A 72,089-nucleotide genomic window follows, 5' to 3' on the forward strand; every position below is an offset into this window, starting at 1 on the left:
TTTGCTGCTTCTGGCACAGGACTGCTTGACCGTGTGCATGGCTTATGAAGTCTGAAGACTACCAACAAATTTTGCAGCATAATGTAGGGCCCAGTGTGAGATAGCTGGGTCTCCCTCAGAGGTCATGGGTCTTCCAGCAGAACAATGACACAAAACACTTCAAAAAGCACTAGAAAATGGTTTGAGAGAAAGCACTGGAGACTTCTAAGGTGGCCAGCAATGAGTCCAGACCTGAATCCCATAGAACACCTGTGGAGAGATCTAAAAATGGCAGTTTGGAGAAGGCACCCTTCAAATATCAGGGACCTGGAGCAATTTGCCAAAGAAGAATGGTCTAAAATTCCAGTAGAGCATTGTAAGAAACTCATTGATGGTTACCGGAAGCGGTTGGTCGCAGTTATTTTGGCTAAAGGTTGAGCAACCAAGTATTAGGCTGAGAGTGCCAATACTTTTGTCTGGCCCATTTTTGGAGTTTTGTGTGAAATGATCAATGTTTTGCTTTTTGCTTCATTCTCTTTTGTGTTTTTTCATTTAAGACAAATTAAATGAAGATAATAATACCAAAGAATTTGTGTTTGCAATCATTTTCAGGAAGAAACTGAGTATTATCTGACAGAATTGCAGGGGTGTCAATACTTTTGGCCACAACTGTATCTGGTGGTATTTTGGGTCAATTTTCCAAAACATGAGGAAGTATGGTGGAAGAGGCCACGGGCATGGGGGGCCACCTGGTACTGATGGTGGTGCATCTGCTGGTAGTGTCAAAAGCACAATAGCAGGTAAGGCAGGAAGTGCTGAGCCTGTGTCATCGTCTAGCTCCGGAAGGCCTGGAAGATTCCCTTTTCTGGGAGTAGGTAGACTGCTTTTAAAGCCGGAGCATTGGGAACTTTTTTTGGCTTACATTCTGAAACAGCCTCCTGCTCTATCGCCTACTCTTCTGAAGTTTAAAAAATTCCAAGCACTGAGTCGTCAGTTCAAGCTTCTGGTCAGGAACAACCCCTTTCCTTATGTCCTTCACACACATCAAAAGTGAAGGATGCGGCAGCACACACTTCAGATAACTCCATGGAGCTCTTTTCACATACCATGCCTCGGTTCATTAAAAATGGGGCCCATCATATACTGGAGCAGCATTTATCGGGCCCATTATACACTGGAGCATTAGAAATGGTGTACATTATATATGGAGCATTATTTGGGCCCATAAGACACTGGAGCATCATCTATGAGGCTTCCTCCTATACTGGAGCATTCCAAATGGGGGACATCTGACACTGGAGCATCATCCATGAGGCCCATCACATACTGGAGCATTCCAAATGGGGCAGATCAGACACTGGAGCAGCATCTATGGGGCACATGATACACTGGAGCATTAGTAATGGGGTCCATTATATATGGAGCATTATAAGGGCCCATAAGACACTGGAGCATCATCCATGAGGCCCATCATATACTGGAGCATTCCAAATGGGGGACATCAGACTCTGGAGCAGCATTTACGGGGCCCATTATACACTGGAGCATTAGAAATGGTGCACATTATATAGGGAGCATTATTAGGGCCCATAAGACACTGGAGCATCATCCATGAGGCCCATCATATACTGGAGCATTCCAAATGGGGGACATCTGACACTGGAGCATCATCCATGAGGCCCATCATATACTGGAGCGTTCCAAATGGGGCAGATCAGACACTGGACCAGCATCTATGGGGCACATGATACACTGGAGCATTAGAAATGGGGCCCATTATATATGGAGCATTATTAGGGCCCATAAGACACTGGAGCATCATCCATGAGGCCCATCAAAAACTGGAGCATTCCAAATGGGGGACATCAGACACTGGAGCAGCATTTACGGGTCGGATTATTCAATGGAGCATTAGAAATGGTGCACAATATGCATGTATATGGAGCAATGGAGCATTATTTGGGCCCATAAGACTCTGGAACATCATCCATGATGCCCATCATATACTGGAGAATTCCAGATTAGGGACATCAGACACTGGAGCAGCATTTACAGGGCACAATATACACTGGAGCATTAGAAATGGAGCCCATTATATGTGGAGCATTATTTGGGCCCATAACACACTGGAGCATAGTCCATGGGGACCATCATATACTGTAGCATTATGTGGAGCTCATCATATACATTATATGTGGCCAATTGTTCTGTATGGAGAAATATATGGGGCTCATTATTCTGTATGGCGCACAATGTGGTGCCCATAATACTGTATGGAGTAATATACTGTCCTTTTTTTGAGCTATTGTAGAATTTAAAATAGATATCAGTCATGTCATGTAAGCAGTGAAGTATTTGTCATTGTACTGTACATATATTTCTGTGCCGTATCGGAGCATCATGGGTTGTGGTATGTGTTAAAGGGGCGCTCTTTGGCCCAGGGCACATGAAAACCTGGAGCCAGCCTTACCCCCCCACAACTTTAGCCAAATAACCCCCAGTTTTTAGTGCTTAACTATTATTATGAAGTAAATTAAGGTTGACAAGCTTCGGTAATAAGAATTGATGCTTTTAGCATTGAAATTGGCACTGTAGGTGTGTTTCCTGTCCTCCTCTCCCTGCAGACTTTGCTTCCCCATTGACTTGCATTGGGTTTCGTGTTTCAGTCGGCCTCCGACTTTTCCCTATAGTCAGCCAATTTCGTTCGACCCGACTTTTGTGAAAGTCGGGTTTCAAGAAACCCGACTCGACCCTAAAAAAGGAAAAGTCACTCATCTCTAGCTGCCAGCTTTGTACTTTCTGACAAGAGGATGCTTATCCAGGGGATGCATATAACTATAATAACATTACATAACATTACAGGAGCTGAACATGCATTGCAATCATCATGGGGGGCTGCATTATGGCTGCTAACACAGATGCATAGCACGTAATTGCATTAACCTTACCGGAATCCGCTTGTTATAAGCAGTGGTTTTGCAGGGAGCTGAGCAGATGTGAGCTACTCAGGAGTTCGACAGGAATGGTTACATGCTGCAAAACTCAGGCAGGAAGAAGGGGCGGTTTTGAACAGTTAACCATTTAAGGGGACAGTAGATTTCAAACACATGAATTTGAAAGAGAAAGGCAACTATGACACCTAATGGCCATAGCTGGAACAGCGCTTAAAAATATATTGCGGCACAGAATGGGCAGAACAGTTCCCATCACCAGATCACACATATAGCCAGCAGCTTTTGATTTGGCCAAAATATTTTTTAAGCCACCACCATAACACGGTAGATTCTTTTGGCAGGGCCCTACTCTACTCTATCCTATTAAACATTTGTTAAAATATGCAATACAATTTTGGTATATTTTTATTTATTTTTCAATTTTTAAAATGATCAATAATATCACGTACGAGGGACAAATACCACCACACCATGTCCAGACACCATATTACCACCACATAGTGACCTATAATACCACATACAAGAAACAAATACCACCACACCATGTCCAGACAACATATTACCACCACAGTGACCGAATAATACCACATACAAGGAACACATACCACCACACTATGACCAGACTACATATTACCACCACATGGTGACCAAAAAATAGCACATACAAGGAAAAATATCACCACACCATGTCCAGACAACATATTATCACCACATAGTGACTGAATACTACAATACTGATCATTAACAAAAAAAATACAATACTAATATCACCATAAGTGCCATTATACAAAGGAGATCTGTACTTAGTATGCAGTGTCTGTGTACAGGTAATATAGTGATCCCTGGTGACATTATACACAGGAGCTCTGTATATAGTGTATAGGTAATACAGTGATCACCAGTGACATACACAGGAGCTCCGTATATAGTGTCAGTGTACAGGTAATACAGTGATCACCGGTGACATTATTCAGAGGAGCTCTGTATACAATGTCAGTGTACAGGTAATACAGTGATCACCGGTGACATTATACACCGGACCGCTGTATATAGTATGCAGTATATAGTGTCAGTGTACAGGTAACACACTGACTCACCAGTGACATCGCTAGGTGAAGTCCTTCATCTTTTCTTTTCATCATTCTATCAGGATCCTGTCAGCGCCGGTGAACTGCCACAGCTGAGCAGGGTGACTCACCCACACTTCGGGAGGGCTCGGGGTCAGATGCTGCAGGGAAAGATCAGGCAGATGGGACCTGGGATGCTGAAGGTAGCAAGAAGCAACAGGACCTACGATCATGTGACCACATGGGGCGGGGCTTAGCATCCTGCTGCTGGAGATGAATGCAGGATGCTACAAGGACCCTGGAGTAGAGGAGAGGGGAATTCAGGTCGGACAAACAGGGGTCATACACGGAGAGGGCGGTGCGGTACAGGAGGGGCGAGCAGAGAATAGTTAGAACATAGGTAAGGAGTCATGTATGGAGATAGCAGCGTAGTACAGGAGGGACAGGCAGAACTTGTAACGGGAACAGAACCAGGTCAAAACCAATCAAGCATAAAGTAGTGCAGGCACAAAGCACAGGCACACCAGGGTCACACACACTCAGCCAAGGGTCAAAGTATAAGCAATGAGGAATGACCCCACAATGAGGCTATAAGAAGTCTCCCAGAATGCCAGAGTAAGGCCATCCAGATTAACCTCTGAACTACCTAATCCCAAAAACTAAGTAGATCATGACACTTTCATCCAGCACAGACCGCCATCACTTCTTCCAGCCAGGGCTCATGTCTGCAGGAAATAACACAGTTATCTAGAGCACCGCTCTCAGAACACATTACTTAATTTTATCCCAAATTCTAAACTACACCAGATGAAGAAAAAAGCGACAGTGTCGCTCTGCACAGTAACTGGACCGCCCCCCATTTAAAACAGTATTCTCAAAAAATAAAATAAATACATGACCGCAGTAATAATATCCCTTAATTAGCATATAAACCAGGAATAGAACAATCCACAAAATAGATTATCTGTGTAGCAAGGTGGATTTTAAAAGTTAACCTTTATTAGGTAAAATTGTAAAAAGCCAAATTAGTCAAGCAGCAATTAAACAAAGGGATACCACAGTGAAGGAAGTGCCCTATAACCAACAAACAGAAAAGGGGAGGTTGTTAAAAAGGTACTACTGGCCTCTCAGATCCTCAATATTAATCTGACCTGATAGCAAAATGACTATAGTTGCCCATAGGATATGTCATCCACATGCCCAAGTAAGTCACAGTAACATGTATTGGTATAACATCCTTTTCTTATAAGCACCACTTATTTGTACCATATAAATGAGATTATGTATATTATTCATCCTATGGGCAATTATAGTCATTTTGCCATCAGGCCAGATTAATATTGAGGATCTGAAAGTCCAGTAGTACCTTTTTAACAACCCCACCTTTTCTGTTCGTCAGTTATAGGGCACTTCCTTCACTGTGGTACCCCTTTGTTTTTGTTGTTTGACTCATTTGGCTTTTCTCAATTTTACCTAATAAAGTTTAAGTTTTAATATCCACCTTGCTACACAGATAATCCCTTAATTAGCCCTTATGGGAATAATATCCCCATCCTGACCCTGTGTGTCAAATTCCTGGCTCCAGCCATTTGTTCTCCCATTATCCATCATGAGTATTCATTCTGCCCCCATGTGATGTCCCATCCTGCCCCATCTGTTCCATGATCCTGCCCCATCTGTCCAATGATCGTACCCCATCTGCCTCCATCATATCCATCCTGTCCAATGATCCTGCCCCTTCTGTCTCCATCGTATCCATCCTGCCCCATGATCCTGCCCCATCTGTGTCCATCCTGCCCCATCTGTCTCCATCCTGCCCCATTATCCTGCCCCATCTGTCTCCATCCTGGACCATGATCCTTGCCCCATCTGTCCCCATCCTGCCCCCTGCATCTCCAATCCTGCCCCGTGCATCTCCAATCCTGGCCCCTACATCTCCAATCATGCCCCTTGTGTCTCCAAACATGCCCCCTGCATCTCCAATCATGCCCCATCTGTTTCCAATCATGCCCCATCTGTCTCCAATCCTGCTCTATGCGTCGCCAATCCTGCCCTCATGTCTCCATTCGGCCCCCAAGCTCCATTCTGCACTGGCAGGATGGAGACACATGGTTCGTGTCTCCATCCTGCCGGTGAAACACATTGCAGTTTGTCGCTTTCAATTTAAAAAAAAGCTTTCTCCTTACGAGGCTGCGCTCCTGTGGCGATGCTCCCGGCCTCCAGGCTTTTCAAGTGCACACTCACCGACAAATGACAATGACATCATCCGCCGGTGACTTGCGCGCTGACGTCAGCTGCTAGCTTCCGATTGGCTGGCGGTTTTAACCATACCTCTCAACTTTTGCAGAAGGTAAAGAGGGACAAAGGGTGGGCACACGCAATGTGCCGTGGCAAATGTTAGGCCACCTATTTCACAACTAGTCACACCCCTATCCATGCCCCAACTGCACCCATTTAACACTGCTGATCACACTGACTGGCACTGAAGGCACAGTGGCTGGCATTATGGGCACAGTGACTGGTACTATGGGCACACTGACTGGTACTGAGGAAAAGAAAGAACAGAGAGAGAAAAAAAAGAAGGAACAGAGAGATACAAAAAAGGAGAGAGAGAAAGAAAGAATAGAGAAAGAAAAAGAAAGAAAGAAAGAAAGAACAGAGAGAGAAATAAAGGAGAGAGAGAAAGAAAGAGTGGAAAGAAAGAACAAAGAGAGAAAAAAGAAAGAACAGAGAGAGAGAAAGGAGAGGGGGAGAAAGAAAGGAGAGAAAGATACAAAGAACAGAGAGAAAGAAAGAACAGAGAGGAAGAAAGAACAGAGAGAAAGAAAGAACAGAGATAGAGAAAGAAAGGAGAGAAAGAAAGAAAGAAAGAAAGAGGGAAAGAAAGAACAGAGAGAGAGAAAGGAAGAACAGAGAGAAAGAGGGGAAAGAAAGAAAGAAAGAAAGAACAGAGAGAGAAAGGAAGAACAGGGAGAGAAAGTAAGAACAGAGAGAGAAAAAAGATGGGAAAGAGAGAAAGAACAGAGAGAGAAAGAAAGAAAGAAAGAAGAGAGAGAAGGAAAGAAAGATTAGAGAGTGAAATAAAGAACAGAGAGATAAAGAGGGGAAAGGAAGAAAGAAAGAGCATAGAGCAAAAGAAAGAAAGAGGGGAAAGAAAGAAAGAACAGAGAGAGAGAAAGAACAGAGAGAAAAAAACAGAGAGAGAAAGAAAGGGGGAAAGAAAGAACAGAGAGAGAAAGAAGGAAAGAGAAAGAAAGAGCAGAGAGAGAAAGAAAAAACAGAGAGAGAAAAAAGAGGGGAAAGAATTAAAGAACAGAGAGAGCGAACTAGAAAGGGGAAAGAAAGAACAGAGAGAGAAAGAAGGAAAGAAAGAAAGAGAAAGAAAGAACAGAGAGAGAGAAAAAACAGAGAGAGAAAGAAAGAACAGAGAGAGAAAAAAAGAAAGAGAACAGAGAGAAAGAAAGGAAGAACAGTGAGAGAGAAAGAGGGGAATGAAAGAAAGAAGGGAAAGAAGGAACAGAGAGAGAGAAAGAACAGAGAGAGCGTAAGAAAGAACATAGAGAGAAAGAAAGAAAGAAGAGAGAGAGAAAGAAAGATTAGAGCGAGAAAGAAAGAACAGAGCGAGGGAAAGAAACAGAGAGAAAGAAAGAACAGAGAAGAGAAAGAAAGAAACAGAGAGTGAAAGAAATAAAGAACAGAGAAAGAAAGAACAGAGAGAGAAAGAAAGAAACCGAAAGAGAAAGAAATAAGGAACAGAGAAAGAAAGAAAGATTAGCGAGGGAAAGAAAGAAAAGTGAGAGAGAGAAAGAAACAGAGCGAAAGAAAGATTCTGCGAAGATACTATAGCAGCCTGGCTCCCATTGTAGTGCCCACCTGAGGCTCCCGGTGCAGGACATATCTTGATCCGCTCACATGGCTGGTATCCCCGATTCCAAGGCGATCCCACTGTCAGCGCTGTCGGAGGATAGTGTGATGGATCTGAAGAATTCCCTGAATTGCCTCTATGGTTCTGTCACAATCTTCTCCCAAAATCACCTAATTTCCAGTCAGCTTCCAGCACATCACTTCCGGTGGAACGTCACGTGCGAGTTTTAAAGTGCTCCTCAGGGCTCCGCCGTGTACTCCTGTGTCCGTGGGAAAAGTAAGCTCCCTGCCGGGACAGTGGGGCAGCCTCTCAAAATCGGAACTGTCCCATTGGATCCGGGATGGTTGGGAGGTGTGAATGCTCCCTACCATAGACCTCGTGCACGCACGGTTTGGCACACCTCATACACACATGGTTCTGCGGTTCTGCTTTGTATGCATCGTACACACATGGCTCTGCTCCGTACACCTCTAACACACACACTGCTCTACTCAGTACACATGGCTCCACCCCGTAAACCTTGTACACATGCGTCTCTGCTCCGTACACCTTGTACACATGTGGCCATGCTCCATACACCTCGTACACACATGGCTTCACTCCATAAACCTTGTACACATTTGGCTCTGCTCCATACACCTCGTTCACACGCTGCTTTGCTCCGTAACCTCGTACACCCGTGGCTCCGCTCCGAACACCTCGTACTCATGTGGTTCCACTCAGTATACCTCTTACACATGCAGCTCTGCTCCATACACCTCTTACACACACGCCTCCGCTTTGTACACTTCTTACACTAACGACTCAGCTTTGTATGCTTCTTAAAGACATGGCTCCGCTCTGTACACCTCGTACACACGTGGCTCTGCTCCATACACCCCATACACACACGGCTCTGCTCCGCTCCGTACACACTTGGCTCAGCTCTGTACACTTCGTACACAAAGGGCTCCATTTTGTACACCCCGTACACACACACGGCTCCGTACACTTTGTACCACAGGGCTCTGTTCTGTACACCAAATACACACATGGCTCCGCTCTGTACACCTTGTACACACGCAGCTCTGCTCCGCACACCCCATACGCACGCAGCTCCACTCCATACACATCGTACACACACGGCTCCGCTCCGTACACCTTGTACAGACACGGTTCTGCTCCGTACACCTCGTACACACACGACTCCACTCCACTCCGTATACCTTGTACACACATGGCTCTGCAACATCCACCCTGTAAAACCCTCCTGACCCCACACATAAACTTTCCCTCATCCAGCACCATGACAACCAGCACAGCAGAGTCCCGCATACACTGAGGCCCCTGATCATGTGACCCCTGACTCCTCCCCTCCTGTGACCTCATCACAGGTCCTGTGCGCATAGAACAGCCATATATGAGCAACCCGAGCAGACGCAGGAGAGGAGAATCTGCCGCCTTCTCAAGTGCTCAACTTGCCTCATGGTAGGTGCGCCCCTGTGTGTACAGTTCTGGTTTTCGGTGTATAAGAATGACATAGCTGAACTAGGACGGGTGCAGACTGCAGAGAAGAGCGACCAAGGTTATTAGAGCACTAGGGGGTCTGTCATACCAAGACAAGTTATTACACTTGGGGTTATTTAGTTTAGAAAAATGAAGGCTTAGGGGTGATCTTATTACAATGTATAAATATATGCGGGGACAGTGCAAAGACCTTTCTAATGATCTTTTTACTCTTAGACCTGAGACGGGGACAAGGGGGCATCCTCTACGTCTGGAGGAAAGAAGGTTTAAGCATACTCACAGATGCGGATTCTTTACTGTAAGAGCAGTGAGACTATGGAACTCTCTGCCATATGATGTTGTAATGAGTGATTCCCTACTAAAATTTAAGAAGGGACTGGATGTCTTTCATGAAAAGTGTAATGTTACAGGGTGGGCCATGTATATGGATACACCTAAATAAAATGGGAATGGTTGGTGATATCAACTTCCTGTTTGTGGCACATTAGTATATGGGAGGGGAAAAACTTTTCAAGATTGGTGGTGACCATGATGGCTATTTTGAAGTCAGCCATTTTGAATCCAACTTTATTTTTTCCAATGGAAAGAGGGCCATGTGACACATCAACCATGTTGAGAATTTCACAAGAAAAACAATGGTGTGCTTGGTTTTAACGTAACTTTATTCTTTCATGATTTACTTACAAGTTTATGACCACTTATAAAATGTGTTCAAAGTGCTGCCCATTGTGTTGGATTGTCAATGCAACCCTCTTCTCCCACTCTTGACACACTGATAGCAGCACCGCAGAAGAACTGCTAGCACAGGCTTCTAGTATATCCATTGTTTCAGATGCTGCACATCTTATATCTTCACAGCATAGACAATTGCCTTCAGATGACCCCAAAGATAAAAGTCTGAGGGGGTCAGAATGGGAGACCTTGGTGGCCATTCAATTGGCCCACAATGACCAATCCACTATATCACCAACCATTCCCATTTTATTTAGGTGTATCCATATAGGTGTATCCATATAGATGGCCCACCCTGTATACTAGATTCCATGGTAGGGCTTTGATCCATGGAACTAGTCTGATTGCCGTATGTGGAGTCCAGAAGGAATTTTTTTCCCCAATGTGAAGCTCAGTGTTTTTCCGCATGTTTTTTTGTGCCTTCCTCTGGATCAACATGTTAGGCAATGGGTTGAACTATATGAACTTAAAGTCTCCCTTCAACCTTAAATACTATGTTACTATGTATATAGGCAGTCTCCCCAGGGAATACCACAGTCCCATCAGCCTGCTCGGCTAAGGGTACTACCTCCCCATCCTCCCTCAGGAGCAGTGCTATATACGGGGCAGTTACCATCGGTCAGGTCACCTTCCTTTGTGGCACTGGTCAGTTGCATGGCATCACCTTCTTCATGGTCTCTGTGCCTCTCTCCATTTCCCTTAGCCCTGACGCTTGTTCCTGCTAGGGAATCCTCCGCCATAACACCCTGCAGCGTGATGTGGCTGAGTACTCCTGTACCTCCAGATACATCATCAGGTAAAGCATGCACATTCACATCATTAGCAGTAACCTTATGTGGCGCCCCTGAGGCTCAGTCGCCACAGAGGTACTGCACCTTCTCCTCAGGTGTGGTGCCCCACCATCCAGGTAAGGTGGGAGCTCCTGACCACGCTCCAACACTCGCACCCCACACAACAGGGTAGTACAGCAAAGCCACATTGCGGCTCCTTGCTTAGAGTGTAGCAGAGCACCTTTGGTGGCTCCCTGCTTGGAACACGAAACGTGCTGGGAGGTGGGTGGAGTTGAGAATACATAAAAGAGTGGGAGGGGTTAGCATTCAGGTCAGTCAGTCAGTCGGTCACTCAGAGAGGAGTGAGGAAAGACGATCCCTGAGAGAGGGATGGAGGAAGGAGTGCTGCAGCAGACCTGAGTGACCCGGGTCTGCTGGCACGGGAAAGGAGAGAAGGAGAAAGACATTGAAATGAAGCCCGAGCTTCCATAGGAAAGAAAGACAAGTACGGAACATAGGAGAATAAGAGAACACAGAGGACGTGGGTTAGAGGAAGAACCCTGCCTAGAAGTTCTAAGCGCAAGGCCGGGGCCCGGCCCCCGAGGTTGTATGGACACTAATGGTTCTGCAGCAGACACCGGTGGAGTAGTGGGCTGTAAATGCACTACTCCCATCTAAGACTTGGGGGCACAACAGCAACACGGATAGAGAGCCGGGACTCAGGAGTAAGGAGTCCCCGAAGCAGGCTACAGCTGTCTGCCGTACATGTAGAGTTCTTGGGAACATCTGTTAGGAGGAACTCCAGTGTAACTCAGTACTCGGAGATCTTCACACTAAAAGGCGCTATAAGAGGAGACGTTCAGAAAGGCACATGTTGGTGGAGCGTTGGAAGGGAGCATTCCATCTTGCCTGGAGGTTGGCTGAGTCCCTGACCCGGAGGACATGGCACAGAGGCCGGCACCTGTGTGTACTACAGACTGTGAGTAAGGCTTTGGAACTACAAGCCCTGGTGTCCTCCATTGATTCTTGCGCCAACACTCCCAGCACTGCTACATCTGGGTACCAGCTTCTACACTGCCTGCGCCTTTCCTCTTCCCCTACATCTACACTGCCCTGGGGCTACAGCTCCACCTGTGGGGAGCTTCACCATCTTGGCTGCAACCCATCACCAGCCCCAGAGGATCTGCAAGCAGCGTCGGCCTAACATCTCACTTGCCGAATACCACAGGTGACGTCACGAACTATTCCATCTAACTACATTCCACCATTCACAATTTCCAATTACTTGGGCGCCCAGGGACACGGTCCGGGTCACTGCTGCTGTGACACATCCCACTGATACCGGCCCTGTACCGAGTACCCCACGGCCCTGGGAGGGCGACCCACTTACCTTCAGCATCAGACTGGGGAGAGGGGTCAGGGACTTAATAAGCTAACATCCTCCCCAAATCAGTTTCCAACAAAACGTGTGTGGCTAAATTTTCAGATCCCCCCACTTTCTTCACCCTGCTCCTGGCACCCCAATCTATAAAAACCCAGGCCAACAGCAAGGGACAGTGGATGCCCCCAATCCTGGAGACAGTCAGGGTTTTCCCTGGGATAATCTCTTCAGGGGACACCAATTCAGGGTGGATGGCGGCTCGGCTCGTTCAGCTCCAGTGTCCTTGACACCTATAGTGACAGTGTCCCCTATGGTGACTCTGCAAATTTTCACAGGCCCTCCCAACCGCCCCACCCACCAATAGAACTGCTGCATTGGGCCCTGAGGCCTTGGTGGGGGGCTCTTCTTCTGCTTCTCTGGACAAGTGGCGCTGAGATGTCCAGTCCGACTACAGAAATAACACTTGCAGGGATCAGGTGTAGGCCTAGCGTTGGCAAAGAGGCCAGGGCATCCAGTGGGTCGGCTGGCAAGGGCTCTGAGGTTGTTTGATGGCTTACCCCGTTTCCAGCTGGCGGTGACCGGCTTCTGCTCCTCCGGTTTACGATTGGCCTCATGGATGTTGGCGATCTGCGCTACTTTGTCCTTGTGTTTGGGCTCCCGGTCAATGACGAACTGTAGCACTACAGCCGGACAAAGATGTAGGAACTGGTCTTTTACCATCAGGTCCTTCAGCTGCTCAAAGGTTATCACTGACAGTCCTTGGACCCACTGCTCAAAGTGGGTTTTGAGTACATGCACCACATCACTGTAGTTGTCGTGTGGGCCACATTGGAGGTTCCAGAACTTAATATGGTAAACCTCAGGAGTCAGTTGGTACCTTTTAATCAGGGCCTGTTTGATGGCCTCAGAGTCTCCACTTTGGTCTCCAGGAGAGAATCAAAGGTCTCCAGAGCTTTTCCTTTAAGCCCCCGAGTTAAATATCGGGCCCATTGGTCTTCAGGCAGCTGGTACTGTCTGCAGGCTTTTTCAAACCCTCACAGAAATATGTCCAATTCCCTGTCCTTTTCCATCACAGGAAGGGGTTTAAGGAAATGAGCGCTGCTGGACTTACTGCTGGGCTGGGAAGATCTCTGCCCCTGGATTTGGCTAACTCTAACTGGTATGGCCTCTCGGCCTCTCGCGCTTCTCTCTTTTGGTATTGCTGGATCAGCTTCAGATGTAATTGGTGATCATCTGCGGGGCATTGTTGTAGAGCTATTTGCAGATAGGGGTCCACGCTGCCCTGGTTGCGAGTAGGGCTGGCATTCACCGTTAGACCTCTGAATCAGTAAAGTCCATACAGTTGTGGCAAAAAGTATTGACACCCCTGCAATTCTGTCAGATAATACTCAGTTTCTTCCTGAAAATGACTGCAAACACAAATTCTTTGTTGTTATTATTATCTTCATTTAATTTGTCTTAAATGAAAAAACCCAAAAAGAATTGTCCTAAAGTCAAATTGGATATAATTCCACACCAAACATAAAAAAGAGGGTGGACAAAAGTATTGGCACTGTTCGAAAAATCAAGTGATGCTTCTCTAATTTGTGTAATTAACAGCACCTGTAACTTACCTGTGGCACCTAACAGGTGTTGGCAATAGCTAAATCACACTTGCAGCCAGTTGACATGGATTAAAGTTGACTCAACCTCTGTCCTGTGTCCTTGTGTGTACGACATTGAGCATGGAGAAAAGAAAGAAGACCAAAGAACTGTCTGAGGACTTGAGAAACCAAATTGTGAGGAAGCATGAGCAATCTCAAGGCTACAAGTCCATCTCCAAAGACCTGAATGTTCCTGTGTCTACCGTGCGCAGTGTCATCAAGAAGTTTAAAGCCCATGGCACTGTGGCTAACCTCCCTAGATGTGGACAGAAAAGAAAAATTGGCAAGAGATTTCAACGCAAGATTGTGCGGATGTTGGATAAAGAACCTCGACTAACATCCAAACAAGTTCAAGCTGCCCTGCAGTCTGAGGGTACAACAGTGTCAACCCGTACCATCCGTCGGCGTCTGAATGAAAAGGGACAGTATGGTAGGAGACCAAGGAAGACCCCACTTCTTACCCCGAGACATAAAAAAGCCAGGTTGGAGTGTGCCAAAACTTACCTGAAAAAGCCTAAAACGTTTTGGAAGAATGTTCTCTGGTCAGATGAGACAAAAGTAGAACTTTTTGGGCAAAGGCATCAACATAGAGTTTACAGGAGAAAAAAAGAGGCATTCAAAGAAAAGAACACGGTCCCTACAGTCAAACATGGCGGAGGTTCCCTGATGTTTTGGGGTTGCTTTGCTGCCTCTGGCACTGGACTGCTTGACCGTGTGCATGGCATTATGAAGTCTGAAGACTGCCAACAAATTTTGCAGCATAATGTAGGGCCCAGTGTGAGAAAGCTGGGTCTCCCTCAGAGGTCGTGGGTCTTCCAGCAGGACAATGACCCAAAACACACTTCAAAAAGCACCAGAAAATGGTTTGAGAGAAAGCACTGGAGACTTCTAAGGTGGCCAGCAATGAGTCCAGACCTGAATCCCATAGAACAACTGTGGAGAGATCTAAAAATGGCTGTTTGGAGAAGGCACCCTTCAAATATCAGGGACCTTGAGCAGTTTGCCAAAGAAGAATGGTCTAAAATTCCAGCAGAGCATTGTAAGAAACTCATTGATGGTTACCGGAAGCGGTTGGTCGCAGTTATTTTGGCTAAAGGTTGTGCAACCAAGTATTAGGCTGAGGGTGCCAATACTTTTGTCTGGCCCATTTTTTGAGTTTTGTGTGAAGTGATCATTGTTTTGCTTTTTGCTTCATTCTCTTTTGTGTTTTTTCATTTAAGACAAATTAAATGAAGATAATAATACCAAAGAATTTGTGTTTGCAATCATTTTCAGGAAGAAACTGAGTATTATCTGACAGAATTGCAGGGGTGTCAATACTTTTGGCCACAACTGTACTTTGGCTGATCCCTGTCTCCACTGAGCTCTGGGAACGGTCTTGATCTGCTTCAAGTCATACCAGTTCCGCTACCATTTGGTCTTTGTTTTTGCTATGGGGGTCAATGCCTCTGTGCGTAAATATTCCAGCAAGAGTGTCCTTTTTCTGCTGGGCATACCAGAGCTCTCTCCCCTTGTAGCAATAACTGCCAAATAAAAGATAAGAAATAAAAACAAAGAGATGGGGAGGGTGTAACTGCTACATATACAGTATTGTCTCAGATCTAATGAACACTGAGTTTGATCTTCAAAACTTTTTGTGCAGGGTCCTTGCAAGAACCATGCAAGTTTTTAGTGAGAGGAATGATTGCTCAATCCAGATCACTAATGCTCTACGATCCCACCGCTCTGCCACCAATTTGTCAGGGATATAACCTGCACTTTTTGCTTCCAGTGTCAGTTACAGTTAGGAACTTGCAGTTCTCTGGCACCGCCCTTAGCCTGAGGTCAGTCAGGGAACTGCACCTGGGATAATTAGTCACCAGAAAGGTTGCCTTGTCGCGTACTGACTATCAGGCACTCTGCAGTGAGGGCGGTATGTATATCACCAGTCCAAGGCAGGGAATACACACATAAACCTCCGATACGTCACTGCCAGGGTTCCCCCGATAACAGTAGAACGCTTCGCTGTCACCAGTTCCTCATTTGATACTAAGGCCGGGGTCACACTAGCGATTAAAACGGTCGAATGCATTGCGATAAAAAATTGCATTGCATTTGAACCCATGTTATTCTATGGGGCAGCTCACATCATGCGATTTTTTATCGCATCCGATCCTCTGACCGAGACAATCGCAGCATGCTGCGATTGTCACCGATTTTCGGATCGGACTCCCCAATGCAAGTCTATGGATGCGATAAAAAAACGCATGGAATACGCACCAAACGTGTGACTTGCGATTAAATCGCACAACTTCTCCAGGTCTACAGGATAGGGCATCAGGCATTGGCATTGGATGTCAATTTGATGCTTAGATGCGATTAAAATTGGTTCCTTGCCGGAAAATGGGATGACAGATGGATATCTGGCCAAGAATTCTTTGTGCGATTTCGAACCGTTAAAATGGGACCGATTTTTTAATAGTTGTGTGTGACTCCAGCCTAAAGCCTATATCGGGTCAGGATCCAACCCACAGGTAGCGTGATATGGCGTGGAGTACCTGTCGGTTCGGTCATAAGGCAAGGAGAATTAAACTAGTAAATTTATAAGTTTACTCAGGAAAATATAGGCAGTGTTTTACAAAAATACAAAATATATTACAAAAGGAGAAAATAAAAGGGATTAAAATAGGAAACTTACTATATCTCAGTCACAGGTATGACATGTCAATAAGGGGAGGGGAGTTCCCAAAGAAAAGATTCAGTCCACAGCATCGATCTTTGCTGTCTTCCCTCAGGGAGGCAGAAACTCAGGTTTCTGATGGCTGTACAGGCTGGAAAGCGCTGCCATGCATAGCCCTAATTATCCTGATCCTGGAAATCTACTTTTTCTGTTTCTAGGATTAATGGGAGTTATTAAATTTGAGTTTGAGCATTTTAGGATTAAGCCAAAGGAAATCTTGGAGGGAAAGACAAAAAAAACACACTTAACTAGTCAGATGTAATAAAAGTGTCCATTTGCTGAAGGGAGGGGGGCTGGATAGAATTTCACAGAGGTAGACACAGGGAGCTGCAGCCCTGTGGCTATAGGTGAAGCTTAGTCTAGCACAAACCAATGGGGGCAGGGCAGTAATTCAGCCCTGGATGTGTACCTAGGATATTAGGAAATAACTCATATTTTCCTGACAATGCTATCAATGACTTATAATGAATGAAGGGACACAGGGCAGGGACTAAGGCTATGTGCACACATTCAGGATTTGCAGCAGAAAATTCTGCTGCATGTCCTAACATGTTGGCAGAAAAAACACTGCATACAATAATTTTTTGCCACATTTTTACATGTTTTTTGTGCATGTTTTCCCCCAGTCATTAGGATGGGTGAAATACACTGCAAGAACTGACATTGTGCAGATTTTAATCTGCTGCAAATCTGGAAGGAAAAAATAAGCAGCATGTGCATGAGACTTCAGGGATCTCATTCACTTTTCCTGTACTGTAAAATTTTGCATATTTTCCACAACTAAAACGTAGCATATGTACATAGCCTTAGAGTTAATTGGGGAGTGTCACAGAAACTGAGTAGTTTATATTATTGGGTGGCGGACATTATAGTTAATGGGGGCACAGTGATGCTGATCACTTTATTTGTTTAATGGTACGTGGCTAATGGTGGGGTACATATCTGTATTTGGGAGGAAGGCCGGGGTCACACTAGAGAGGAATACGGACGAGTGAGAGGCGTTAAAAGCACGCATTACACTTGGACCAATGATTCTCTATGGGTTTGCTCCCAACAGCCGTATATTTCTCGTCCGTATTCTACGGTCCGTGCCAATCGCAGCATGCTGCGATTGTCAGCATACTACGCCCGTAGTACGCCAATGCAAGTCTATGGGTGTGCAAAAAATACGGATTACACACGGACCCCATGTGTGACTTGCGAGAAATACGCAGGTCTTTTGGCAGGTGACAGGAAATGGGCCAATCCATCATCAGGAAGCATAGACATGCAAATGAGTTCAAAAAGCGCTCCAGACATCCAGGAAGTACGCCTCCACGGAGTCAAGCCGCGTCATGGCGCCATATTTTCTCAATGTGGAGATGTTTATTGTGTTAGTGCAGGAGCGGCCAGAAATCTGGGACCAACGTGATGCCCATTATGCCAACCGGGCAAGAAAGGAGGCGTCATTGAGGCACATATGTCGCCAAATATTCCACGATTTTGCTGATCGGCCACGTGAGGAGCAGCAGCAACTGAGTAAGTACAACTCAAAAACTGTTTAAAATTACCTCACATCCAAAAAGGCATTTAGACTCAGCCCCCCCCCCTTCATGTGCTTATAATTTTTTCCTCATGAGGCGGGTAGATTTTGATGTGACCCATGGTTTTACACTGCCATCATTTGGCCCAGACCACAAGCTCCTCATCCTCCTAGCCAACCAAGTTATTAAGTGTAGTTACTTGATACATGAACTATTGTGACCCTGTGTATCTGGCCTGGATGCCCCAATTATATGTGCCACACTGGGTAGACAGCACACCTTAGAAGGCCACATGCCTAGGCTACTGGTAGCAAATTTGACCTAGCAAATATGTGAAATAGAGAATATTTCCTGTCACATTGCAGCGGAAGATGTGATGAGACGCTGGCGCAGCATCCGCGACCAATACAGGCGGGAACGTCAGCAGCGGTCCAAGAGTGGTGATGCGGGCCACATAAATCGGAAATATATATATTATGACCGCCTCGCCTTCCTTGCTCCTATTCTGGATCTGAGACCGTAAGTAGATACATCACACCACATTACACAGATACTTTACAGGGACCAAAAAATTGATTTTTTCTGTTGCTCTGTTCGATTTCAAAACAGAACTGAGTCCAACCTTACGGAGAGAGGAACTGGCTCAGATACCGAGCCCATCATAGATCCTGGGTCTGTAGGGGATGAGGTGGCTGGACCATCTTCTCCCCCTCCAAGAAGCATGGGTGAAGATTCCTCTCAGGAAAACCCAGTGCCTGCGCCACAAACCCCACCACCAGGACCACATCCACAAGCAGGACCGTCTGCTGCTGCACCATCAGCCATACAGGAGGAGCAGGGCAACATGAGCAGCAGCCCAACTGGCCAGATTCGGGGCTCCCCACAGCCTGCTGGACCATCCCAGCGAGGAAGAAGAAGGGGCCATATCCCTGCCCAAGATACCCATACCAATGTGGACACAGGGGTACTCAACTATCTGGCTAGAGTCAATAATGATGATGGCGAGGAGGCATACTCACGCAGCCTGGCCCTTTATCTTCATGCCCTTTCCCGTGAGGTGAGGCTCCGTATTCGAGGATGTTTTCAGATCCTGCTTGATGCAAGCACACACCCCAATACCCCATATGAGTTATTTGAATATCTGGAGAGGTGGCAGCTTTCACCCAGAAATCTAATGCGCCTTAGACACCCCACACACATGCTTTCTCAAGCAGGCTCTGAGGATCCTCAAATACGTGGGCCTACACCTCACCCCCTTCCTCCCCCTACCCAACCTTTCCAACAGCAGCCACATATGTCTGGCTCTAGCCAAACTCAACAATATGGCCACTTGTTCCCACCCAGTGTTGGAGGCTGGTCCCAACCTGGTTGGGGACGACATGACTATATCGATGGGTATGAGACACGGGCCTACCAGCCCCAACAACAGGCCCCTCTCCAGTATCACTCTGGCCAGTACCAAGCACAATCCCAGGAGGCAGTACACTACCCACCTCATGGGCAACAGTATGCCCCCACACAGGGCGATGGCCAAGTTGGGCAAAGTATCCAGCAGCAACACAGGCTGGTCTTCCGCCTTCTCCTCCCCCGTCGTACCAAAATTTATAATATTGCCATTTTGGTATTGCCTAATGGTATTTGCTTTGTTTTCTATGCTGGAAAATGTTTATTCTACTCAATTTTCACATCTGCACAAAGACCAATTTGGGCCATTGCCACATTTCTCATATGGCAATAATGTTTTGCTTAAAAAAAAAAAAAAAAGAAAAAGCAAAACTAAACATTTGTCTACTACATTTTACGTCTCTGTCTCAATTAAAAAAAAAACGTGTCAGCATACTAACATACGCTTACCAATGCAATTAAACAGTCATAGAATCATAAGGGGTTTAAATATATATATTTAGACACACATAAACCAAAAAATTATAACATAGACACAGCATGCTCTTGCCAAGAAGTTTCCCCCTCAGGTGACATAAAGTAATTTGTGAAAATATCACGCACTTTGAGCCCAGAGAGCGGTCTACGTTGAGGGTTGATAGGTGGTCTCACCCTGCGCACATTGTCTGACCCACACACAACACTAGCAGAGGAGGAACAATCATGTATCCTGGTGAAGTTATGAAGAACCACACAGGCTTTAACAACTTCATTAACATTTTCTTCACACAGCTGAATGGCAGACTGGAGTACACGCCATTTGAGACAAAGAATGCCAAAGGAACACTCCACCAGTCGCCGAGCACGTGATAGATGCAAGTTAAAAATTCTGCACGGGTGGTTCAGGTCACGCCGGCGATATGGCCTCATGACATTGCGCGTTAACTGAAACTCCTCATCTGCCACAAGGACATAAGGGACTGATTCTTGAGTGGAGCCTGGTAGCTGGCGTGGTGGGGGTAGATCCAACTGGTTGGTGCGTAGCCGCCGAGCCATGATGAAAGTATTGAAGACTCGAGAGTCTCGCGTCCTTCCATAGGCCCCAATGTCAACAATTATAAACTTGTATTGAGGGTCGGCCAGAGCCAACAATGCAACAGAAAAGTATTGTTTATAATTGAAGAATTGGGAGCCAGAGTTCGGCGGCTTACGCACCCGGATATGTTTGCCATCAAGGGCCCCAATACAATTAGGAAACTGGCATTCCTCCTCAAAGTCACTTGATATCCTCAACCAGTCTTCCATCCTGGGCTCGGGCATGACGAGTTGATGGAAACTTGACCAGATTTCACTACATGTCGACCTAACTATGCCAGAAATGGTAGATCTTCAAATGAGGAACTCATGGTGGAGGGCGGCATAAGACAAGCCAGTGGACAGGAAGCTGAAGAACAACAGAAATGGAACATTTTAGTATGCACAAATTAAACAAATACCAGGTACATACATACCAAACTTGTTAGTAATTCAGATCTACTAACACACAAATATTTTGTCGCACAATGACTAAGTGATATTCAGTACATATTACACATAACATTCTGGTGTGTAAGCGTAAACATACTCAAAAAACTTAGATCAAATAGGTGAATTAGTCATAAACCAGCTCATAAACAAAAACTAATTCTAAAATATATACTTTATTGAAAACCATAGATATACACGAACACCATGCAAAATTTAATTGCTGATCAAAATTGTGACCCTAGTTATATAAGATAGGGTAGGGGAATCATAGGCCTATTTCACCCCTAAAAGGCCCTTTTCTTTCCCCTGCCTAGCAGTGGAGGTTGGCACCCTCTTGAAGCGCAGTTGGCGCCCCTGCTCCACAAAGGCTGTCACTATTCGCCCTATTAACTGATACTCTTCAGAGCAACAATATCAGAGTACAGCACATAAACACAAAAATATGTAATCGCCAAACAGTCACCGTCCTTTACTTCCAATAGTCATAGACAATCAAAAATAAATAGAATGGGGGGTATAAAGTCAGTAATCGATAAGCAGACTTACTTAAATTTGTGGAAAAAGCGGAACTTGGAATTTGGCCTAAATTCCCTATTTACCAAATTCCCTGCCTACCAGCGGGTCTTTTACACCCTACTTTTTCCGGTGCCCCCGCACCACGTCGACTGTCCCTCACTGACCCTATATTTCCATAGAAGATACAAATTAAATCCTAGGGAAAGGGGACCAAGTACTAATCGCCTGTTTGGCTAATCTGAAAAAGGGTCACAATAAACAGATTGGGCTAGGACCATCTCAATTTAAGAAATAAAAAATCCATTTATGTGCATAGAGGTTACTAGTCTTAAAGGCACCAATAATTAATACCCATAGGAGTTAACGGTTTCAAAAGGCACCAAAAGCACCAAAACCGCTTTTGGTGCCTTTTGAAACCGTTAAAGTCACCAATAATTAATATCCATAGGAGTTAACGGTTTCAAAAGGCACCAAAAGCACCAAAACCGCTTTTGGTGCCTTTTGAAACCGTTAACTCCTATGGATATTAATTATTGGTGCCTTTAAGACTAGTAACCTCTATGCACATAAAATGATTTTTTATTTCTTAAATTGAGATGGTCCTAGCCCAATCTGTTTATGACCCTTTTTCAGATTAGCCAAACAGTCTATTAGTACTTGGTCCCCTTTCCCTAGGATTTAATTTGTATCTTCTATGGAAATATAGGGTCAGTGAGGGACAGTCGACGTGGTGCGGGGGCACCGGAAAAAGTAGGGTGTAAAAGACCCGCTGGTAGGCAGGGAATTTGGTAAATAGGGAATTTAGGCCAAATTCCAAGTTCCGCTTTTTCCACAAATTTAAGTAAGTCTGCTTATCGATTACTGGCTTTATACCCCCCATTCTATGTATTTTTGATTGTCTATGACTATTGGAAGTAAAGGATGGTGACTGTTTGGCGATTACATATTTTTGTGTTTATGTGCTGTACTCTGATATTGTTGCTCTGAAGAGTAGCATTTAATAGGGCGAATAGGGACAGCCTTCATGGAGCGGGGGCGCCAATTGCGCTTCAAGAGGGTGCCAACCTCCGCTGCTAGGCAGGGGGAAGAAAAGGGCCTATTAGGGGTGAAATAGGCCTGTGATTCCCCTACCCTATCTTATATAACTAGGGTCACAATTTTGATCAGCAATTAAATTTTGCATGGTGTTCGTGTATGTCTATGGTTTTCAATAAAGTATATATTTTAGAATAAGCTTAAACATATCTGGAATAAGATGAGGGCATTAAACTTAGTCCATGAAGCCAAAAATACATACTTTGGGCAACATATCATGAACATAGAGAGTGTGGTTGTGTAGTACATACCGTATTGTGAGTAGAAGTCGCTCCTCTGCAGATATCGCTTTGCGCATCCTTGTGTCCTGAAAGGTTATCCCAGGGCGCACTGTCTCCAAGAGTAGATCAAATGTTGCAAGGCTCATGCGAGAGTATTGGTAGAATTTTTCAGGATGTTCCCGCAGAGAAGAATAGAGGCGGTGAAAATGACCTCTTGTGAGTCGTTGCCTCAAAAGTGGATGGACCCACATGCGTCTCCTCCTCCTCGGATCCACTATCACTGGGTATGATTGACCAAAGCGGCGTGACAAAAGCCAGTTGAAGAGAACCTGCTCAGTTGTGTTGAAAGTCAGACTGTCTGCCATGTTGCACATACAACAGCAACACACCTAGTCAAGGCAAGGTCACAAATGGACAGAATGGAGGCAGCCACCTGTTCCTGAACCAATAAATAAGGTGCAGGCTAATGATTTAAATAGTTAGCAGGCCTCAAAACCGTTAAATGTCCATTTTGCAAGCCTGCGAGAAAATCTCGCCATACGGATGCCATACGGATTACATGCGGATGCTGACATGCGCAAAATACGCGACCACACCTTGCTTACGGATGACATACGGAGCACTATTTAGGGGTCATTCATCCGTATTACGCATGTAAAATACGGACCGTATTTTGCGTCAGTTAGTGTGACCCCGGCCGAAGACGCAGGTACTGTATGTATACAATGTATGTAATTTTCAGGGCTACAGCAATCATCTTGATAAGATAAGTCATGGCTGGAAGAGGACGACATGAAGGTCTGACCAGATGGAGATTAAACAGGATAAAGCGTCTCTAAGCAGATGAGAGGTCAGCAGTAAGTGCCTGGATGTAAATATTCTGTAACTGAACTGTGTGACGTGGAGTTATCTGTTATGTTATCTATAAAATCCCTTATTCTACATTCCACATTTGTGTGAAATGTCCGTGTGATGCCAGATTATTTTATCGGACAGCACACGGACTTTTAGAGTTTTAAAGATCCGTTCACACATTTGTGAAAATCACGTATCTGAGAACGAGATCTGTGAGGGTCAGAGAATGTCCTGTTCTGATTTTGAGGATCAGAATAGGACATGTTTAATGCTTCTGTGGAGGAGTTTTCTGAAGTATGGAGAGATACCAAGCATGCTTGGAAAAAGCCTCACAACGAATGAAGAAACATGAGGACAAAAGTTGCCTGGATGCTCCAACTTTTCTGCCCGGGGATAAAGTGTGGCTCTCCTCCAAGTACACCCGTTTGAAAATGCCCTCCTACAAATTGGGTCCCCGCTTCATTGGTCCCTTTGAGGTCTTGAGACGGATCAATGCAGTCTCATATAAATTGAAATTGCCTGCCTCATTACGTGTGTCTAATTCTTCTCATGTTTCCCTCCTCAAACCAGTAGTCTTGAGCTCCTTCTTAAAGGACCCAGGTACCACTCCTGATCCCATCAGCAAGGGGGATGTCTTTGAGGTAGAGAATATTTTGGCCATAAAAAGCGTAAGGGGAAAGACCTTTTTCTTGGTTGATTGGAAGGGCTTCGGTCCTGAGGAAAGGTCTTGGGAGCCCAAAGAGAATATTCAGGCTCCCCTCCTACTGGAGAGATTTCTCCCAGGCTTGAAAAAGAGGGGGCGAAAGGGGGGGTACTGTAGTGCCAGTGTCCGTATCTCTGTGGGGGTCCCGTCGGGGTACCCGCTCTCGGTCTGCTCCCCTCTGCCCTGCCTCGGTCCCTGGTTCCCCTCTTGCTGCTGCTTCCTGCAGGTCTCCGGGTATGACTCTGAGGGCACACGCGCACTCCTGGTCTCTTAAAGAGACAGTGCGCATTTTTCAAAAATTCTCCGAACCAATGGTGTAAAAGCAAGTACTATTTCTGGCTCCTCTGCCATAGAGGAGGCGTCTGAGTATCAAGTGTTTCCTGTTGCTAGTTTCCAGCTCCCTTTACTGCCGTGCTTGTGTATCAGCGGCTCTTTACTCCGTTCCCGGGACGATACCAGTGCGGCTTCTGCATGTACCATCCCGCTCAGCCGTCAGTCACTCCGTTACCCAGGATGTCATCAGTACTGCTTGTTCCAGTTCCGTCTCATTCAGCCTCTTGTAATCTGTAAAGTCCTCTACTACCTGTCATCCCTGCCAGTCCACCTGTTCCACTGGGCCAGCTTCCATGTGTCCGGGGTCTAACTGGAGGTAGCACCTGCGTTCCCTGGACATTCCAATCTGATCCTGTTCGAGGGGTCTTACTACGGGTGTCTGGGGCTCGCATAGTCAAGCCCCCTTCAGAGTCACCACAGTCCTTGGTCCCGTGGTTCCACAAAAATAGCAATAAACGAATGTACACTGCAACATCTGTGCCTCTGCTTACATTCGTTACAATGGTGCTTTGTCCTGCTGGAAAAAACAGTCCTCAGAGTTGGGAAACATTGCCTGAGCAGAAGGAATCAACTGTTTTACCAGGATAACCTTGTATGCGGCTTGATTCATATGTCTTTTGCAAATATTAACCTGCCCAATTCCAGCCTTGCTGGAGCATCCCCAGATCATCACTGATCCTCCACCAAATTTCACAGTGGGTGAAAACACTGTGGTTTGTATGCCTCTCCAGGGCTTCGTCTAACCTTTAGATGACCAGGTGTTGGGCAAAGATGAAAATTAAACTCATCAGAGAAGATGACCTTACTCCAGTCCTCTATGGTCCAATCCTTATGGTCTTTGGCAAACTTCAGCCTGGCTCTCCTTTGCTTCTCATTGACGAAAGGCTTTTTTCTACCTTTACATGACATGAGCCCTGCCTCTAGGTGCTTGTTACAAACTGTTCTTGCCATGCACTTCACCACAGATGAGATTTGCCATTCCTTTTGTAGGTCACTTGATGTCATCCTGCGGTTGCTGAGTGACATTCAAATAAGATGTCATCCCAGTCAGTGGAGAGTCGTTTTTGCCCTCTGCTGGTCTGTAGGTTTGTTGTCCCCAATGTCTGCTGCTTGACCTTGTTATAATGAACTGCCGTATTACAAATTTTAAGGATGGTGGCAACATGACGCTCACTGTATCCCTCTGCTAGTAAAGCCAGAAGCCCTTCTTTTCCTCACTCAAGACTTTTCTTTTCAACTCATTTGGCATGGTCAAAAGTTATTTTTTCATTCCTATTACTTTTGGGATATTACGAACACTTGTTTTGCTATCCAGCTTTTCCTATTGCAAGAGGATTGTGAACACCACAGCAGGGTTTTTTATACTTTCCTTCGTTAAATAATATTTGGTTCAGGTGATCACCTAATCAGAAGCACATTAGGTAGAATGAGGTGTACTCTGGTCAGAATTCAACTGACACTGGAATGGAATGGCTGCCAGACATGTAGAGAAGCTGATTTTTATAAAACTGTGCAGTGGTCTCTTAATTTTTGCCAGGGCTGTATATATATATATATATATATTTATATACTGTGTATATATATATATACTGTATATACAGTATATAGCCACACAAACATACATGTATATATATTACATAGTCTCCTTTATTATGTATATTGCTATCCCTTATACAGTGCCTTCTCTTGCTATGTACAGCACCGTCCCTTACATATTGGATTATATAGAGCCCTGTTTTTTATTACATACCGTCCTGTCTTGTTAGCTGTATAATACAATGATGGCTGATGGAGCATGGGAAAGCTTATTTTCTAATGGAGGAGCTGATGGACTGCTAGTCTGATCACCGGCTCCTCCATCAGCAGTCATTTTATATCTAACAAGAGAACGGACTGTGATAAAAGAGGGAGCTGTGAATAACAAAAATAACAAGAATACACTGTGCAAGTGACAGCGCAGTACATAACAGCAGAGGAAGCTATATAATAAGGGACGGCACCATATATAACTAGAGAGGATGGTATGTGTGAAGAAACCAGATTGTATCTTAATTTCCCAGACAACCATGTTTTTGCAAACCAAGAAGAATTTTTATCTGTATATTGGCAGACTTGCATACCATTTAACATACTGTGTAAGTCTGTAATAGTGACTTGTACATAGTGTATGGTTATCTTTGTTTATTGTGTGCTGATATGCTAGTTGTGTTGTATTCTATAACCAGTTTGTTGACTTTGAAGGTAGATAGGGAAAGGCTGGACTGAAGGACACTGGGTAAATCTAAAAATAGATCTCCTGCCTCGGGTATAAAAGAGACTTCTTTTCTTCTGGTTGGTGTCACTCTTCAGAATCTCAGCTCAGGATACTTCGAACTCGGATGAAAGTACACAGGACTGCTCTCGGTTATCTCCCTATGCCTGTCGTTGCCTCCTTTCTGCATGCGTATCACAGGTGGAGTAGCGACCCTGGGAGCTTGGACATAACATCTACAATTATCCTGGCGAGTCAACGGAAGGGAAGGGTGAAACCCTGTAATGTGCACCATCTTGAGGTAATTTCTGGGATTTTTCTGTTTGCTATTGGGTGTTGTGGTTCAATAAATTATTACCACACTGTTTTACCCTAACCCTGTGTTGACTGTGTAGTGTATTGCCCACCGGGAGATAGAGCAGGTGTTCAGTGGTATGAGCCCTGGTCCATGCAGTCTTGTTAAAGGCAGCCAGGCCATCAGACGAGAGTACGTACTGACCCCGTTTCTCCACAGTATGTAATAAGGGACGGTGTTATACATAGCAAAAAGAGGTAACTATGTAACTAAGGATGGTGCTATACATTGTAAGTGAGTACATTATATACTAAGGGGCTCTCTTATACATAATAAGTAAGTGCGCTATATACTAAGGGACTGTGTTAGACATAATAAGTGACTACACTATATACTGAGGGATGGCTCTATACATAATAAGCGAGTACACTATATACTAAGGTACTGTAGTATACATAAGTGAGTACATTATATACTAAGGGTTTGTGCTATGTATAATAAGTGAGCACACTATGTACTAAGGGACTGTGTTAAACATAATAAGTGATAACGTCTTCCTCCACCTCCCCTGTTCCTAAATCCATTATAAATCCCCCTTCCTCCCTTCCCAATTCCCCACACCTCTCAATGTCCTCTTCCCCAGCATCTAATTATTGTCCTCTCCCCTACCCCATCATTGCTTTCTCCCCCTCCACCCTGTCAATGCCCATTCCACCACCTCCATCATTGCCTTCTCCCCCACCACCCCATCATTGCGCATATCACCACCTCCATTATTTCCCCCTCCACTATCACCCCCATTATTGCCCTTTCCACTATCATTATCCTTTCCAATATCACCATCATTGCCTTTTCCCCACCACCCCTTCATTGCACTTTCCACCATCATTGCCTTTTCCTCCCCCACCACCCTCATCATTGCCCATTCCACCACCTCCATCATTTCCTCCTCCCCTATCACCTCATCATTGCCTTTTACATCATCATTGTCCTTTCCACTACCACCATCATTGTCTTTTCCCCACCACCCCATCATTTCCCTTTCCACCATCATTGTCCTTTCCACTACCACCATCATTGCCTTTTCCCCACCACCCTCATCATTGCCCATTCTACTACCTCCATCATTTCCTCCTCCCCCACCACCCCATTATTGTCCTTTCTACCACGACCATCGTTGCCCTTTCCACCATCACCATCATTGCCTATTCCACCACCTCCATCCTTGCCTATTCCACCACCTCCATCATTTCCTCCTCCCCCACCACCACCATCATTGCCTTTTCCCCACCACCTCCATCATTGCTTTCTCCCCCACCACCCCCATCGTCGTCCTTTCCACCACCTCATCATTGCTTTCTCCCCCACCACACCATCATTGCTTTCTTCCCCACCACCTCCATCATTGCCTGCTTCCCCATCACCCCATCATTGTCCTTTCCACCACCTCCATAATTGCTTTCTCCACCACCCCATCATTGCCCACTCCTCCACCACCCCATCATTGTCCTTTCCACCACCTCCATCATTGTTTTCTCCCCCACCAGCCCCATCATTGCCCATTCCACCACCTCCATCATTTACTCCTACCCCACCACCCCCATTATTGCCCTCTCCACCACCACCATCATTGCCTTTTCCCCACTACCTCCATCATTGCTTTCTCCCCCACCACCCCATCATTGTGCTTTCCACCACCTCCATCATTGCTTTTTCCCCCACCACCCCCATTATTGCACACTCCCCCACCACCCCATCATTGCCTTTTCCCCCACCTCCTCCATCACTGCCTCCTTCCCCACCACCCCCATCATTGTCCTTTCCACCACCTCCATAGTTGCTTTCTCCACCACCACCCCATCATTGCCCACTCCCCCATCACCCACATTATTGTCCTTTCCACCATGACCATCATTGGACATTCCATGACCTCATCATTGTTTTCCCCCCACCACCCCCATCATTGCCCATTCCACCACCTCCATCATTTACTCCTACCCCACCACCAGATTATTGCCCTTTCCACCACCACCATCATTGCCTTTTCCCCACCACCTCCATCATTGCTTTCTCCCAAACCACCCCCATCATTGTTCTTTCCACCACCTCCATCATTGCTTTCTCTCCAACGACCTCCATTATTGCCCACTCCCCCACCACCCCATCATTGCCTTCTCACCCACCACCCCCATCATTGTCCTTTTCATTGCCACCATTATTGCCTTCTCTCCGTCACTCCATCATTTCCTCCTCCCCCACCACCCCATCATTGTCCTTTCCACCACCTCCCTCATTGCTTTCTTCCCCACTACCCCATCATCACGCTCTCTATCCCTCCATCACCCCATCATTACCTTCTCCCCATCACCTCCATCATTTCCTTCTCCTCTACCTACACACACACTGCATCATTTACCTCTCTGCACGTTCCCTCGCAGTGCTACGCACACACACAGCACCACTCACCTCTCCGCATACTCTCCCACAGCCACAGCATCACCATCATCTTCCTCTGACAGCTACAGTGGCACTGAATGATGATGTCATCCAGCCTTGCTGCTGACTGCTGTGTGAGACAGGAAGCAGGAAGGATTGCTGCAGCTACACTGCCATTTTCTCTTGGCAGCGGAGCTGCAAGGATCTCTCCCTGCCCGCTGCACATGAGGGCAATCTGGCCGGGGTCTCCTGAGAGCCTCGTGGCCGGATAAACAGGCCAGATTGCCCTCATTATTAGCGGCCCAGCAAGGGGCCCCAGTGCAGCCGCAGTCCCTTAGTACAGTGCCTTGCAAAAGTATTCAGTCCCCTGGAACTTTTCAACCTTTTCCCACATATCATGCTTCAAACATAAAGATACCAAATGTAAAGTTTTGGTGAACAATCAACAACAAGTGGAACACAATTGTGAAGTTGAACGAAATTTGTTGGTTATTTTAAATTTTTGTGGAAATTCAAAAACTGAAAAGTGGGGCGTGCAATATTATTCGGCCCCTTTACTTTCAGCACAGCAAACTCACTCCAGAAGTTCATTGTGGATCTCTAAATGATCAAATTTTGTCCTACATGACTAATGATGATAAATATAATCCACTTGGGTGTAATCAAGTCTCCGTATAAATGCACCTGCTCTGTGATAGTCTCAGGGTTCTGTTTGAAGCACAGAGAGCATAATGAAGACCAAGGAACACAACTGGCAGGTCCGTGATACTGTTGTGGAGAAGTTTAAAGCCGGATTTGGATACAAAATGATTTCCAAAACTTTAAACATCACAAGGAGCACTGTGCAAGCGATCATATTGAAATGAAAGGAGTATCATACCACTGCAAATCTAACAAGACATGGCGGTCCCTCTAAACTTTCATCTCAAACAAGGAGAAGACTGATCAGAGATGCAGCCAAGAGGCCCATGATCACTCTGGATGAACTGCAGAGATCTACAGCTGAGGTGGGACAGTCTGTCCATAGGACAACAATCAGTCGTACACTGCACAAATCTGGCCTTTATGGAAGAGTGGCAAGAAGAAAGCCATTTCTCAAACATATCCATAAAAAGTGTCATTTAAAGTTTGCAACAAGCCACCTGGGAGACACACCAAACATGTGGAAGAAGGTGCTCTGGTCAGATGAACCCAAAATTGAACTTTTTGGCAACAGTGCCAAACGATATGTTTGGCATAAAGGCAACACAGCTCATCACCCTGAACACACCATCCCCACTGTCAAACGTGGTGGTGGCAGCATCATGGTTTGGGGCTGCTTTTCTTCAGAAGGGACAGGAAAGATGGATAAAATTGATGGGAAGATGGATGGAGCCAAATACAAGACCATTCTTGAAGAAAATCTGTTGGAGTCTGCAAAAGACCTGAGACTGGGACAGAGATTTGTCTTCCAATAAGACAATGATCCCAAACATAAATCAAAAAATACAATGGAATGGTTCACAAATAAACGTATCCAGGTGTTAGAATGGCAAAGTCAAAGTCCAGACCTGAATCCAATTGAGAATTTGTGGAAAGAGCTGAAAACTGCTGTTCACAAACAATCTCCATCAAACCTCACTGCGCTCGAGCCGTTTGCCAAGGAAGAATGGGCAAGAATTTCAGTCTCTCGATGTACAAAACTGATAGAGACATACCCCATGCGACTTGCAGCTGTAATTGCAGCAAAAGGTGGCACAACAAAGTATTAAGTTAAAGGGGCCGAATAATATTGCACGCCCTACTTTTCAGTTTTTGAATTTTCACAAAAATTTAAAATAACCAATAAATTTAATTCAACTTCACAATTGTGTTCCACTTGTTGATTCTTCACCAAAAATTTACATTTGGTATCTTTATGTTTGAAGCATGATATGTGGGAAAAGGTTGAAAAGTTCCAGGGGGCCGAATACTTTCGCAAGGCACTGTATATATTGTACTCACTTATTGTGTATAGCACAGTCCCTTAGTATATAGTGTATTCACTTATTATGTATAGCACTGTCCCTTTGTCATGATCCCACAGGGGGGTCACACACTCAACATGATGTTAAAGGGAAGAGGAAGGCCCTAATGATAGGGAATGAGGGATGGGACACCTCCTGAGCTCCAACCTGAGCCTGTCCCTGCACTCCCCTAATGCCCTAAGCGGGTCCTTCCCCCCGCCTCTGTCACAAACCTCATCCCTCATTGTCACCTCACACTGCCTTGGCTATTGCACTGGCCAGCAAGGACACTAGCATCACCACTGCAGATGGTACCAACACAGCAGGTGGTGACAAGGACGAGACAGGCAAGGTAAAAACACAAAACTTAGCTTCCAGACTCCGCTGCCAAGCTCCACACCACAGAGGACACAGAAACAGGACTCTGAACTCCTGAAGTAGCTGGTGTAGCCCGGACACCAGAGAGCTTCAACTGCAAGGCTGGTCTCCATAGAATAACTCTATCACCAACAGTCAGCTGATGCATCAGGTGACTGTTTAAAGGATGGTGGGAGTGGGTCACCACCCACATCAGCTGATCTAGCAACTCTGCAGTTGCAGCAAGCTACCAGCAAGGAAAACTGACATTAACCCCTGCTGGTCTGAAATGAAAAAACTTCATTTAAATTATAGTGAAACCAGAGCTGCCATGCATCCAAAAATGGATCGTGACACCCTTAGTATATAGTGTGCTCACTTATTGTGTATGGCACAGTCCCTTAGTATATAGTGTACTCATTTATTGTGTATAGCAGTCTCTTGGTATATAGCAGTGTTCCCAACTCCAGTCCTCAAGAACCACCAACGGTTCATGTTTTCAGGATTACCTTACTATGGCCCAGGTAATAATTGCAGTACCTGCACAGGCGATAATTTCATCACCTGGGCAATACTAATGAAATCCTGAAAACATGACCTGTTGGTGGCTCTTGAGGATTGGAGTTGGGAAACACTGGTATATACTGTAGTGTACTCACTGTGGTAGAGCATTAAGCAAGAAAAAAGAAGTGTGTAATAAAGGTCATGATGATCAACCACATAATGACAATATATAGAAAAAAATCATGACAATTTTATTAATATAAACACACAAAAAACACACTCATGAAGACAATATTAAAAACAGTTAAAAAGCCAAAAATAGGCCATGTGAGAGAATCACCCCAGGTCCATATAAGGACCACACCTCCTCCAAAGTGCTAGGCAAATAACATGCAATGAACTTAAACCTGTTTGGTTTATAAACAATGGTAGTCAACTGGTACACCTACCTAACCCAATATTAAGCTAACAAATGGTAAATAAAATACCATACATGAAGCCTAATAGTATGCTAAAATAGCCATTATGAGAAATAAATCCATATAAAGGGCCCTGGCCGGGATATAGGGATGGTGATGAAAGGCAGAGACAGGCATTCAAAAAAATTACATGTGATCTTGAGACAGGTGGAATATATACAAGATTTTCACAAAACGTATGCAATAAGAGACAAAGGTACAAGATACCATAGACCAGTATGACCCACGGATGAACCATTCAGAAGCCTGCAATGAAAAGCATGTTGCCAGCAAGATGTAGTTGGAGGATGTACTAAAAGGATATCAGTATAAGAGGCAAAAATATGCAAAGTAATCTTACAAGAAGCCAGTGGAAGTCCAGCTGCCCCAACGCACGTTTCGTGTCTCACTTCATCAGGAGAACATACCCCACGCATATCGCCACCAAACAGCGTGGCTTCCACTGGGACAGTGTAATAAAGTTAGAAAAAAAAGTGTAAAAATAATTTATAAAAAAATCGCTAAATAAATTAAAAAAAAATAAAAATATTCCCTAATAAATTCATATTTTGGAAATAAAAAAACTATAAAAGTACACATATTTGGTATCGCCGCGTCCGTAACGACCCACCCTATAAACTGTCCCATTAGTTAATCCCCTTAGCAAACCCCTTAAAAAATAAAAATAAAAAACAAAGCAAAAAATAATGCTTTATTATCATACCGCCGAACAAAAAGTGCAATAACGCGCGATCAAAAAGATGGATATAAATAACCGTGATACTGCTGAAAACGTCATCTTGTCCCGCAAAAAACGAGCCAACATACAGCGTCATCAGCAAATACATAAAAAAGATATAGCTCGCAGAATAAAGCGATGCAAAAATAATTATTTTTTATATAAAATTGTTTTCATTGCATAAAAGCGCCAAAATATGAAAAAGATATAAATGAGGCATCACTGTAATCGTACTGACCCGAAGAATAAAACTGCTTTATCAATTTTACCACAGGCGGAACGGTGTAAACGCATCCCCCAAAAGAAATTCATGAAACGCTGGTTTTTGTTCATTCTGCGTCCCAAAAATCGGAATAAAAAGCAATCAAAAAATGTCACGTGCCCGAAAATGGTACCAATAAAAACGTCAACTCGTCCCGCAAAAAATAAGACCTCACATGACTCAGTGGGTCAAAATACGGAAAAATTATAACTCTCAAAATTGGGTGATGCAAAAACTATTTTTACAATAAAAAGCGTCTTTTAGCATGTGACAGACGCCAAACATAAAAATCGCCATAAATAGTAAATCAAACCCCCCGTTATCATCCCCTTAGTTAGGGAAAAATAATAAAATTTAAAAAATGTATTTATTTCCATTTTCCCATTAGGGCTAGGGTTAATAATAATAATAATAAATTTTATTTTTATAGCGCCGACATATTCCGCAGCACTTTACATTTCAGAGGGGATTTGTACAGACAATAGACATTACAGCATAACAATAATCACATACAGTAGATTATAACAAATACCAAGAGGAGTGAGGGCCCTGCTCGCAAGCTTACAGTCTATGAGGAAAGAGGTAGACACGAAAGGTGGGTGGTAACAGTTGCCCTGATTGTATGGACCAGCCATAATGTTAAGTGTGTAACAGTACAGACACAGAGGGCTAATGGATGCATAAAGCATGTGGGAACATGATGCTGGGAACCTGGTTATGGTAAAACTTTTGGCTCTGCCACACAGGGATAGGTTAGGTTAATGTGTTGAGGCGATAGGCCAGTCTGAATAAATGCGTTTTCAGGACACGCTTAAAATTGTGGGGATTGGGGACTAATCGTATTGACCTGGGAAGTGCATTCCAAAGAATTGGCGCGGCACGTGTAAAGTCTTGGAGACGGGAGTGGGAGGTTCTGACTATTGAGGATACTAACCTCAGGTCATCAGCAGAACGGAGGGCGCGGGTAGGGTGGTATACTGAAACAAGGGAGGAGATGTAGGGTGGTGCTGAGCCATGGAGGGCTTTGTGGGTGAGGGTAATAAGTTTATACTGAATTCTGGAGTGGATAGGTAGCCAGTGTAATGACTGGCACAAGGTAGAGGCATCGGTGTAACGATTGGTGAGGAATATGATCCTGGCTGCAGCATTCAAGACAGATTGGAGAGGGGAGAGTTTTGTAAGAGGGAGACCGATTAGAAGAGAGTTACAATAGTCGAGACGAGAATGAATAAGAGAAACAGTAAGAGTTTTTGCAGAGTCAAAAGTAAGAAAAGGTCGAATTCTAGAAATGTTTTTGAGGTGCAGATGACAAGAGCGAGCCAGTGATCGAATGTGGGGGGCAAAGGAAAGCTCGGAATCAAGTATGACCCCAAGACAGCGGGCATGTTGTTGGGGAGTAATAGTGGAACCACAGACGGAAATGGCAATGTCGGGTGTAGGTGCATTAGTAGCGGGAGGAAACACAAGGAGTTCAGTCTTTGACAGGTTCAGTTTCAGATATAGTGAGGACATGATATTAGACACAGCGTTTAGACAATCGCCAGTGTTTTCTGGAAAGGCTGGCGTGATGTCAGGAGAAGAAGCGTATAATTGGGTGTCATCAGCATAGAGATGGTACTGGAAACCAAATCTACTGATTGTTTGACCAATAGGGGCAGTGTACAAGGAGAAGAGGAGGGGGCCTAGAACCGATCCTTGAGGAACCCCAACAGTAAGGGGAAGGTGAGAGGAGGAGGAACCGGCAAAAGAAACAGTAAAGGAGCGGTCGGAGAGATAGGAGGAGAACCAGGAGAGAACGGTGTCCTTGAGGCCAATGGAATGGAGCATAGTGAGGAGGAGCTGATGATCCACAGTGTCGAATGCTGCAGAGAGATCCAAGAGAATTAGCATGGAGTAATGACCATTTGATTTAGCTGTTAGCAGATCATTAGAGACTTTAGTGAGGGCAGTTTCAGTGGAGTGTAAAGAGCGGAAACCGGATTGGAGAGGGTCGAGAAGAGAGTTTTCTGAGAGATAGCGGATAAGACGGGAGTGGACCAGGCGTTCCAGGAGTTTAGAGATGAAGGGAAGATTAGAGACAGGTCTATAGGTTAGGGCTGAGATTAGGGTTAGGGGTGTGTTGGGGTTAGGGTTGGAGTTAGAATTGGGGGGTTTCCACTGTTTGGGCACATCAGGGGCTCTCCAAATGCAACATGGCGCCTGATCTCAATTCCAGCCAATTCTGCGTTGAAAAAGTCAAATGGTGCTCCTTCCCTTCCAAGCTCTGCCATGTGCCCAAACAGTGTTTTACCCCCACATATGGAGTATCAGCGTACTCAGCACAAATTGCAAAACAACTTTTGGAGTCCAGTTTCACCTGTTACCCTTAGGAAAATAAAAAATTGGGGGCAAAAATATCATTTTTGTGGAAAAAAATATGATTTTTTTATTTTACGCCCGGGCGTTATAAACTTCTGTGAAGCACTGGGAGGTTCAAAGTGCTCAGCACACATCTAGATAAGTTCCTTAGGGGGTCTAGTTTCCAAAATGAGGTCATTTGTGAGGGGTTTCACTGTTTTGGCACATCAGGGGCTTTCCAAACGCGGCATGGCCTCCAGTCCTAATTCCAGCCAAAAAAGTCAAGTGGCGCTGCTTCCCTTCCGAGCTCTGCCATGCGCCCAAATAGTTGTTTACACCCACATATGGGGTATCAGCATACTCAGGACAAATTGCACAATAACTTTTAGCATCCTGTTACCCTTGGGAAAATTAAAATTGGTGGTGAAAAGATCATTTTTGTGTAAAAAATATGATTTTTTAATTGTACGACTGTACGTTATAAACTTCTGTGAAGCCCTTGTGGGTTCAAAGTTCTCACCACATATCTAGATAAGTTCCTTGGGGGGTCTAGTTTCCAAAGTGAGGTTACTTGTGGGGGGTTTCCACTGTTTAGGTACATCAGGGGCTCTCCAAACGTGACATGGTGTCCAATCTGAATTCCAGCCAATTTTGCATTGAAAAAGTCAAACGGCGCTCCTTCCCTTCTGAGCTCTGCCATGTGCCGAAACAGTGGTTCCCCCCACATATCAGGTATCAACTTACTCAGGACAAATTGCACAATAATGTTTGCAGTCCAATTTTTCCTGTTACCCTTGGTGAAATAAAAAAAATTGGACCTGAAGTAATTTTTTTGTGAAAAAAAGTTAAATGCTCATTTTTTTTAAAAACATTCAAAAAATTCCTGTGAAGCACCTGAAGGGTTAATAAACTTTTTGAATGTGGTTTTGAGCACCTTGAGCGGTGCAGTTTTTAGAGTGGTGTCACTTTTGGGTATTTTCTATCATATAGACCCCTCAAAGTGACTTCAAATGTGATGTGGTCCGTAAAAATAAAATGGTGTTGCAAAAATGAGAAATCGCTGGTCAACTTTTAACCCTTATAACTTCCTAACTAAAAAAAATATTGGTTCCAAAATTGTGCTGATGTAAAGTAAACAAATGTGAAATGTTAAAGGTTTTTGTGTGCCATATCTCTGTGATTTCAGGGCATAAAAATTAAAAGTTGGAAAATTGAGAAATTTTCAAGATTTTTGCCAAATTTCCATTTTTTTCACAAATAAACGCAAGTTATTTGAATGAAATTTTACCACTAACATGAAGTACAATATGTCATGAGAAAACAATGTCAGAATCACCCGGGATCCATGATAGCGTTTCAGAGTTATCACCTCATAAAGAGACAGTGGTCAGAATTGTAAAAATTGACCCGGCCGTGAACGTGCAAACCACCCTTGGGGGTTAAGGGGTTAACCTGCTGTTTGCAAAGTGAAATTAAACCACTGAAATTAGACTTTAAGCCTGTGTGTTGCCTCGTTACTGCAGCCCTGCCATTCATTACCTACCAGAGCGAATCCCTACAATATACATTCTTGTCACTTGGCACATTTATTCATTAAATTCACTTCATTCATATATGGGTTTCTAGTAACATTCAGGCATGACTAATGTGCGTTAATTTATGCATTTTATTTCTTGCAAGTCTTGGTTATATTTGTATTTATGCCTTTGTGGTATTTACTTAATTTTTACTATCTAATTATGGGCTTTGTGCATTATTTTCAGATACTTTGCTAGTGTTTAGTCCTTCTGTGTGCATTAGTAGCCTCTGGTTTATTACTCATTTTAATGTTTTTTGAACTTCAATAAAAAATATTTTTTTGGATTATACTCCAAGTGTTTTTGCGTTGTGTGTGTGTGTATATATATATATATATATATATATATATATATATATATGTGTAGGTTTGTTGTCATAGAAGGAGTGGAGCCCCAGACATATTTCTTGCACAGGGGCCCCAAGCTGTTGGAGTTCGTCCCTGGCTCAGCAGATTGAGTTCTGAAGTTTTATATAAAATAGAGAGACCTATGGTAAGAACAGAGATCACTGCAGCTCCGTAAAGAATAAAAATAAAAAAACTAACGATAGCAGATCTGATTATGAGAGTCACTTAGACCTGTTTCTTCCACAGTCCGATTATCACAGCCACATGCGGTGTCTGTCCGAGGTGCTGTATAGCAGGATGTTTGTCATTTTTTCCTCCTGTATCTTCTGTCTGGTAACTAATAAAGTACGGTTTTAGCCATGGGTGAGTGCCACATTTTTTTCTTCCTTGACCTTCCACACTACCTGCTCCACATTCCTGCTTTCGGCTGTCACATACTGAAGGAAGCTTGTGGGATGCCAGCATTGTTTTCTGCACTGACTTAAAAAGATCAGAAGCCCAAGACTTTAAAAAAGATTAGAGATGCCTGGAGAAGGCCAATAGTGACCCTGCCATGTAGGCACAGAGGTCATGATGTCTGGTAATGTCCATGTTTGCAGGACGCCAGGCGACTGCTATAGCATGGTGAACACATTGTCTGCCAGCTTCCCATCAAGCTTTCTGGAAGTGGACATTCTTCATGTTCAGCATTTTCCTCATTTCTCTTACAAGAAATGGAACTTGTGGTTCCAGTCACAGTTGGAAAAAGCAGAAGAGAAAATCCTAGTGTCAGCACCAGCAATGGAGGAGGAAAGTAGATATGACATGCACCACTTTCTTCTCAGTCAGAGATTTCCAGACACTGAGGACAGAGAATTCTTCTAAGGTGTTTAGAGATAGAGGTCAGTGCGTAAAATCGGGGGCATGAGGGGATGAGGACTGTGTTGTAGCATGCAGATATAGAAGGGAAATAGAGAGACTGCACCTTCTCCAACTGACTGCACCTTCCTGTAGTGACTGCACCTTTCTGTATTGACTGCACCTTTCTGTATTGACTGCACATTCCTGTAGAGACTGCACCTTCTCCAACTGACTGCATCTTCCTGTAGTGACTGCACCTTCATCTTCATCCAGTGACTTCACCTTCCTCCTTCAACTGCACCTTCCTCCTTCAGTGACTGCACCTTCCTTTAGTGACTGGACCTTCCTTCAGTGACTGCTCTTTCTCTAGAGACTGCTCCTTACTTCAGTGACTGCACTTTTCTCCAGTGACTGCTCTCAAATCTAATAGTGATTGCACCTTCCTGCAGTGACTGCACCTTCCTATAGTGACTGCACCTTTCTGTAGTGACTGCACCTTCCTGTAGTGAATGCACCTTCTTCTAGTGAATGCACCTTCCTATATAGCGACTGCATCTTCCTCTAGTGACTGCACCTCCCTGCAGTGACTGCACCTTCCTATAGTGACTGCACATTTCTGTAGTGACAGCACCTTCCTGCAGCAACTGCACCTTCCTGTAGTGAATGCACCTTCTAGTGAATGCACCTTCCTATATAGCGACTGCATCTTCCTCTAGTGACTGCACCTCCCTGCAGTGACTGCACCTTCCTGTAGTGACTGCACCTTTCTGTAGTGACTGCACCTTCTCCAACTGACTGCACCTCCCTGTAGTGACTGCATCTTCATCTTCATCCAGTGACTCCACCTTCCTCCTTCGACTGCACCTTCCTCCTTCAGTGACTGCACCTCCCTCTAGTGACTGGACCTTCCTTCAGTGACTGCACTTTTCTCCAGTGAGTGCACTCAAATCTAATGGCTGCACCAAATGTAATGGTGAATGGTAAAAGAAACCATCACCATATAATGCAACTGCCCACTGCGGAGATTAAAAAGTAAAAGTATTGGTTCCATCATTTTCCTTATGAGAGTCTCACTGTCTATTCTTGTAGAGAACATCAATTATGTTGATTGAAACTGGTGTCCTCGTCCTGATGCTGTTCACGTGGGTGGAGAGTTCAGACTCTCAATGCTTTGTTGCATTGCCAGGTATGCCAGGAATACCAGGAATCCCAGGCAGAGATGGACGAGATGGTCATAAAGGAGCAAAAGGAGAGAAAGGTAAATTACTTTCACAGCTGATTATTCTTTAATATTCCACTTAAATCTCATGTGGTGTCTACTGAGAAGATATCCTTTCACATTCACAATCCATGGAAAGAAAGGTCTCAACTCCCTGTGACTAAATCATTGTCAACTAGCTATGGGTTACAGATCCATGTCTTCTCCTGGTCCTCCTCCTTTGTTTACAGGTCACTGTCCTCTGCTTGCTCTTCTCTCCCTGATTTAAAGGTTACTATCATCGCCTGATTCTTCTCCTTGGTTTACAGGGAATTGTCATCTCCTGGTTCTCCAGTTGTCTTCCTTGATTTCCAGTTCCTTGTTCTATTTTGGTTCTCCTCTCCTTTGGCTTACCGTTAACACTATCCTCAGCTGTTTTTCTTCCATAGTTTACAGGTCACTTCCCTCTCCTGTTTCTTCCCTCACTGATATGTCTTCTTCTAGTCCAACTCCATGGTTTACAGGTCACTGTCCTCTGCTGGTTTTCTATTGCTTGATTTAGAGATCACTGTCCTCTCTTAGCTCTATGGTTCTTTGTCTTAATTTACAGATCCCTGTCCTCTTTTGGTTCTCTTATCCTTAAATTACAGTTCAATGTCCACTTCAGGTTCTTTTCTCCTTATCTTATAAGTCAATGTCCTCTTCTGGTTCTCCTCTCCTTACAGGTCAGTGTTCTCTGCTGGTTCATTTTTTTGGTTTACAGGTCACTGTCCATTCCGGGTTATCTGTTCATTTGTTTTACAGTTTACACTGTCCTCTGCTGACTTTCGTCTATTGTTTCCAGGTCAATGTCTTCTCCTGGTTCTCCTCTCCTTGGCTGACTGGTCAATGTCTTCTTCTGGTTCCCCTCCTTGGCTGACCAGTCAATGTCTTCTTCTGGTTCTCCTCCTTTGTTTTACAGGTCACTGTCCATTCCTGATTCTCCATTCCTTTGGCTTACAGTTCACACTGTCCTCTGCTGACTTCCCTCCATTGCTTTCAGGTCACATCTCTCCTGGTTCTTCTGTCCTTGGTTTTCAAATCACATTCTCCTGGTTCTCTGCCCATCTGTCCTTTCCTCCTACATGTTTCATATGTTAGTGTTCTTCCTGGTTCAGTGGTCAGAGACCTATTTTTTCTTGACTCCATCCCTAGGTTTCTAATAGTTATTTGTTTATTTTCATCTCTTTGATGCTTATGTTTTTGCTCTGATTATATTTGAGCCATGCCACATTACGTACTCTGATGTTCTCTTGTCATCACAGGTATTCCACCCAGCTCTAACATGATCAATCTTAAAGGTGAAAAAGGGATTAAGGGGCTCTCAGGTCCAATGGGAAAAAATGGTCCAAAGGGACCACCTGGTCCTCCTGGGGACAAAGGCGAGCAAGGTCTCCATGGGGACAAAGGAATTTCAGGCAACCACAAGCAACAATATCAATCAGCTTTCACAATGGCGAGAGCAACAGAAATACACCCTGAAAAGAACACACCCATCATATTCAATAGAGTCATCACCAATGACCACCAGGACTATAATGCCACTTCAGGGGCTTTTGTGTGCCGGATCCCTGGACTTTATTACTTTGTGTATCATGCTTCACATTCCTCCAACCTTTGTGTCTCTCTATACGCAGCCAATGAGCGAAAGGTCAGCTTCTGTGACCATATGTCCAACACTCTGCAGGTCACATCAGGGGGAGTGCTGGTCCAGCTGAAGAGGAGCCAAGAGGTGTGGCTGTCTGTCAATGACTACAACGGTATGATAGGAATCGAGGATAACGACAGTGTCTTCTCAGGGTTCCTTGTATTTCCAGATTAGAAATTTATCTGTCCTCCACCACCACCATCACCATCTTGCGTCCTGCTTAGTGCTGTGCAATTTAGCCATCTGTAATTTCCATGACTCACCCTTAAAGGGAATCTGCAAGTAGGATAGTTTATCTGGAGCCTTCTATGTGGGCCAGTAGGATGGTCCCTCCTTCTATGTGGGCATATAAGTCATATGAAGCTGAACAAAATGATACATTGATATCTGCAATCCAATTTATTAATCCAGAGAAATCCACATTTTATAAATATATATGAGCTGTTAAGATGGATGGGTGGGACACAGATCTTCCTGATACTCCACCTCCAGAGCTCATTGTAATTGACAGAGGGCATTACCAATGTGAGACATGTAATGACTGACAGTCTGCTCTCACAATCACTCGCTGCTCTGCAGTGAGATCAGGAGAGCAGAGAGTGGCCATCACTCATCACATTGGTAACAACTCATGTCAATTACAATAAGTTCTCGAGGGGGAGTTTCACGGAGGTCTATGCCCCACCCATAGATCTTAACTCATTTACATATTAAGACTATGTGGATTTCACTGGAATAAGATATCAGATTGCAGATATCAAGGTATCATGGCATCCAGCTATCTATAACCTGCATGTCCATGTACAGTATACAGATCAAGATGGACAAGCCTACTGACAAATGTTCTTTTAAACATACAGAACCCAATCAGTCAAGCATACATGTTTATGAGGTGGTGGAAGAACCTGGTCTTTTTGACCTATCTGGATAGCTCTGCCCTCTTCCAGACTTTCCTGTCCTCCGTTTTCCACCACCTGTCTTCTGTGTCTCCTTCCGCCTCTTCCAGACCTCTCTGTTCTCCTCCTACAGACCTCTGTCCTTTTTATCTTCCTCCTCCTGTCCTCTTTGCCATCCTCCTCCAAATCTCCATGTCCTCCTCCTCCAGATCTATCATTTTCCTCCTCTTCCTGTCCTCTTTTCCCCTTCTCCAGACCTGTCTGTTCATGTCCTCCTCATCATCATCATCCTGTCCTTCCCCTTGCTCCAGACCTCTGTCCTCTTACTCTCTTCCAGACACATTTGTCCTTTTCCTCCTCCTACTGTCCTATTTGCCCTCCTTGCTTTTCCACATGTCCTCTGTCCTCCTTCCACCTCCTCCAGACTCTCTGTCACTTTTCTCTCCCTGTCCTTTTTGTCCTCCTTCAACTTGTCCTCTCTGTCCTCCTTCCACCTCTTCTAGACTTCTCTGTTTTCCTCCTCCAGACCTCTCTGTCCATTTCCTCCTCCTCATCCTGTCTTCTCTGTCCTCCTTTCCATATCTCTAGACCTCTCTGTCCGCATACTCCTCCTCCAGACATCTATGTCCTTTTTCTCCTCCTCTTGTCCTTTTTCTCCTCCTTCCTCCTCTTGTCCTCTCTGTCCTCCTTCCATCTCCTCCAGACATTTCTGTTCTTTTCCTCCTCCTTCTTCTATCCCTGGTATCCTCCTTCCTCCTCCTCCAGACCTTCCTGTCTTCCTCCTCCTCCAGACCTCTGTCCATTTCCTCCTCCTCCTTATCCTGTCAGTCTGTCATCCTTCCCATTTCTCCAGACCACTCTGACCTCTTACTTCTCCGGAAATCTTTTTCATTTTCCGCCTCCTCTTCCTGTATTCTTTGTACTCCTCCTGTCCTCTCTGTCCTCTTCCTTCTACTTCTGTTCTCTCTGTCTTCTTCCTCCTTCTGCCCTCCAGACCTCTCTGTCCTTTTCTTCCTCATCCTCCTCCAGACCTCTCTGTCCTCTTACTCCTCCTCCAGTCATCTTTGTTTTTTTTCCTCTTCCTGACCTCCTTGTCCTCCTTCCTCCTCCTGTCCTCCTTGTCCTCCTCTCCCCTTCTCCTGTTCTGTCCTATTCCTCCTTCTCCTGTCCTCTAGAAATCTCTGTCCTTTTCTTGTTCCTCCTGTCCTCTCTGTGCTCTACCTCCTCCTGTCCTCCTTCCACCTCCTCCCAACTTCTCTGTTCTCTTACTCCTCCTCCAAACATATTTGTCCTTTTCCTCCTCCACCTGTCTTCTTTGTGCTCCTTCCCCCTCATCCTGTTCTCTGTCCTTCTTCCACCTCCTCCAGACATCTCTGTCCTTTTCCTCCTTCCTCCTCAGCTCCTCACTTTCTGAGGTGACCATGTTTACTGGCATCAGCATAGTACTGTATTTGCAGCTTTATTCTTGCCATCAGCTATAGATTGCATCGCAGATCTGCACAGCTCTCCTGTGGTTCCTGATCTCTGATTGGGTCCATCTTTTCTGCCTCCTGATTGTACAAGGTTATTGCAATAAAAACATCAATTCACACAACTGTGAGTCACATTACAGGAAGGAAACACCCAAGGCGACGCCAATGGGGACCACAAAAGATGAACCAGACCCGGAAAAAGAGCTTTCCATTAATGGAAGAACCAGAGTTCAATCACACATGATGGGAGTAGATGCAGAGTTCAGCAGACAGTATCACACAGGAATGAATTAGATGCATGGCTCAGCAGGCAGTATCATACAGGATAGGATTAGATACACAGCTTAGATACAAGGCTCGGCAGTCAATATCACACAGGAGAGGATTAGATACATGGCTCGGCCGACAGTATCACGCAGGAGAGGATTAGATACATGGCTCGGCCGACAGTATCACGCAGGAGAGGATTAGATACACAGCTCGGCAGACAGTATCACAAAGGAGAGGATTAGATACACAGCTCAGCACACAGTATCACAAATTAGAGGATTAGATACACGGCTCAGCAGACAGTATCACACAGGAGAGGATTAGATACACACCTCAGCAGACAGTATCACACAGAAGAGGATTAGATACACGGCTCAGCAGACAGTATCACACAGGAGAGGATTAGATACACAGCTCTGCAGACAGATCAGCACTATTATTTTGTTATGTGCCTGCCGATGAGATGTTCCATTTCGTGTCACTATTTCGAGCTATTCAGCACTTTCCTGGACTGCGTAGTTCGTTACTAGTGATGAGCAAGCACTAAAATGCTCGGGTGCTCATTGTTCACGTTGAGCAAATTGGAATACTCGGGAACTCGGACAGAACAACGAGCCCAATGTAAGTCTATGGGAGACCCGAGCATTTTTACCGCGATCCCCCCGGGGGTCCTTTTAAGGTCTAAGAACGCCGGAAAATGATGGAAACACCACTGAAATGACACGGGGACATAATGGAGATCACCCCTGGAAGCATTCCTGACTCCTAGTTCACAGCTTTAAACAATGTTGTCAGAGTTTCATGCCATTTTTACCGGTGCACCAAAAAACATACCAAAACGAATTTTGCTGGGAAATATGTTAAGGTACATCCTTTCCAGGTTAATGACTTACAAACCAGACAGGCCTAAATGCATCATGCCATTCTACTTGGGTCCGCTGCACCCTGTATTAGTGCAGATGCATTTAGGCCTGTCTGGTTTGTATCTGAATTTTTTGGAGGATTTTTTCCTCTTTTTGAGGTTTTCATGTTAGAGTAGGACTGGCAAGTGTAAGGAACTTTGACGCAGTTTTCCAGCTTCCGTATTAAGGCCTTAATATCAACCAATACCTTACATATATTGATATGTTTTTTGTGCACTTTTTATATTTCTTTCAGGGTGCAGTTGGGCCCAAATGGTTCTGCAAACTTGTGGCCTCTGTTCACACGGGATGCATTCTAGTTGGCACTGGGCAGCCCCCTATATGGTGTTACTAAGAGGTTGTGAGTCAGAAGCCCTGCATTCCCTGTGTGAACACTGCCACATGCGGATTATTTCTTCTGCACTGGTGTACCACACGGCCAATCCCTGATTGTAGGCTGGCTGTTTCATTTGATATTTATGCACCAGTGCAGCTGCCATTTTACTTGGGTCCGCTGCACCCTGTATTAGTGCAGATGCAATTAGGCCTGTCTGGTTTGTATCTGAATTTTTTGGAGGATTTTCTCCTCTATTTGAGGTTTTCAGGTTAATGACTTGTATATAAGGCAAAATAATTAACCCCAGACCAAAATGTTCCTCACCACTTGGGCTATGTTCAGACACAGCGTTTTTGAAGTGTTTTTCAACTTTAACATTGCTTCCAACCAATACAAACACATTCACTGGGAAATGTCATTGTAGCATTTAACAACCCTAACTGGCCTTGTGGTGTGTGACACATAAGCAGGCACATCTTGTTTCATTTATGAAGGAGGGACTCTTAAAGTCACAGAGCCTATTTTTACAGGGGCATCAGGCGGCATTAATCTTCTTAGAGGGCCTTTATTAAACAGTGGGTCTCCTAAACTGTTATTGCCTATGCAGTGATTGGTTGGGCAGCCAAGAATTACAACGCACCCCAATACCCCTTTCACGAGAGGTCCAGGACATCTTCCAGAAAAAATGTTGCATTGAATGCATGGGCCTTGCTTGCCCCAAAGTTACATGCACCCCAATAAGCTTTTCAAGCCTCGTACTGAATGGCCACCGGAAAATCCACTTCACATTATTCATTTCGTAATCCCAAACGCTTTTCTTATGTATTGACAGCAAGGCCTGCCCTGCTACCAAGTCATATGCACCTGAATAAGCCTTTAAACCAACATACTGGATGGGCACAGGAAAATCCACTTCACATTATTCATTTTGTACTCCCATTCTGTTTTCTTATGCATTGACTGCAAGGCCTGCCCTGCTACCAAGTCATATGCACCCCAATACCCCCAATCCCCCCTTGGAAGAAACATGTAGGAGGGCCTCTTAACAAAAAATGTCCCATTAAAAAGGAGCGGGTCTCCTTGACTTGTAATGCCCTTACACTAAGTGTATTGGGCTGACAAACATTTTCCCCTGTGGGGTACACCCCTATGTGATGATGTGATATGTTATGTGGGTATCATTTTGTGTCTATTTATATTTTATGGATTTCCATAGTGTTCTCTTGTTGCTCTGTATCATTCCGTGTATTCCCCATATTGTCTAGAGTCTCAATTATCTTCCAAAAGTCTGATAATTGAATTAGCTCACTTACTGTCTGCAGCCTGACTGTATCTATGCCTCTTGATGAACTCCCTGTAGAGCCTTAATCCCCAAGGCACCTTTGTCAGGTCTGGGAGACCTGAAAACCGCCCCAACCTGTCTGACTACCTCTGGACATAAGGAGGGGGCTGGGGAGGACAGGAGCTGTACAAGTCAGACCCTGTGTGGTGATGATCGTGTTAAGACAGCACGTCAGAGAGAAAGGGAAGTGTTGTGAGTTCATTTTCCCCTTCGTCACTGAGGTCTGGTGAACTCCCTATTCTGGTAAAGGAAGGTAATGAGCCTGATTATCAGGCACCTGAGCCTAATGAGGATGACTGGCTGAGTGGAGTCACTGACCGGATATAAGGCTGCCGACGCCCTTCTGCCCTGCGGGTGATTTCTCTGTGGACTTCTAGGACACCAGTCTGATTCCTGCTTCCCTAAAGCTAAGTTTTCTGCTTTGCCTGCTTGCATTTATGTTTTATTTTTGTTTTCCTCACTTTTCTGGATTCTGCCATTCCCTGCTGGGATGAGCTGAATCTCCTTTTGCCGGTTGCTCTGTCTTCAGAATATTCCTGAGTACTGACATAGCTTTTTTGAAGCCTAGCGTCTTCAGGGCCTTTTTCATTGTCAGTCTGTTGGCTCTTATTTTCATAGGGTTTTTCACGGATTGCAGACAGCAGCCTTCCTGTCCTTTCCTATCTAGGTAGTTTGGGCCCCGTCTTTGCTCAGTCTATCTTTCTGTCTGTGTTAGTGTTTTCTTCTTGCTTCACAGTCATTATATGTTGGGGGCTGCCTTTTGCTCTGGGGTCTGCAATCCGATAGCTGCCAACCTCTCTGGTTTTCTTGACTTAGCTAGCATTTCTGTTTTTGCCTCCTACGGTGACTCAATCATAACAGAATCACCCGCCATACCACAGATCCTAGGGTACTCAATAGCAGGAAAGAATTGTGTTTAAAAAAAAAAAAAAAGGTGTGTATATTCTTTCCTCTATATCTCTGAGGCCGTAGGGGGAATTTTTTTTTTCTCTCAATGAAGATAAAGCAATTGTCTGATCGTGTGGAGCAGCTCGCTGCGGAAGTGCAGGGAATTTCCGCCTACCTTGCTCGTTCGCATGCTGTTGAACCAAAGATCCCTACACCTGATGGATTTTTTGGGGATCGATCTAAATTTTTGAGTTTCAAAAATAATTGTAAATTATTTTTTGCCTTGAAGCCTAACTTGTCAGGGAGCTCCGCGCAGCAGGTTAAAATTGTCATCTCTTTGCTGCGTGGCGATCCCCAGGATTGGGCGTTTTCTTTGAAACCAGATGATCCTATTCTGACTAATGTGAACGCATTCTTTCAAGCTTTGGGGTTGTTGTATGACGAACCTAATGCTATTGATCAGGCTGAAAAGACCCTGTTGGCATTAAACCAGGGTTGAGATTCTGTAGAGTTGTACTCTCAAAAGTTCCGAAAGTGGGCGGTCCTTACTACCTGGAATGATAATGCCTTGGCTGCTCTCTTTCGGAAGGGTTTGTCAGAAGCAATAAAAGATACTATGGTGGGATTTCCTGTTCCCTCTGGTCTGGACGATTCTATGTCATTAGCCATTCAGGTTGATCGGCGTTTACGTGAACGCAGGATTGCACGAGAGGTGTTGCCACCAGTTGAACAGACGTCTGAACCTATGCAATGTGATAGAGTTTTGTCTAAGGCGCAACATCAGGAGTTCAGAAGGCGTAATAAGCTGTGTTTTTTCTGTGGAGATGCCTTGCATATTATTTCTGTTTGTCCTAAACGAGAGAAACGCTTTGCACACACGTTTTCTGTTGGTGGTGTTCAACCTAAGTTTCTTCTGGCAATTACTCTGATCTGCTCCCTGTCCACATTTTCCGCCAAGGCTTTTGTGGATTCGGGAGCAGCGCTAAACCTAATGGACTTGGATTTTGCTAAACGTTGTGGATTTCCGATGACACCTCTGCAGATGCCTATCCCTTTGAGGGGGATTGATGCTACTCCTTTGGCGAAAAATAAACCTCAGTTTTGGACCCAGGTGGTCATGCGGGTCGCCCCAGACCATCAAGAAAATTGCAGATTTTTGGTGTTGCAAGGTCTGCATGATGCCGTTGTTCTGGGGTTTCCCTGGTTGCAAATTCATAATCCAGTTTTGGATTGGAAGTCTGTGTCTGTGGTGAGTTGGGGTTGTCGGTGTGCCCTTAGTGAGGCTCCGGTTTTTTCCACCTCTCCTCAGTCGCATGATGTTCCTGACTATTTGGCGGACTTTTATGATGTATTTAGTGAGAATGAGTCTGCGTCCTTGCCTCCTCATAGGAGTTATGACTGTGCAATTGAACTAAGCCCGGGGTGTAAATTTCCCAAGGGTCGGCTCTTCAATTTATCTGTACCCGAGCACGAGGCTATGCGGTCCTATATTAAGGAGGCGTTGGAGAAGGGTCATATTAGACCATCCTCTTCACCCTTAGGTGCCGGGTTTTTTTTTGTGGCCAAAAAGGATGGTTCTTTAAGGCCTTGTATTGATTATCGTGCCCTCAATAAAATTACTATTAAATATCAGTATCCGTTACCCCTGATTTCGGATCTATTCTCTAGAGTTAGAGGTGCTTGCTGGTTTACCAAGCTTGACCTCAGGGGCGCGTATAATCTTATCCGCATTAATCAGGGGGATGAATGGAAGACGGCGTTTAATACTCCGGAGGGACATTTTGAGTACCTGGTGATTCCTTTTGGGCTCACTAATGCCCCTTCTGCCTTCCAGTGCTTCATGAACGATATTTTCCGAGACTTTGTCAATAAATTTTTGATTATCTATCTGGATGATATTTTGATCTTCTCCAAGGATTGGGATTCTCATGTGGAACATATTCGGACTGTGTTCCGGATCTTGAGGGAGAATTCCCTGTATGTCAAAGGATCGAAATGCCTTTTTGGAGTACAGAGGATTTCATTTTTGGGATTTATTTTGTCTCCGTCAACTATTGAAATGGACCCGGCCAAGGTACAGGCCATTTATGATTGGGTTCAGCCCACTTCTTTGAAGGCCCTCCAGAAGTTTTTGGGTTTTGCTAATTTTTATTGGAAATTTATAGCAAAATTTTCTATTGTTGCCAAGCCATTGACTGATCTGACTAAGAAGGGTGCTGATGTGTTGAATTGGTCTCCGGAGGCTGTTCCTTCCTTTCAGGAGCTGAAGCGAAGATTTACCTCCGCCCCGGTTTTGCGGCAACCTGATGTCTCACTCCCGTTCCAGGTAGAGGTGGATGCTTCTGAGATTGGTGCAGGAGCTGTTTTGTCCCAAAAGGATCCTGTAACATCTAAAATGAATCCCTGTGCTTTCTTTTCCCGAAAGTTCTCTCCATCTGAACGTAACTATTATGTGGGGAATCGGGAACTGTTGGCCATGAAATAGGCATTTGAGGAGTGGAGACATTGGTTGGAGGGAGCTAAACATCAAGTTGTGGGCCTCACTGACCACAAGAATGTGATTTACTTAGAGTCGGCTAAACGCTTGAACCCTAGACAGGCTAGGTGGGCCTTGTTTTTTACACGTTTTGATTTTGTGGTCTCGTTTCTTCCTGGAACTAAGAATGTCAAGGCAGACACCCTCTCTAGGAGTTTCTTTGCTGATTCTCCTGTGGTGACCAAGCCTGCTACCATCTTAGGCGAAGGGGTAGTTCTTTCTGCCATCTCGCCCGATTTGAGACTTGCTCTGCAAGAGTTCCAGGAGGACAAACCTGAGCGTTGTCCCAGTGGAAAGTTGTATGTTCCTGACCAGTGGAAGAAGAGAGTGATGTCTGAAGTTCATTGCTCTGCATTGGCTGGTCATCCAGGTATTTTTGGTACTAGAGATCTGGTGAGTCACTCTTTTTGGTGGCCCACCTTGTCTCATGATGTCAGGAATTTTGTGCAGTCCTGTGGGACTTGCTCCTCATCTAAATCTTGTTCTCGCTCTAGTGGGTTGTTGATGCCTTTGCCGGTCCCCAGGAGGCCATGGACCCATATTTCAATGGATTTCATCTCTGATATGCCGGACTCTCAAAGAATGACTGTTATTTGGGTGATTTGTGATAGGTTCTCTAAGATGGTTCATCTTGTACCGCTCCCTAAGTTGCCATCTTCCTCTGAGTTGGTGCCCCTGTTTTTGCAACAGGTGGTTCGCTTGCACGGGATTCCTGAGAACATTGTATCTGACAGAGGAGTTCAGTTTGTGTCTAGATTTTGGAGGACTTTCTGTTCCAAGCTGGGAATTCAGTTGTCCTTCTCCTCTGATTTTCACCCTCAGACCAATGGGCAGACAGAGAGAACAAACCAGACCTTGGAGTCGTATTTGAGATGTTTTATTTCCGCTGATCAGGATGATTGGGTTTCATTTTTGCCCTTGGCCGAATTTGCTTTAAATAATAGAGCTAGTTCTGCCACTTTGATGTCACCTTTTTTTTGTAACTTTGGGTTTCATCCTCGATTTTCTTCAGGGCAGGTAGAGCCTTCTGCCTGCCCAGGTGTTGACACTGTGGTGGAGAAAATGCACCAGATCTGGGACCAAGTGGTGGATAAGTTATCTCTCTCCCAGGAAAAGGCCCAGCGGTTTTCCAATCGACATAGGACCATTGGTCCCCAGTTTAAGATTGGTGATATGGTGTGGTTATCATCAAGAAATATTGCTATGAAGGTGGCTTCTCCTAAGTTTAAGCCTAGATTTATTGGACCTTACAAGATTTTGGAGATTATTAATCCGGTCTCTTTTCGTTTGGCTCTTCCTGTCGCATTTAAAATCCATAATGTGTTCCATAAGTCCTTGTTGAAGAGGTTTGTTGAACCAGTTGTTCCTGGGGTTGCACCTCCAGACCCTGTATTGGTTGAAGGTAACATGGAATATGAGGTAGAGAAAATACTGGATTCCCGTCTGGCTAGACGGAGACTCCAGTATTTGGTTAAGTGGAAGGGTTATGGTCAGGAGGATAATTCCTGGGTCTCTGCCTCTGATATTCATGCCAAAAGATTGGTGCGTGCCTTTCATCGGGCTCACCCTGATCGCCCTGGTGGCGTGGTTGAGGGTTCGGTGACCCCTCCTCAAGGGGGAGGTACTGTTGTGAGTTCATTTTCCCCTTCGTCACTGAGGTCTGGTGAACTCCCTATTCTGGTAAAGGAAGGTAATGAGCCTGATTATCAGGCACCTGAGCCTAATGAGGATGACTGGCTGAGTGGAGTCACTGACTGGATATAAGGCTGCCGACGCCCTTCTGCCCTGCGGGTGATTTCTCTGTGGACTTCTAGGACACCAGTCTGATTCCTGCTTCCCTAAAGCTAAGTTTTCTGCTTTGCCTGTTTGCATTTATGTTTTGTTTTTGTTTTCCTTGCTTTTCTGGATTCTGCCATTCCCTGCTGGGATGAGCTGAATCTCCTTTTGCTGGTTGCTCTGTCTTCAGAATATTCCTGAGTACTGACATAGCTTTTTTGAAGCCTAGCGTCTTCAGGGCCTTTTTCACTGTCAGTCTGTTGGCTCTTATTTTCATAGGGTTTTTCACGGATTGCAGACAGCAGCCTTCCTGTCCTTTCCTATCTAGGTAGTTTGGGCTCCGTCTTTGCTCAGTCTATCTTTCTGTCTGTGTTAGTGTTTTCTTCTTGCTTCACCGTCATTATATGTTGGGTGCTGCCTTTTGCTCTGGGGTCTGCAATCCGATTTCTGCCAACCTCTCTGGTTTTCTTGACTTAGCTAGCATTTCTGTTTTTGCCTCCTACGGTGACTCAATCATAACAGGGAAGCATATGGACCCATTTTATCCTCTGTCTGCTGGATAATTGGACTCTCATCTCCTTGGACATTCACCCTGTTACTGAACTGCATTCGTGTTCTGGACTATTGTATCCTCAGTGTGGTGGATTATTTTTGGACCTTTTAGTTTTGACTATAATAAAAGTCTTGGGATTGTTCACACTTCCCTCGCTCTATTGATTGTGTGGTATCGGAGAAGGCCCCCGTGACAACTGGTGGCAGCAGTGGCATCAACAGAGTGTAACCCAATGGAGAACCACCCACAGAGTGAGTACAGAAATTGGACTGTATCCAGTTTACAGGAGAGAGCCAGAGACCTGGGCCTGAACTACCAGAGACTGACTAAAGAAGCCTTAATTGACCTACTGGTGGGTGCTAGCCCTGCCACCTCCTACCAGACGTCTGAAGGACAAGCACTGGAGACAGGGATCCCCACCCCAAAAAGCCAGTTGTTGGAGTGGTACGAAGAAGAGGTGGCGGTACTGGGCCCCGGTGTCTCTCAGGAGTATAAGGAAGAGGCTGCCCACCTGCCACAGGGGAGACAAGAAGCAATGGAGCTTGAAAGAGGGAGTAATGCAATGTTGAGTGTAAACCCAATGATCCAGGAGCCTGAACGGATCACCTGGACAGAGTTTAAGCCATTTGATGAGGCTTCCGGAGATGTGGAGGGGTTCTTCAAGGACTTTGAGCAGCAGTGTGCTGTGATGGAGGTGCCCCACTCTGGCTGGATGCGTTTGTTAGTGGGACTCCTGAACGGAAGCATCGCGGAGGCTTAGGCTACTTTCACACATCAGGTTTTCGGCGTCAGGCGCGTTCCGGCATCGTGCCGGAGCGCCGGATCCGGCAAATGTTTAGTAAAACCGGATGTGACGGATCCGGTTTTCTGCCGGATCCGTCTTCCGCTTGACAGCCAAAACCGGATCCGTCTCATCCGGTTCATCCGGTTTTCGATCCGTTTTTCGACGGATTACGCCGGATCCGGTTTTTAAAATCGCCCCTTGTGGCCTTCCGAAAGGGATTGGCTACTGAAAAACTATATATAGCGTGTTCCTACAGCCCTTCTTTGACAGGTTGTAGAGGAGAAAGTGCAGGTTGGAGAGAAGAGCAAGTTACTGGCGAATATGGATGTTGTGATTGGAAATATTTTGAAGAATTTGGCGGATTTTACAGCGGAGGCGAATCGTTTGAGGGTGATTGTTCTGGAGAAGGAGAGAGCGAGACAGCAGCGCATCAGGCATCGTAGACGACGTTTATGGATCCACCCCATCACAGCCAAGAGAATGACGCATGGGGTCTATTCTACACTCTGCATGGACCTTCGACGAAACCCTGATACATTTTTTGGATATGTTCGGAAGAAAATGGAGAATTTTGATTACTTGGTGGAGCGCATTGCACACCTCATAAGAAAATCGGACACCTATTGCCGCTTCTCTGTTTCACCCGCAGAGCGTCTGATGGTGACTTTAAGGTAAGCCACATTTATTGGATATGCTCGCATCAGAGCACACTTTCACTGCAATCTTGTTGGTGGTAGTTTGCATCTCCAAGTGTTAGAGCTGACTTTTGGTATGTAATGCTCTGATTTTAAACTAATTGATTGTTTTTTAATTCCCCACAGATTTCTTGCAACTGGAGAATCCCTTTCGTCACTGCATTTCCAGTACAGACTCGGGATTTCCACCATATCTGGAATAGTGAAGTACACATGCCGTGCACTGTGGGACTCCTTAGCTGAAGAGGTTTTACCAGAGCCCACAACAGAGAGGTGGATTGAAATTTCAGAAAAGTTTCAACAGATATGTCAGTTTCCGAACTGTTTGGGCGCTGTGGACGGGAAACATATCCGCATTGTAAAGCCAGCCGGATCGGGATCGGAATATTTCAATTACAAGAAATATTTTTCAATTGTCCTCTTGGCCATCGCTGACGCGGAATACAAATTTATTGCTGTTGATATTGGGGCCTATGGCCGCTCCAATGACTCTCAAGTTTTCAAACTGTCTGCCATGGGGCGTAAACTGTATGGAAACACCTTCCAGTTCCCACCCTTTAGACCGCTGCCGCAAACATCTGGCCCACCTATGCCATTTGTCTGTGTAGGGGATGAAGCCTTCCAGCTGTCAGAACACCTTTTGAAACCGTACGATAGCAGAGGACTGTCAAGAACAAAGCGCATTTTTAATTACCGCCTCACAAGAGCAAGAAGAATGGTTGAATGTACCTTTGGTATTCTGACAGCCAAATGGCGGGTCCTATTGACTGCGATCAACCTCAAGACAGAAACTGTGGACGAGGTGATCAAAGCTTGCGTGGTACTCCACAATTTTGTTATCTGCAAGGAACCCATTTCCATTGAGGACACCTCTGAAGAAACCACCTTGCAAGATTACCATGACATTACCACTAGAAGTTCTGTGACGGTTTCAGTAATGAGGGACAATTTTGCACTATACTTTATGTCACCTCAAGGCAGAGTACACTGGCAGGATGACAGAGTGTGAAAGATTTGTGCCCTTAACCAAACTTGTGTACCTTCTGTACCAACAGTATATACCTTTGTCAACCAAAGTTGGCTATCTTGTCATGGTCTTACTATTTTTAGCTTTAGGCCACAGGTGTGTACCTGGTTGTGTTTTATGCAAAGTATTTCACCTTTTAACAAAAGTTGTGTACATTGTTAGGAAATCACCAACAATAAACACAACTTTTTAGGTGAAATACTTTGCTTCAAACACAACCAGGAACACAACTGTGGCAAAAAGCTAAAATTTACCCACAGTTATATACCTGGTTTTGAATACCTTTTTACCTTTGAAATACCCTTTATTTAACCTTTTTTTTAAACATAGTTCGCCGCAGAAAGAAATGACAGACAACCATTGTGAAACGATAATTTAACTTTTATTTAAAATATTTTTTTTTTGTAAAATGTTTTTAAAGTGCAAAAAACGTTTTTAATAAAGGTTTTAAACCCAATGGGCATTTTTATTAAAAAACACACATTACAAATCTGTGTAGTGTGGGGTGGAAATAATGCTGGAGGGGCTGCGGGACACTTCGACACTGGGTGTGTGGAGAGAGGACTGGGATCGTGGTGGGGAAGGAACAGTTAGAGGTGAAGGTGTGGAAAAAGCTACAGAATGGGTGGACATGTGGGAGGCAGAAGAGGTGGTGGTTGGTGGAGTGGAGGGTTAGGCAGGAACTGTAGGAGCAGATGATGTTGATGGAAAGTTGTATGGGGAAGGCGTTTGGTACGGGGCAGGTTGCTGGAAGTAGGGAGGTTGCTGGTACTGGGGAGGTTGCTGGTACTGGGGAGGTGGCTGGTATGTAATAGGAGGGGGAGGATGGAAAGTGGCTGGAGGGGGTGCAGGTGGAGGAACTACTGGGGTGGGAGGAGGAGGTTGGGAGGTAACGTGCTGTAGAGCACCGTGGCACGAATGCATTACATGCATCTGCTGGGTAGGAGAGAGCGTTGCCATGCGCTCCACAACAGACCTGAAAAAGGTGTGGTTTGGCGAAGATCTTGCTTCTGAATGCATGGTTTGCAGAAGTGTCTTCACCTCCAGAATGCTGGAGTTGATCTGCTGAAAGCCTGCGGAGATTTGCTCTGACAAGACTTTTAGACAGTTAATAATAATAATAATAATAAATTTTATTTTTATAGCGCCGACATATTCCGCAGCACTTTACATTTCAGAGGGGATTTGTACAGACAATAGACATTACAGCATAACAATAATCACATACAGTAGATTATAACAAATACCAAGAGGAAAGAGGGCCCTGCTCGCAAGCTTACAGTCTATGAGGAAAGAGGTAGACACGAAAGGTGGGTGGTAACAGTTGCCATGATTGTATGGACCAGCCATAATGTTAAGTGTGTAACAGTACAGACACAGAGGGCTAATGGATGCATAAAGCATGTGGGAACATGATGCGGGAAATCTGGTTATGGTAAAACTTTTGGCTGTGCCACACAGGGATAGATTAGGTTAATGTGTTGAGGCGATAGGCCAGTCTGAATAAATGCGTTTTCAGGGCACACTTAAAATTTAGGGGATTGGGGACTAATCGTATTGACCTGGGAAGTACATTCCAAAGAATTGGTGAGGCACGTGTAAAGTCTTGGAGACGGGAGTGGGAGGTTCTGACTATTGAGGATGCTAAGCTCAGGTCATCAGCAGAACGGAGGGCGCGGGTAGGGTGGTATACTGAAACAAGGGAGGAGATGTAGGATGGTGCTGAGCCATGGAGGGCTTTGTGGGTGAGGGTAATAAGTTTATACTGAATTCTGGAGTGGATGGGTAGCCAGTGTAATGGCTGGCACAAGGTAGAGGCATCGGTGTAACGATTGGTGAGGAATATGATCCTGGCTGCAGCATTCAAGACAGATTGGAGAGGGGAGAGTTTGGTAAGAGGGAGACCGATTAGAAGAGAGTTACAATAGTCCAGACGAGAATGAATAAGAGAAACAGTAATAGTTTTTGCAGAGTCAAAAGTAAGAAAAGGTCGAATTCTAGAAATGTTTTTGAGGTGCAGATGACAAGAGCGAGCCACTGATCGAATGTGGGGGGCAAAGGAAAGCTCGGAATCAAGTATGACCCCAAGACAGCGGGCCTGTTGCTGGGGAGTAATAGTGGAACCACACACAGAAATAGCAATGTCGGGTATAGGTACATTAGTAGAGGGAGGAAACACCAGGAGTTCAGTCTTTGACAGGTTCAGTTTCAGATATAGTGAGAACATGATGTTAGACACAGCGTTTAGACAATCGCTGGTGTTTTCTAGAAAGGCTGGCGTGATGTCAGGAGAAGAAGCGTATAATTGGGTATCATCAGCATAGAGATGGTACTGGAAACCAAATCTACTGATTGTTTGACCAATAGGGGCAGTGTACAAAGAGAAGAGGAGGGGGCCTAGAACCGATCCTTGGGGGACCCCAACAGTAAGGGGAAGGTGAGAGGAGGAGGAACCGGCAAAAGATACAGTAAAGGAGCGGTCGGAGAGATAGGAGGAGAACCAGGAGAGAACAGTGTCCTTGAGGCCAATGGAACGGAGCATAGTGAGGAGGAGCTGATGATCCACAGTGTCGAATGCTGCAGAGAGATCCAAGAGAATTTGTATGGAGTAATGACCATTTGATTTAGCTGTTAGCAGATCATTAGAGACTTTAGTGAGGGCAGTTTCAGTGGAGTGTAAGGAGCGGAAACCAGATTGGAGAGGGTCGAGAACAGAGTTTTCTGAAAGATAGAGGATAAGACGGGAGTGGACCAGATGTTCCAGGAGTTTAGAGATGAAGGGAAGATTAGAGACAGGTCTATAGTTAGCGGCACAGTTTTGGTCGAGGGATGGTTTTTTAAGTAGTGGATGTATGATGGCATGCTTAAATGAGGAGGTAAAAATACCAGAAGAGAGAGAGAGGTTAAATATTTTAGTTAGGTGAGGGGTGACAGCAGGGGACAGGGACTGGAGGAGATGTGGCGGAAATGGGTCACTGGTGCAAGTAGTTGGGCGAGAAGATGCAAGGAGCCTGCTTACTTCTTCTTCTGTGACTGGTTCAAAATCAGAGAGTGAGCTAGATGCAGTGGGGGAGGGAGGACAGTGCATGGTATGAGGTGATTAGGAGATAATTTCCTGTCGAATCTGGTCAATTTTTTCTTTGAAGTAATTGGCCAGATCGTCAGCTCGGAGCTCCGTGGTTGGGGCCTGTACTCTTGGATTGAGTAGAGAATGAAAAATGTCAAAGAGACGTTTCGGGTTATTGGACCGTGAGGTGATGAGGGTGTTGAAATAGATTTGTTTGGAGAGGTGAAGGGCAGTGTTGTATGTTCTAAGCATAAACTTAAAATGGATGAAATCTTCGTGTAGATTGGATTTTCTCCACAGACGTTCGGCGCACCTGGAGCACCGCTGCAGGAAACGTGTTTGCACCGTGTGCCAGGGCTGTCGCCGTCTGCATTGTGGTGTTCTATTTATAGGGGGTGCAAATTCATCCAGGGCACTTTGAAGTGTTTCATTGTAATGCTTCAATGCAGAATCAGGACATGAGAGGGAGGAGATAGGGGCCAATGAAGACTGCAAGTTCTTCATAAGTTTCTGGGTGTTAATGGCCTGTATGTTTCTATAAGTCTGGACAGTGGGGGTGACCTGAGCGGCCTGGCAGTTCTTGATAGAGAATGAAAGAAGATTGTGGTCAGAGAGCGGGAGAGGGGAGTTTGCAAAATCATCCACTGCACAAAGCCGAGAGAAGACCAAGTCGAGGGCGTTTCCGTCTTCATGCGTTGGAGAATTAGTAAGCTGCGAAAGGCCAAATGAGGAGGTTAGAGATAAAAGGTGAGTAGCAGATGGGGAGAGGAGAAGAGCAATGGGGATGTTGAAATCTCCCATGATGAGGGTAGGGATGTCACAGGAGAGAAAATGTGGAAGCCAAGTGGCAAAATGATCCAGGAACTGATGGGAGGGGCCGGGAGGACGATACACCACCGCCACTCGCATGGAGAAGGGGGTGTAGAGTCTGACGGCATGGACCTCAAAAGAAGGGAAGACTAGTGAGGGTACTTGAGGGATAACCTGAAAGGTACATTTTGGTGATAGGAGCAGACCAACGCCTCCACCTGCTCTACTGTCTGATCTTGGGGTATGAGAGAAGTGTAGCCCCCCGTATGAAAGAGCAGCAGCAGCGGAAGTGTCTGACTGCTGGATCCAGGTTTCAGTAAGAGCCAGAAGGTTAAGAGAATTAGAAAGGAAAAAGTCATGGATGAAGGAGAGTTTGTTACACACTGAGCGAGAATTTAAAAGTGCACAATTAAGAGAGACAGATGGCATGCAGGGAATATTAATAAGATTAGAGGGGTTTCTAAGTGTAGCAGTTGGGGGGTTTGACTTTCTATAACATGGGGGACCAGGGTTGGGAGCAATGTCTCCTGCGACTAGGAGAAGGAGGATAGAAAGAGTGAGCAGATGGTTAAGTGATTTGTGAGAGCGTCTCTGATGTTGAATGGTTGGACTGACTGGATCTGTGCAAGTTAACAATGTGAAAAGAGCGTGAGTGCTATACATAGGAGAGGAAAGGAGCGAGGGGCCGATATGGATGGAGTGTAGAGAGTTAATGCCAGGGCGGTGGATGTGTGTGAATGCAGCGGCCAGGATAAAAATTACACAAATGCATATGGTATATATTTGTTGTACTCCTAATGTACAGTGAGTAGATGTATATAAATGTCTTACCTGTCTCCTGCCCTGTCTAACTGCCATGTTATAACTGCCAGTAGTACTTTGATACATGTACTTCGATTACATGTGCATAAATGCCACCCCTTCAGATGCAAGAACTCTGGCGCATAAGTCTTTTCCTGACCCCTCTGCCGCTGCCGCCCAGTACCCGCAGGTGTAGTAGAGGTGGCAGGGGCAGAAGGGTGGGGTAAAGGGAAAGCGATCTCCTCACCAGCAGCTTCATGTAATGTAGGCAGCCACGATGCTCCTGTGCTGGTGGATGGGACAGATGGGTCGAATGTGTGGGAAGGCTGGGAAGGTGCAGATGTACCGGGGCGGTCGAAGTGTCCCTCGGTGCCGGTCTCCTCAGGGATCGCCTCAGAAGGGTCCAATCGTGCAGGCTCCCGAGTGCTGCTCACCGTGCTGTGGAACAAAGAGAAAAAAAAACAATTAATATAGTGACATGGCATGGCCCTGGCTGAAAAAAAATTGTTACATCTAAACATTTTTTTTTCACATGTGGTGTGTAATATTTACCTTCTGGTGACCATTTTATCCCGGAGGAACGACAGGGCTCGTGCGTACTTGTACTTGCTCCTGCGTCCTCCAGATCCACTAGGGGCCCGCATCTCTTTATTGAACTCCTTCTTGAAACGATCCCTCACAGACCGCCACCGCTTCACAATTCTGTCCCCTGAAACGAGAAAGGACAAAGTGGTTAGTATACAACATCAGTGTTTCCCAATCTCCAGTCCTCATGGTCCCCAGGGGTCATGTTTTCAGGATTTCCATAGTAAATAGAAATCCTGAACACATGATCCGTGGGGACCACGAGGACTGGAGTTCGGGAAACACTGGTTTACATCAAGCAACCGGTACTGTATATACTTACGCTCTTTAATCTGGGCCCGAGCATCGAGGTCCTCCCAGCGGGCCACAAGGAGCGAACAGATTTCCTCCCAGAGTCGTCGGGTAACGATCAGGTCAGCATGGCGGCGGTCAGCCATATTCCATAGCGGCTCCCTTTCTCTGACGAGATCGATGAGGTGGTCCACATCTATTCCTCCATCCTCACCGTCTGAGTCAGGAGCACGCTGTGAAGGCTGTTAAAGTAAAAGAGAAAAATAGCAAAATTAGTCACCACACTTAAGACATGAAATAAAAAGTGTACCAAAATTTAACTTAAATATTATACTTACACGCTGGTGACCGCCGCGTTGCTGTCGCCGACGACCCTGGGAGGCACTGCGAGGACCTCTTGGCCGAGCAACAGATTGGGAAGACTAGAGAAGAAAAGAAAAAAATTTATGTGTTTGGATGTAGGCATTTGTTTGCTGTGTGTGGTCTGCAGAACATTGTTTTCTATGTGTTGTGTGTAGTGTGATGTTGTGTTTCTGCGTTTGATGCAAAAAACTTACCAATTGTGAGCCCACTACAGGTGTCTGTCCACCCCTTCCTTCTTCTTCTGGGAGCTCCTCTTCAGCTTGTGAATCCTGTTTTGAAATAAAAGGCAATGAATATACATATATTCCAGAGATGATGGATTTTGGAAATAAAAACTTACCGTCAAATGCTGACGATGCAAGGGAGGGCTCCCAGAAGAAGATGTGCTGTCCTCTTGCTGGCCAGACTCCATGGCTGTGGGTGGTGCTGTAGCTGCTGCCAGTGCTGCCAGTGCTGCCACTGCTGCTGCTGCTGAATCTCTTGGGCGGCTGTTGAATAAAGAGAAACAAAGGGCCAATGAATATCTTGATATTCCATGGCCCTAGCTTTGAGGAATGGGGGATTTGATAATTACCTTCTCTCATCTGCTGCTGGACTCCCCTCCCGTTGTTCAGCATGCTGCTCCATTTGGGGTGGTGGTGGTGGTGGTGCTGATGGTGCTGCAGTTGTCTCCTGCCTTCTCCTGCGCCTGGTTGCTGTCTTGGGTGGCATGTTGGGTGTGGCTGAGGGTCCCACTGTCATGCTTTTATATATGTGGCTTGTGGGCAGAGCTACTGAGCATGCTCAGACCCAAAAAACTGGATCCGGCGCATTGCGGCGCTCATAGGCTTTCATTGTGTGAAAAAGCCGGATACGCCGGATCCGGCGTGTCCGGCTTTTTCGCCGGAGACAAAAAACGTTACAGTAGCCGTTTTTTCCAGACGCCGGATTTTGACAGATTGCCGGATCCGGCGAAAACCGGATGAAACGCATGGCCATCCGGCCCGATCCGGCGCTAATGCAATTCAATGGGGGGAAACCGGATCCGGCATTGCATTTCACCGGATCCGGTTTTTGTCAAAAGTGCCGGATCGCGCCTGACGGCGAAAACCTGATGTGTGAAAGAGGCCTTACCGAACCATTGACTCACAGCGGAATCGAGATTATAACACTGTAAAGTGGACTATCCTGGATTACCATGCTATCACCCCAAACTCATATAGGGCCAAGTTCTGAGACCTCCCATGCACCACGGGGGGATCGTTTAGGATGTATGCACATAAGATGTCCCAGGCATGTTGGAGATGGCTGGAAGCAGAAAATGCCTTTCCTGTGGAAGATGTTATACAGGCGTTCCTTATAGAACAATTTCTTGCCAAGTGCCCCGCAGAAGTACGGGAATGGGTCCAGGAGCGCACGCTGTGTACCGTGGATAGAGCTGCAGCCCTTGCCGATGAAGCCCTTACTATCCGACTGCAATCGAGGAGGCTTCTGGACAATGAACCATGGCCTGCTCCCACACCCCATCCCCCTCCGATTATATCTGCCCTTGCACCTAATCGCAAGCCAATGACAATTACGCTACACAATCCTGGGCCCCAACAGTTCTGACCATGACCTGGGGGTATCACAAAGAGGAGATGTTATGGGTGTGGGCAACCTGGACATTTGTAGTTTGGCTGTCCCTCAAAGATTTGGAGGGAGCCCCACATAGCCTCACTTCGTCCAGTGCATCTTGTGCACTCTATCCCGCCTGAGGAAGAGCTACCACCACCCCCACCAGAGTGGACCACCGACCACGGCACCATAGATATCCCTCCTGGAGTGTACGAACTCCGGCCTTTGTCCTTTCTACCCAGAGCAACGGCAAGCCACCTGCAGGATGTCTTAATTGATGGATACAAAGTGTCAGGATTTAGAGACACGAGGGCATTCCTGACTATCGCTGACCCCCATGTGGTTCGACCGAGGCAATTCACCAGGGTCCGGTGATTCCCATTGTCCTGGCGGGGGGTGCCCGCAAATATATACAGCGAGCTTCTGTGCGTTTGGATTATGGTTGTGGAGAAAAACTGTGTTGGATTGGAGTTATGGGAGGACTTCCTGCAGATATACTCCATGGGAACAACATTGGGGAGTTAGAGTGCCAATTTGAGGGAGCAGTCACCCGACTACAGGCCCTTCAAGCACTACATCATCCGGACCTCACCGGGGAGCAACCACCAAGAACCGCATCAGAGTTGGTAAGCAATACGTTCGCTGCTTCTACATTGGGAGAGTCTTAGGACAGAGAGGAGTTTAGGAGAGAAATATAGGGTGACACTACCTTAGCAGCTCTTAGGCGAAAGACAGAAACTGGGCACATGGGAGATAATGGGGATGACTTCACTCGAGAAAACGGACTGTATTATTGTCATGTAACAAAGGTCAGTGACAAGGGCAACCCTGACGCAACGACTAGGCAACTCATTGTCCCTCAGAAGTACAGAGCACAGCTAGTCCAACTGGCCCATGACATCCCCTTGGCTGGACATCAAGGGAGGAAAAGGACTGAAAAGAGACTCACCCAAAGTTTTTACTGGCCTGGCATCTCGCAGTCAGTAGCCCATTATTTCCGTACCTGCGATGTGTGCCTGCGAATGTGGCATCCAGTAGCTCAACGTAAGGTACCCCTGCAATCCCTGCCCATAATTTAAGAACCATTTCAACGTGTAGCTGTCGACATCATAGGTCCTCTGGCCCACCCCAGCCGGTGGGGAAAAATATATCCTGACAGTGGTAGACTATGCCACTCGGTATCCTGAAGCTGTGGCCCTGTCCAGTATTACAGCAGTAAAGGTAGCCGAGACCCTTGTTACCATCTTTACCCGGGTAGGGTTTCCTAGTGAAATATTATCGGATCAAGGCACTCAGTTCATGTCAGATCTGGTCCAGTCCCTATGGCATACCTGTAGTATTTGAGCCATTCACACCACCCCATACCACCCGCAGACCAACGAACTATGTGAATGCTTTAATGGAACCCTAAAAAATATGCTGAGGGCTTTTGCTGACGTTGAAAAAGACTGGGAAAAATACCTGCCTCATCTCCTCTTCACCTATCGGGAGGTTCCCCAAGAGTCCACAGGGTTCTCTCCCTTCGAACTACTGTTTAGCCGGAAGGTCCGTGGGCCTCTCACTCTTCTGAAAGAACATTTGGAGGGAGACATCTCAGATACCGGAATGCCCATCGTTCCCTATACTCTAGAGTTGAGAGACCGTCTCGCCCAGCTAGCTACCTTGGCTAAACAACACCAGCGAATGGCCCAGTCACATACAGACATGATGTCATCGCGCTCTCTGACCAGAATGTCACTGTCTGGAAACGCGGAAGACGTCACGGCGGTGGAGCAGGGAGAGGTAAGTATTTCAACTTAGCAAATGCTGTGATCCTGAGCAAGCGGGGGGGCCCACTCGTTTGCGACGGCACTGGCACAGGGATCCTCATAGTACGGCGATGTGCCCCACCGGCAGAGACACTTTTGTGTACTATGAGGGGCCCTGTGCCAGTGCCGTCGCCCATGAGTATGCCCCCCCACCTGCTCAAGGAACCTGCGCTTTCATCTGCACCTTCCTCTTTGTCACCGTGTAAGGTGGTATAGTATGCGGGAAGGGGAACCTGAGTTTCATCAGGATCAGATTCTATCTGTGTAGAGTGCGAGGGGAATGTAGTAGTCTGGGTCAATGTACCAGCAGAATCATCTTGCCGCCAGAAGTACGGTCGCCACAGTGGCATTACCTTCCTCCTACGGAGTGTGATGTCATGCTTGGGAGCAATGAAGGATCGCTTTAGCAGTTAAACCAACACACAACACAGTTCCCACTCCAGGCCAGCAGGGAGACCTCTGAACCTGACTGCTGAGGAGCTGCTCTCTGTGGTCAGGAGGAGGTAAGTTAGGGCAGTCTGTGAAGGGAAGGGGAAGTGTGTGGACGTGAGAAGGGGAGTTGGAGGATGAGCAGAGCTAAGGCTCACTCCTAGCTGGAGCGCAAGGTCGGGATTCCGGTCTCCGAGTTTGTAGGGACACTGACGGTCCAGCAGCAGAAACCGGAGGAAGTAGCAGCTGTAAATGCTCTGTTCCCAACTAAGGCTTGGAGGCCCCAGCAGCGATGTGTGTGAGCCAGAAGGAAAAGGCTATGGCTGCCTGCCATACGAGAAAGTTCCAAAAGAGAGTCAACAGGGGGAACTTCAGTGAACTCAGTACTGCGAGTTCCTCAGATAAACGCTAGAACAGAGGCCACACTACCTATCTGCATAGAGAGAATTCCAAATTTGCTTCCAGGCTGACCAACTCCTTCTCCATCTGTACTCTGGGTCCTGGACGGCACTTACCAAGTACAGGTAAAGGAACTGCACGACTTTGTCTGTCATCTTTCTCCTGCGCCTGGCGCACGGCTCTGCTACATCCTGCACTGCACACCATCTACCAACTCTTTCATCTGCCCTGCGACTACGGCCCTACCTGTGCAGGGCTTCTACATCTTAGCTGCACCACAACATCTGTCCCAGAGAAGAGACACTGCAGTGCTGGTCAATCTGCTCAGAAACCACAGGTGGCGTCACGTATCATTCACCTAAATACGTTATTCACCCCTTTGCATGGACGCCCAGGGCCACGGAACGGGTCATCACCACCAACGTGACACATCCCTCTGAGACACCGGCCCGGTACCGATTAACCCCACTGCCCTGGCTGGCCACCCTTACTCCATGTCAGATTCATCTTGGACTGGGGAATTCATGATTTGACTTGATAACCCAGGCATGATATGATAGAAAGAGTTACATGGACTAATGTGAAGTGTGGCCTGCTGCATCATTCACTTTTGGTGGGGGTGAAGGACACAAGGAAAGGGGTTCTTCCTGACCAGGAGCCAGCACTTGATGACTCAGTGCTTGCATTTTTTGAAACTTCAGAAGAGGAGGGCATATTTGCTGGAGTCTGTTCCGGCAATGTAAGCCAAAACGCCCCCCATGCCCACGTCTGCGGCCTCTTCCACCAAACTTCAAAATGTTGCAGACCATGAACCCAAAATAACATCAGATATATGGTACTGTATCTGAAGCATACAGCTCTATACAGTCAAAGGATGATTGCCAATCTCCCTATATATACCATCAGTCACACAGAGACCCTCACAGGCTCAGTATGGATTAGACAAGAATGTAAAAAGTAGAAAACGTGTACAGTATCATCAGATAGCAGGTATATATAGTATAGTTTAAACATTCTAAATCTCCGTAGATATTTCAGGAGGCAGACACAGATGCTCTCAGGCTCAGTATGGATTACAACACAATATAAAAAGCCGTAAAATGGTAATGGATCTGAAGAGTACAGCTGTACACAGTATAGGGGTCATTGTTTTCAATCTCAGTATTTATTTCCACAGTCAGAAAATAACTCTCACTTGGTCAGTTTGGATTAGACCAGAATATAAAAGCAGTAAATGGGTAATGTATCACAAGTGTAGAGCTGTATACACTAGTGTTGGTGTAATTTTTAAATGTGCATCTAAATTGCAGGAGTAACCCACAGACTGTCACATGCTCAGGATGGATCACACCACAATATAACAAGAAGATCCGCAAGAAATAATCACACATGTGGGACAATGTTCCAGGTGTCAATGATTCACTTAGAGTGGTGGGTGGAGCAGGACTTCCTGGCAGAAAGGGTACAGTATCACCAGATACCAGGTATATATAGCATAGTTTAAACATTAAAAATGTACGTCTATATATTCAGGAGTAGTGTTGAGCCACCCCGCTAGTGTTCCAGTTCGTTTTGGTTCGTCGAACACGAGGCAAGTTCGTCGAATGTTTGTCGAACAACGTCGAACACCATTGAAAACAATGACAGGCAAACACAAACACATATAAACACATAGAAAACAGTTAAAAAACACCTTAAAAGGTGTCCCAAAGCAGACAAAATGCTCAGGATACAAAAATAACATATGGAAAATGGCAACTACATATAGAAAAGAGGTGGAGGAGTAAAAGGAATCATAGAATCATAGAATCGTAGAGTTGGAAGGGACCTCCTGGGCCATCTGGTCCAACCCCCTGCTCAAAGCAGGATTCGCTAAATCATCCCAGTCAGATGTCTGTCCAGCCTCTGTTTGAAGACATCCATTGAAGGAGAACTCACCACTTCTCGTGGCAGCTTGTTCCACTCATTGATCACTCTAACTGTCAAAAAGTTTTTTCTAATATCTAATCTGTGTCTCCTCCCATTCAGTTTCATCCCATTGCTTCTAGTCTTTCCTTGTGCAAATGAGAATAAAGTTGATCCTTCTACAATGTGACAGTCCTTTAGATATTTGTAGACAGCTATTAAGTCTCCTCTCAGTCTTCTCTTTTGCAAACTAAACATTCCCAAATCCTGCAACCTTTCCTCATAAGACAGGGTTTGCAGAACGGTCACATTCTGGTCGCTCTTCTCTGAACTTGCTCCAGTTTGCTGATGTCTTTTTTAAAATGTGGTGCCCAAAACTGGACACAATATTCCAGATGAGTTCTGACCAAAGAGGAGTAGAGGGAAATAATGACTTCACGTGATCTAGACTGTATGCTTCTGTTAATACATCCTAGAATTGCATTTGCCTTTTTTGCTGCTGCATCACACTGTTGACTCATATTCAGTCTGTGATCTATTAGTATACCCAAGTCTTTTCACATGTGCTGTCACTTAGCCCTATTCCTCCCATTCTGTATATGCTTTTTTCATTTTTATTGCCCAGATGTAGTACTTTGCATTTCTCCCTGTTAAAAACCATTCTGTTAGTTGCTGCCCACTTCTCTCTTCTCTCTCTTCTCTAGTATTAGCTATCCCTCCTAGCTTTGTGTCATCAGCAAATTTAATCAGTTTACCCTCAATTCCTTCATCTAAATCGTTGATAAAGATGTTGAACAATACAGGGCCCAGGACAGAGCCCTGTGGTACCCCACTTGAGACATTCTTCCAACTGGATGTGCAGCCATTTACGACCACTCTTTGGGTCCGATCACTAAGCCAGTTATGAATCCACCTAACAGTTGCCTTGTCCATTCCATACTTAGTCATTTTTTCAATAAGGATTGTATGAGAGACTTTGTCAAATGCTTTGCTGAAGTCAAGATGTACTATATCTACAGCATTTCCTTGATCCACCCAATCAGTGACTCCGTCATAGAAGGAAATTAAGTTAGTCTGACATGACTTATTAGTTACAAACCCATGCTGACTCTGTTTAATCACTTCATTCTTATCCAGGTACTGACATACATGTTGTTTAATAATTTGTTCAAAGATCTTTCCTGGTATAGAAGTCAAACTCACCGGCCTATAGTTGCCTGGGTCCACCTTCTTCCCCTTTTTGAAGATAGGAACAACATTTGCTCTTCTCCAGTCTTCTGGCACAGAAGGAGGAGACACAGATATCGGCATGTCATGCTCTTATGAAGTCAAGAAAGGCTGGAATAAAAATGTAAAATACCAAAAAACAGTAAAAAGCATGAAATCGAAGGCTATCATATACCGTTGGACTTCCCACCATAAATTAGGCCAACTGCTCAACGGGCGGCGTTATTCCCATGAACCTCCGAACAGCGTCCAAGAAGGCAAAGTGTTTGGTTTCCGGGGGCAGTATGATTGCAAAGCTGAACCTTAAAGGAATGTCCAGAAGGGCACCACCAGGAGTGGAGCCTGCGGCTTAATTCGACTCCACCCGGGAAACCTCAACCATGCCAGCTACAGAAAAGATTGACAGATTGCAAGCTTTGTTGATTCTGTGGGTGGTGGTGGATATCCGTTTTTAGTTGTGCTAGTGATTTGTCAGCATAATTCCGCTAACGAATGAGACTCCAGCATGCCCTCATGGTACGTGTCAAGCTTACTAGAGGGACACGCGAGGCTCTGGCACGCGAGATCGATCAATAACAGGTCTGTCATGCCCTTACATGTCCGGGGCTGCATGCGCACTACACTGAAATGTCCAGCGTGTGTCGCTTACAGGTGCAAATAACCCGCTGATCCCCGTTAGTGATGGGATCTGGGATTACAATTCTTCCCCGCAAACGAGGGTTTCCCAGTAAGTGCAGGTCAACCGGAATTCCGGAATTAGGCCTAACCGGCTTTCCAGAAAAAATGAAAAAATTAAGTGTCCAAACCACAGGTGCTGTAGCTTGCTTAACAGCTGGGCTCCTATGCTGAGTAGCACGCAGTTCTTACATAAACAGGTGGCATAGCTTGGTTCACTGGTGGGCTCCACTGCTGAGTAGCAGACAGTGCTACAAGGCCCATAAGGATTTTCTGGACAAGATGCGGTAAAAAATATTTAGAAACACACGGTGTAGCTCCTTGATGGGTGTACTACACCGCTTGCTACCGCACACCGCTACTATGCCATTAAACAGTCTATTATCATTGAAAACCATTATTAATGTGAAAATGAAGTTACGCTTTTGGTGAATGAACCATTCTTGAACGGAACCTCGAACAGCCGAATTTTAAGCAAAGTGTTCAAGTTCGACGAACGGCTCGAACACCTCCCAAAACAGCTGGAATTTTAACTTGGCGAACAGGTCGACTCGAAAACCGCTCATCTCTAATCAGGAGCCAAACTCAGACGTTCTCAGGCTCAGTATGGATTCGACAAGATTGTAGAAAGTTGAGAAAGGGTATAGTATCACCTGATAACAGATATACATGTAGCATAGTTTACACATGAAAAACCTATGTCTATATATCAGGAGGCAGACTCAGAAGGTCTCAGGCCCAGTATGGATTTGAAGTGATTGTACAAAGTTGAGAAAGGGCACAGTATCACCGGATAACAGGTATATATAGCATAGTTTAAACATTAAAAACCTATGTCTATATATCAGGAGGCAGACTCAGAGGGTCTCAGGCCCAGTATGGATTTGACGTGATTGTACAAAGTTGAGAAAGGGTACAGTATCACCGGATAACTGGTATATATAGCATAGTTTAAACATTAAAAACCTATGTCTATATATCAGGAGGCAGACTCAGAGGGTCTCAGGCCAAGTATGGATTTGACGTGATTGTACAAAGTTGAGGAAGGGTACAGTATCACCGGATAACAGGTATATATAGCATAGTTTAAACATTAAAAACCTATGTCTATATATCAGGAGGCAGACTCAGACGGTCTCAGGCCCAGTATGGATTTGACAAGATTGTAGAAAGTTGAGAAAGGGTACAGTATCACTGGATAGCAGGTATATATAGCATAGTTTAAACATTAAAAATCTTCGTGTATATTTCCTGAGTCCAACAAAGACACTCACAGCCTCAGTATGGATTAGACAAGAATCTAAAAAGTAGAAAAAGGTTATGTATTCGAAGCGTACACCAGTATACACTGTTGGGGTATTTTTAAATCTTCATATATATTTCAGTCTTAGTAAGACAGTCTAGACTCTCCGCAAGAGGAAACGAGATGGATACAAGTACAGACGGAAAGTCGACTGATTGCAGAAATTTTAGAATTACTAATCACGGTAAAACTCCCGGGAGAATTCTCAGAGGCGATGCTGATCCTCAATTACTTTGTCTGTGGAGACAGCGAAAACAGTTCTTGTGAAGAAAGGTTTACTGTATTGCAGTACAGTGGAACCCATCACCGTTACTCATCTCCATCAAATTGTGATCACAGGGACAGATGTAGACATTGTCCTCACTGCCTATCATGATCTGTCAGGTAACTTTGCAGTGCAAAAGACACAAGCCACAGGCCGTAGGCAAATCTATTGGATTGGCATGAGAGGACACATTTAAAAATGTGGGCAGGAATGTTACACATCTGTGAGTGAGTCAGAAAACCATGAAAGCTGATGATAAACCAGTACTGCATACTCATTGTGAGTCAACGTCCATAACAAATGGAAGCCATTGATCATCTGAAGATAGAGCCCAGCAGGACAGGGCATAGCTACATCTTAACCATCATCTTTCATTTCACCAAATTTGTATTGACAGTCCCAGTGAAGTATTTAACAGGCCAGACAACACAGTGGTGGAGCAGGGAGAGGTAAGTATTGCAAGTGCTGGTGCCCTGAGCAAGCAGGGGGGGCCCACTTGTGGGCAGCGGTACTGGCACAGGGCCCCTCATAGTATGCCGGTGTGTCTGATGGCAGGTGTGCGCCCCCACCGTCAGAGACACTTGATTCTACTATGAGGGACCTTGTGCCAGTGCCGTTACCAAAGAGTTTGCCCACCCACCTGTCCAGGGCAACGGCACTCGCACGGATGCGTGCACCAGGTGGTGACCCCGGCCCTGTGGGGGGAGGCAGCCCAGTTAGGGAGGTGGAAAAAATGGCATATGTTGATGTTGGACATTCAGCAGCTGCAAATGGAGTAATTGGAGAAGTCCGTGGAAGAGGAGGACAAAAGCAAGCCATTTTTCTGGCAACCTACGTGTCAGCAGGGGAGGGAGGGACAAAATCCTTTGAAACCCATGCATGGTTCATTTTAATGAAGGTTAGATCATCAACATTTTGGGTCGACAAATGGGTCCTTTTTTCTGTCAGGATTGATCCAACAGCACTGAAGACTCGTTCACATAACACACTAGAAGCAGGGCAAGGGAGCTCCTGTAAGGCATATTGTGCCAATTCAGGCCAG

The 72,089-nt window shown here is 45.4% G+C and overlaps 1 protein-coding gene across 3 annotated transcripts; it reads left to right on the forward strand.

The window, feature by feature from the left end:
* The first annotated feature begins 9,218 nt into the window (after positions 1-9,218).
* Positions 9,219-44,535, forward strand: C1QC (complement C1q C chain). 3 transcript variants are annotated; one of them, XM_073570089.1, is made up of 3 exons: positions 9,219-9,332; positions 40,250-40,418; positions 41,663-44,535. In XM_073570089.1, exons 1-3 carry the CDS (start codon positions 9,330-9,332, stop codon positions 42,217-42,219), a joined length of 729 nt encoding a protein of 242 aa, XP_073426190.1. In that variant the 5' UTR covers positions 9,219-9,329; the 3' UTR covers positions 42,220-44,535. The 3 variants fall into 3 exon arrangements, with proteins under 3 accessions (XP_073426190.1, XP_073426189.1, XP_073426191.1); XM_073570088.1 differs by lacking the exon at positions 9,219-9,332 and adding an exon at positions 27,115-27,324; XM_073570090.1 differs by lacking the exon at positions 9,219-9,332 and adding an exon at positions 39,077-39,201.
* Positions 44,536-72,089: the final 27,554 nt, after the last annotated feature.

This window comes from Dendrobates tinctorius, unplaced genomic scaffold, assembly GCF_039654945.1.
Source record: "Dendrobates tinctorius isolate UK_male_01 unplaced genomic scaffold, ASM3965494v1 ptg000028l, whole genome shotgun sequence".
Taxonomy (NCBI): Eukaryota; Metazoa; Chordata; class Amphibia; order Anura; family Dendrobatidae; genus Dendrobates; species Dendrobates tinctorius.

Bases quoted from the DNA above. Each gene is read 5' to 3' on its own strand.
- C1QC (XM_073570088.1), top strand. From the start codon at position 27,151: ATGAAAGTACACAGGACTGCTCTCGGTTATCTCCCTATGCCTGTCGTT. The intron at 27,325-40,249 runs GTAATTTCTGGG...CTATTCTTGTAG, and splicing joins GTAATGTGCACCATCTTGAG to AGAACATCAATTATGTTGAT. The intron at 40,419-41,662 runs GTAAATTACTTT...TTGTCATCACAG, and splicing joins AGGAGCAAAAGGAGAGAAAG to GTATTCCACCCAGCTCTAAC.